This window comes from Macrotis lagotis, chromosome 5 (assembly GCF_037893015.1).
Source record: "Macrotis lagotis isolate mMagLag1 chromosome 5, bilby.v1.9.chrom.fasta, whole genome shotgun sequence".
Classification (NCBI taxonomy): Eukaryota; Metazoa; Chordata; class Mammalia; order Peramelemorphia; family Peramelidae; genus Macrotis; species Macrotis lagotis.
Window position 1 is genome coordinate 22,639,035 of NC_133662.1, and position 72,089 is coordinate 22,711,123.

The 72,089-nt window shown below is 39.8% G+C and overlaps 1 protein-coding gene across 1 annotated transcript; it reads right to left on the minus strand.

Moving 5' to 3' along the window:
* Window positions 1-210: 210 nt before the first annotated feature.
* Window positions 211-19,511, minus strand: AARS2 (alanyl-tRNA synthetase 2, mitochondrial). The gene is made up of 22 exons (XM_074237068.1): window positions 19,261-19,511; window positions 15,311-15,502; window positions 14,597-14,742; window positions 13,706-13,873; window positions 11,046-11,190; window positions 9,827-9,972; window positions 9,513-9,621; window positions 7,907-7,945; window positions 7,646-7,757; window positions 7,033-7,160; window positions 6,405-6,555; window positions 5,766-5,938; window positions 5,019-5,132; window positions 4,664-4,804; window positions 3,146-3,283; window positions 2,933-3,042; window positions 2,684-2,792; window positions 2,369-2,491; window positions 2,031-2,141; window positions 1,373-1,456; window positions 974-1,084; window positions 211-375 (listed from the first exon to the last, which is right to left on the minus strand). The coding sequence occupies exons 1-22, from the start codon at window positions 19,504-19,506 to the stop codon at window positions 211-213; spliced, it is 2,961 nt and encodes a 986-aa protein (XP_074093169.1). The 5' UTR covers window positions 19,507-19,511.
* Between the last annotated feature and the right edge of the window lie 52,578 nt (window positions 19,512-72,089).

Here is a 72,089-nt window from a genome sequence, read left to right on the forward strand (position 1 = left end):
AGGACTGAGAATCAGGCTGGACAGATTCATCCTCACTTGGTGGTGGTGGTGGTGGTGGGGTTAAGTTCTCCTGCCCCACAATGAAGAAGCTGGCAGAGATGAAGGACCAAGAGATAGTTATGCCGGATTCTGTCTCCATTCCTGTTCTCTTAGTTGTTAGGCCCTGCCTTACTGTACTGCCCTGCTCCTCTTCACCCACAAAGTCCTGGGTTAGAGCTGCTTGAGGGCAAAGGATCGGGCAATGTTCAGCATGGCCTCCATGTCACCAGTGTTCCCTGATCCCTGCGCCACAACTCGGGACCCCCAGGCCTTTCCTCCCATATGGCTACACACGACTGATGCCCAGGTTTCAGCAGTGAAGGTGGGGTCCGCATCCTAGGGAAAGAACAGACAGGAACTGATCTTCCTACTCCCCTCACCCCCAGCACACAGCACCCTGGCAGTCTCCAACACCTGAGCCCCAGACATAACTTCTCAGTAATAGCTCTTATTTATAGTTGGTCTTGGGAGAGAAACTATGTTAGAAGGTAGGGAGGAAACTCCTGGGGATATAACAAGGAAGGCCGGTGGGGGAGGGAAGACAGGGGGAGCTGAACTTAGCTCCTAGGAAGGCAACTGACACCTGTTTGCAAGGCTCAAAGCTTCAGTGATCAGGGGCTCTGTCCCTCCTAAGTGGTGTAGCCATAAAACTTCAATTCATAACATGTGAATACTTGTTCTGCACAGGGAAATGTGAGTGAAAAAAAATCCCCTTCTTATTTTGAATCACAAGAGAAATTCTCTACTTTGGGATATCTTTGAATCCCTTTCCTGGTAGCTCCTACCCATACCAACTATTCTTGGAGAAGAGAGATGAATAATGAGATGTCAGCATGGGCCAGATGACCTGGGATAGTCTTGCTCTTGAACTATTTAACCAAGGGAAGAGAGGCAGGAGGAAGGATGGCAGTATACCTTTCCTCTATTCACTCACCTGAGCCACCTGACAGGCACACAGGACTTTCCCTGGGGCCTGGGGACTGAGCAGTAACACGGAAGTACCAGGAACTTGCTCACACAGCTGTTTCACCACCTTCACTAGGAGCTGGGGAGATAAGGAGTCATCCAGAGCCACTGTGACTCAGTGGTCTCAAGGTTCCCTATGGCCTCTTCCTTCACTTATTACAAGTCTTTTCCCACTTGACCACTGGTTCCTTCCCCTCTAAAACACAAAGCAGTCTTTCAATAAGATCACACTGTAATACTTCTCATTTCCATGGCCCTTGTCTCCCTGTCCCAGCTTCTTCCCTTCCTTCTCTGGTAGCCCACCCATTTCTTCTGTTTCCTTCCCTCCTTAGGACAGCCCTGTCCTCTGATTCCTCCCATGACACACCGAGAGGGACTCAGCTGGGACCACATCCACAATGAAGGGCCCCACAGGGTGTCTCTTCAGGAGCTCCTGAGTCTTTGCTGTGGCCTGGAGAACAGAAAAGGGAGTAGAGGAATAAAGAGAGAGGATAGAATGTATCTGAATGGGACAGGAGAGGTGGAGAGGGGCAATCCTAAACCTAAAACTCCATCATTCTCCATATATATTTCTCCTCTTCCCACCCTCCACCCCCGCCCCAGAGCTGTGAGGAAGCAGTTCCCACCCCAGATATATCCTAGCCTGGCCTTAGCATAAGTACTTTCATCTCTCCCTTCCCCATACCTCCTCCAGTTCTGAGAAACGTGGCAAGGACTCTGAGAAGGTTAGTTCTGACTGTTCTGCAAAAACTGGAAGTTTCACTTAAGTCTTCCTCTGTTCTACGCAGGTTGCCTGGTAGGGCAGGTTCCAGACCTTTTTCAGGAACTCTTCCCTGATGACTGACTGACCAACTTCTAAGTTCCCCATCTCCTACCCTGTATAATTGTACTGGGCTAATCTGGGCCAATTCTGTTATGTATATATCTAGGTAATGGGGAAGACTCTTCTCTGTCATACTATACCTTCCAAGCCCTGCAGCAGGGTTGTGCCCTCCCATGGGCCCAGAAAAAACTAGCCCCCTTACCAGCCCTATCTCCAGTTTTCGGATAGCAGTGTTGGCACGACGCTGTAGTCTCTTCAGGACTGTCTGTAGCTCTCGACGCTGCCACTGGGGCATCACAGCTGTGTCCACCGTCTGTGTCAGAGAAGGCAATATTACACCTACATTCCAGAGGCCGGGACTGAGCCCAAAGCACTTTCCCATTCTAAAGTTTTCAACAGAAAATGCTCAGGCTCATCCTTATGCTAGCCAACCTGTTAACCTTCTTGGTATGAAAAAGGGAGACTTGTGAAGGGTTCCAGCTGTATAAGAAAAGGAGTATGAACTAGTGGGAAGAGAAGAAAGAAGGATGTGATCCTCACGTCACTGAGCCGGCCCACATCCTTTGACAATCGCTGAGCCTCCCCAACATCCTGGTTCCCCTGGCTTAGTCGAGCTGCAGCTGCTTCAACCTCTTGAGCCAGATTCTGGCCAATGTCTCGAGCCTGGCAAGTGGAAGAAGGGATTATCTATTAGCTGCACTTTCTCTAAGGTTACCTCTCACCTTGTTATGGCCTCTCCTGGCCCAAAGATCTTAGGGGCTGTTTGTGCTTTCTCTAGTCTGACTCCTCCAACTAAGTATCCCTTCTGTCTCTTCAATCTCTTGTCCTTCTCTTTCTTCTAGTGTGGCCACTGACCTGCTGGGCCTGCTCCCCGGTGACAGCCACCAAACGGATGATGCCCTTGGATAGCTGTCGTTCCCCTACAATAGTCAAGTCTCCTATGGCCCCCGTGCGCAGCAGGTGCCTAGGGTCAAAGAAAAGGTCAACGGTAAGGGGATTCTAGAGAAGAATTCAGAATCTCTAGCCCTTACTGGAATATGGGGAAGCAGAGGAGAAAGGGTTAATGGGCATAAGGGGCAATGGGACAGAAAGGGGGTGACTTACGTGCCACAGCACAGTTCCACAGAGGTGTGCAGTGCTGCTTGGGAGGTGGGGGCCAGAGCACTGGCCACAGGTACCCCCACTGACACCACCCGAACGGGATCAGGGTATATCTGAGGTAGGGGAAGAATAGGGACATTAGAGATCTGCTCCTCAGAGGAGACAGCATTCCTGAGTCTTCTACCAAAGTCTTACCTTTCTTCCTCTCTCTCTTACCTCATCAAGTGAGCGCAAGCCTGGAATGCGGGTGGTCAGCTCCAGAGCCACCTCAGCCATGTATACAGACTCATCCCTCCCCACAGCCTCTCGGACAGCTTCCTCCACTGCCTGAAGCTGCTCAGACATCAAAGGGGCCTGGAGAAATAAGGTGGGAGGGAGTGACTTCCTGGGCTTATTTCTTCATAAATGAGCATTTAAAATGGCAGGAGGCTGGATCTAAGACTGATGGCTCTAAGATGGATCTGATGATTCTCAAAACCAGTGAATCATTGAAGAGATCTGTTCATCAAAGGATGAACTCTTTATAATAAGGAGATCTAAAGAAATAGAGGACCAGATTTCTGTCCTCAGGAATATTACAATCTGCATAGTGAGGGAGTTCTACTCATAATCATCCTAGACGACAACTACCACACTACGTGCCAACAATTGCAATATGATATATTTTGTATAAACTGATCATGTGTGCTAAGGAGATGCAGAGTGAAGGGAAAGGTTGAGATATCTGGGGGCTACCCAGAGAAGGATTCCTGAAGGAGTGAGTTTTGAGCCAGACACAGAAAGAGGGAAAGGACAGAGAGACAATTAAAGAGACATGATCTCTGAAATGGCAAAAATAAGCAAATTCTGTAGGTAGAAGTGACAGATGTTCATTTACTCTCACCCAATTAGGTCTGGTGTATCTCTCATAAGAGCTCATGGGATATATAATGCCAGAACTAGAGGGTATCTTAGAAACCATGTAGTTTGCCAGTCTCATTTTTAGAGGAGGGAAACAGAAGTCTAAAGGGCATAAATAACTTGTCCAAGGTCATATAATTAATCAGTAGCTGAGAAAGAAGGGGCGAGAACTACTCTTTGTAGGCACCAGATCCATGTTCTTATCATATGCCACACTGCCTTCATTATCATGTAATGTCACCAACCCTCCCGACTCTTCCTACATCCCATGTAATTAGAACAGAGGTCATCTAGTTCAACCCAGCTCTTAAAAGTATGTCCTCTAGAATATTCCCAACCAGTGGTTTGCCAGCCTCTGCTTGAAGACCTTTGGTCCTGGGGAGCCTACAACCTCTGGAGGTAGCAAGTTTCCTTTTTCCTTCCTTTTCTTTCTATCTTTCTCTCTCTCTCTCTCTCTCTCTCTCTCTCTCTCTCTCTCTCTCTCTCTCGTAAATGGTGTTAAGTGACTTGTCCAGGGTCACACAGCTAATAAGTATCTGAGGCTGGATTTCAACTTTGGTCCTCCTTTGGTGCTCTACCAACTGAGTCACCTAGCTGCCTTTGCAAGGTTTCTTTTGAACAGCTTTCATTGTCAGGAAGCCCAAGTCTGCTTCTTTGAAGCTTCCACCAACTATTCTTCCCTCTGTCCTATGGGACTAAGGAGAATTGTGCCCCTAGTCCTCTGGTCAGTCCTTTGGAGGATGGTTCTCATGCTCCTTCCTAAATCTTTTCTCCTCCAAGCTGCCAGACCCTCTTCCTCCTCCTTCTACTGGCCCTCCCCCCTTTCCTGCTTACTAGGGTGGCCACATCAAAGCGAAGTCTCTCAGGGCTGAGGTGGGAGCCACACTGCTCTGTGTCTGGGCCTAGCTCCTTCCGCAATGCCCAGCTCAGCAAATGGGTGGCTGTGTGCTTCTTCATGCAGCCCAGACGCCATTCCTACAAACAAGAACTCTTGCATTTACCTGGGACATTGGTTTATTACTTCTGTGGAAAGGGAAGGTGAAGGGAAGAGGGTGAGCAGGGAAGTAGGTGAGGTATGGCTAGAGTCAGAGGGTCTAGAGCATCCTCCCTTGTTTCTATTCTCAGTCCATTCCAAGACACCTGAAAAGTGGAGTGGAGTCATAAAGCTGGGGTAGTAGGAGGGTCTTACCTCATCAACATACAGCTGTACCTTGTCTCCCACCTTCAAGGTTTCAGGAGCTATCACCTCGTGCAGAATGAAACCCCCATAAGTCTGAGCTTCAATTACTGGGAACAGCACATCCTCAAGGAAAGGCAGAAAGACAAGATCCTTTGCTTTCAGTATTCTCCATACCCCATCTCCTCCCTTCACAGGTTTACTAACTGTTCCCACCAAGTAACTGACCAACAGGCTGACCCTCTCTGGAATTCAGGGGAGATGGAAGAGACAGGGATCTAGTCATGAGGGTGTATGCATAATCAGCAGGTTCTGGGTGAGGGAGAAGACCACCATTTAGTGAGGGCAAGGCACTGTGGGAAACACAGAAATGAATAAGACTGTTCCTACCCACTAAAAGCCTATAGTTGGTAGAAAGGAGAAAATGGATATAATCGCAGAACCAAGTAAGATATGGTAAGTGTCTTAAGAGAGGAGGCAAGGGGCGGCTAGGTGGCGTAGTGGATAAAGCACTGGCTCTGGAGTCAGGAGTACCTGGGTTCAAATCTGGTCTCAGACACTTAATAATTACCTAGCTGTGTGGCCTCGGGCAAGCCACTTAACCCCGTTTGCCTTACAAAAAAAGAAAAAAAAACTTAAAAAAAGAGGAGGAAAGCCAAGTTCAGAAGGGAGAGGTGAGTGTGACAAAGCACATATCTTGTGTGTTGAGGGAGTGCAGGGTGGGGGAAGAAATCAGTGGGGTAGCAGAGTCTGACTCACTTGTTGCCCTTTGCGTATCAGATAACCACGGTCAGAAGCCTGGCCTCCTTGCTCAGCATAGAAATTGGTCTTGTCCAGGAGGAGGCCACAACGTTGACCACCCCCTGCTGAGTCTATGGCCACCCCATCTAGGGCATACAACTGTATTATCTCAGCTTCACAGTCTCCAAATTCTGCAGGGAAGAAGGGGGTGAATGGGGTCAGTGCTAGGAGAAGGGTGGTAAGCCAGGATGGATCTTGGGCTTGTAGGAAGTCTGCTGATCATGAGGAAGCTGGACTAGATCAGGACCTCAGTACCTGGGTCTGTGAACTTTTAAAAAAATATTGTGATAATTGTATAATTAGTTTCTTTTTGTATTCCTATATTTTATTTTGTCTTTAAACACATTATTTTGAGAAGGGGATCACAGGTCTCACTAGACTGTGAAAGGGGCCATGATAACAAAAAAAAATCAAGAACCCCTAGACTAGATGGTCTCTAAGGTTCCTCTCCAGTTAAGGCCTTGAGGGATCAACATCCCTTCCATTCTGTTGGGCAAGATGAGATGGGTGATATGTCTACAGCGACATCTGGTGGCCCACACTGAACTCAATTGTGAGCTTTGTCTCCCTCACCCCTTTTTCCACAAGGAGTCTCACCATAGCATCCATTGGGAAGCAATGAGTAATTATATTTGGAGGAGTCATCTGTTGGGGGGACCCCTTGCTTCTGTAGGTGGCCCAAGGCATGGACATCCAGGTGCAATTCCAATTTCTCTGCTGGCTTTGCCTGTTGGGCTTGGCTCCGACGCTGGTAAGGTAGGATGTAGAGGACAGTAAGAGCTAGAGGGTGCTGCTCTAATGACAGAATGGCTCAGGTTACTTGTGGAAGCCCTGAGTGACTCCTTGACTTGAGATGCAACAGGTCCCAAAGCAGGTCTCACTGTGCTTAGGACCACAGCCACTCCACCTCTACTTCTACAATGGGAGAGCTTTAGGGAGAAATGTATCTGTCCTTCACCCACCTTGCTCCATTTCTTCTGCACTAATGGAACCTGCACCCTGCATTTATTTTTCTCTGTCTATGATTTATGACTAGAGCACACACAGAGGGTGGGGACCAGGGTATCTTTCTTTAGTCCTCCCACTAGCCATATCCCCTTCACCCATGTTTAGGATAGGTGGAAGGGATCTTCGTCCCCCAGTGGACCAAGAGAACATGTGAAAAAGACTCAGACACTGTCACATTTAGCTAGTTGCTCCAAGCTTCCCTGATTGTCTCGGTTACCTGGGCCTCTTCCTGGGCCAGCTGCTGCAGACCAGCCGAGTCCAGCTGGACACCCTTCTCCTCCAGCATCAGTCCCACCAGATCCAGGGGCAGTCCCAGATTTCCAGACAAGGACCAGGCTACTTCAGCTTAAAGGAAAAAAAGGGTAGAGAACAACAAAGATAGATGAGGAAAAAGAGAAGGGATGGAAGGTCTTTTCTAACCCCACAGACTCAGGCCTGGTGCTCCTTCAACTTTATATCAAAGAGCCTCAGATGGAAGATCCCTGGACAAATGGTCACTGCTATAGAGAAGCCCTGGGGTTGTGCCACCCCAGATGTTGTGGAGGAAGGGGAAATTCTAGGTTAAGACTATTGAGTCAGAAGTAGGGTAGCACCACATTGGCAATCAGATGGGCATGGGGGGGGTGAGCTGGTAGGCAGGCTTCTGGTGCAAGAAGTATGATATTGGCTGGTGGAAGAACAGAAGTTTTCTTATAGAAGGGTTTGGAGTGCTAGGTAAGTAATGAAGGGAGTGAGTAAATGAGGAAGAGGGTAGGGACAGCAATAGGATCATCCCTTCAGAAACTTTCCTATCCTTAACCTGCCACTATTCTCCAAGACACCGTGTTTACCTGGAAATAGGCCAGAGGGACCCAGCTGCTGCAGAGTTCGTTCGATGACATGGCGACCTCGTTCTAGGGAAGATAGGAAGGCATTTTCTTCCTCTGTTACCAGATTCATAATCTTGGGGAGATAGGGAAGGGAATGAGAGCAGAGGAAGTAAGAGAGGTCAGTTTACATGAGGAGAATGGAACTTTCTTGCTCTAGAGCTATTTAGATCAAGTGCCTCCTTCCACATCACCCAGACCCTTTGTTCCACCAGAATCCCATACCTGGGTCGTGTTCTTCTGCAGCTCTGGGTAGGCATCTCCCTGGAAGGGGGAATGAAGTGAGGCAGAGACAGGAAGGGAAGGCATACTGAGCCCTCTGTCAATTGATTCTTCTTCTCTGTGGGCAAACTACTTATATCTTGTTTTATCATCTAAGGCCTCTACAGTTTTAGCACTATGATCTCTTAGGTTTTGTCCTTCATTCATGAAAAAGATTGGATTTGAGGGAAGGAATGCTTTGCCAAGTCACAGCCTCACTTTCTCCTCCAGAGCCATCTGGGTCTAGTGGTTAAGATATGAACTGGTTGATTGGAGATGACCCTGGATATGAGGCAAACAGGGTTAAGTGACTTACCTGTCCAAGGTCACAAAGCTAGTTAGTGTCAAATGTCTGAGGCTGGATTTGAACTCCCATTCTCCTGACTCTGAGGCCAGTGTTCCATCCATTGTACCACCCAGCTGCCCTTCTTATGATCATAGTGCAAAACACAGTGCCTACTTTCAAAGCCTAGATAGCTTAACCTACAGTTTAGGTGGGGATCATAGGCATTACTAAGATTAGGATCTGGGTGACCACTCAGTCACCCCACCCCTCTCCCCCAGACTGATTTTTCAGGCCAGGTCATAAGATAGGCCTAAGGTAAGGGAAACAGTAGATAAGGCATGAATGAGGGCAAAGTAAGGTAAGGAGATAGCAAGGATGTTGGGATTCTAGGGGGGCCAGTAAGTGAGACTAGTATTTCATGGCTAAAGATAAAACATAGGTTCTAATTCCCAGATGTAAGGTAAGGTAAGAAAGAAGTCCTTCCATGCCCCACTGATCTGATGGAGCTTCTCTTCCACCCTTCAGAATTTATATTATATAGAATAATTTAGTCTATCAATTTAATTTTAAAGACAAGGAAACTAAGGGTCCTAGAGCCAAGGTCACATAGCTAACTTGCAGGAAAGATGATCCTAGAAAGCAGGCTGCCCATCAGTTATATGTTCTTCCTTTCATACACTAGGTTGCCTCTCTCAGGTCTTGCTATGTAGCTAACTTGTCCTATTTTTCCCTGCCTCTCTTGCAAATAACAGAATCAGAGAGTTAGAAATAACCCTAGAGATGACCTAGACTAACCCACACCCAAACAAGAAGCCCCTCTAGAACATTCTCAAGAAGTGATCTTCCACTACTAGCCAGGTGGCTAGGTGGCTAGGTAGCTCTGTGGATAGGTCAGTAGTCAGGAAAACCTGAGTTCAAATTCTGCTTCAAACTAGCTATGTGACTCTGGGCAAGTCATTTAATCTCAGTTTACCTTGATTTCCTCAACTATAAAATAAGTACAATGATAGCTTCTATCTCTCAGAGTTGGTGTAAGAATAACATGAGATAAAATTTTAAAGTGCTGTGCAAACCCTAAAATTTTTAGTAAATGCTAGCTATTGTTATTATTGTTACTATTACTATAAGTAAATCCTAACAAGGGTAAGTATTTAACACTGTTCTCAGTCAAATGATAAGAAGATTAGAGGGGTGGAGGGTCCTAAATGGCCAGAATTTAGGCAGTGTTTGGGCTAATCATTATCTCAAGGGCTGAGGTGGGCTGGGTAGAAGCTCTGCTCTCACCAGCATCCCCACAACGATAGGCACTAGGCTGCTCAGGAAGCCTGGAGGTGCCTGCAGCACCTCAGAGGAGAAACGCACTGCTCGGCGAAGGATCTGACGGAGGACCAGTCTGAAAGAAGAGGACATGCATCCAGAAGAGGACATGCATCCAGAAATGGAAGTATCCCTGCCTCCCCTCAGTCACCTAATATAGTGGACGTGTCAAGAGAGACCACTCTTTCATCTGTGATCATTCTCCAGACCTCTATTCTTCCCCTCATAGAAAGGTCCCCTCACAGAGACCTTATAGTCCCAGGTGGGCCTTTGAGACTTACGAGGCTCCAGACATGCCGGGGTAAACACCATCAGCCATACAGATACTCAGGGTGCGGACATGGTCTGCTACCACACGATATGCCATATCTATGCGTCCTTCATCTGCCACCCCTATGCGACCCTGGTATGGAGCTACTCTGCAGCCCTGGGGAGTAGTGAGAAGAGACACATTAGATCAATCTGTCATTGACCATACCCCTGACCTTGTCTCCTTAGGCAAGAGAAAACCTCAAACCTTTAAAATCTGACTTTGTGAATATGTGTATATGCTGAGGGTTAGAGGTGGGTAGGTAGATAGAATAAGGGGAAGGATGGAAAGAGACATGAGCTTTTGTGAGCCCTAGCTATGTTGCTGCACCCATAGTGGACCATACTGCACAGTCTGGGCTAGGGGGTGGAAAATCAACAACTATTTATCAAGTGCCTACTGCACTACAAAGAAGTCACAGGACTTGAGGACTTGAAGACTTATATCCTACCTCTGATTTTAATTTCCTTTGTGGCCTTGAGTAAGTCATTCAACTTCCTTGGGCCTCAGTTTACTCATCTGTAAAACTGGGCTCAAGCTGGCCTATATGGCATTTGAGGTCCTTTCCAGCTTTAGCTTCTAAGTATCAAACACAATTCCTCCTTCAGGAAAGTTGAAGTTTAGACAATGGTCACATAATTTCATAGGGTTTTAGAACTGGAAAGAATTTGAGAGATTAACTGGTTCAACCTGCTCCTTTTAAAGAAATAAAAACTGAGGCCCAGAGAAAGTCAATGACTTGCCTACATGGTAAGGAGTCAAGCTGAGAGACAAATCTGGGTTCTCTGACCTTCAACCCTAATGATATTCCCTCTACCACATGAATGAGATGGAGACTGGAACACACCTTCCTTAGAAGATCATCTAGTCCAAATACCTCACTTCATAGATGAGGTTCCCCAGCTAGTTAGCAGCAGAGCTGGGACCTGACATTGGGGAGTAAGACATGCCCATGCATGCTCCATGAACTGAGCAGGAAATAAATTACAAATGCCAAATCATTGCCAGTTCTATCACAGATGCACTTTGTGACTTTGAGTCACTGCTCCGTATCATCCTGAGAAGTGCTCAGAAGAGGGATAGAGGCAAAGTGGATCTAGGAGGGAAAGGCTGAGTATGGTTCTGGATGCAAAGAGGACAGATTAGGGATCTCTTGGGGGGGGTAATGGGAAAGGTATATATATATATACCTGGTATATAGCTGTGAGCAGTGGGGAGAAGAGATCTGTGTCATAGGTAGAATGCTTATTCTGTAGCACGGCCACCAGCCTTTCCAGGCCCATGCCAGTGTCCACATGTCTCTGGGGCAAGGGCTGCAGGCTTCCATCCACTTCCCTGATGAGAGCAGGTTAATTACCAAAGACTTTTGAACCTCAATGATTCCCTCAGAGTAATAATTTCACCTCAGAATTCTAAGCATGAGGTAGGAAAAGGGAGAGAATGATGGCAGAATATTTAACAACCCTCCCTCCAGGGCTATGTACTAGTTCTCATGGCCATTAGCCATGACCAACCACCAATGGACCAACCACCTCTTGTTCCAGTTATGCTCTTCCCATTAGAATTCAGAATTCCTTTCCTAGGCAGGTGCACCTGAGGGTTGGCCTCTATTTCCACATACTCTTCAACTTTAGACTCATGTAACTTTAATGCCAGACAGGATCTTAGAAATCAGATAATGTAATAATTTTAAAACTGTTTAACATGAGTCGTGAATAGGAGCTTAGTGAAAAACCATCAATGCTGACAGAAGTCTTTTGAGAATATTAAACAAAGTTTTACATGTAATGAAAATATCTGAAAAGGCAGACTTCCAAGTATTTTATACAATTTGTAGTAATTTTAAATGGAATTCTTCTTTCTAGTCTTATATCATAGAAAGTAGAAAGATATGGTATTATATAGATATACAAATGATTTTGTGGATTTATTTTATATTCTGTAAGTTTGATGAAATCATGTTTCAATTAATCTTTCAGTTGACTCTTTAGTATTCTTTAAGTACATCATCATTTCTCTGCAAAAAGGAATTATCTTTGGGGGTGGCTAGGTGGCATAGTGGATAAAGCACCGGCCTTGGAGTCAGGAGTACCTGGGTTCAAATCCGGTCTCAGACACTTAATAATTACCTAGCTGTGTGGCCTTGGGCAAGCCACTTAACCCCATTTGCCTTGCAAAAAAAACCTAAAACAAAAACAAAAAGGAATTATCTTTCTTCTTTATTTATGGTTATTCTTCCAGTTTCTTTTCTTGTCTTATTGCTATAGTCAGTATTTCTAGTGGTTAGTTACCAATAATAGAGGTCATAATAGATATACCTCTGAACTTATTGGAAAAGATTCTAGTTTATCTCTGTGACAAATAACAATAGCCTTTGGTTTTAGATATACACTATTTATCATTTTAAGGACAGAATATTTAACAGAATTTAATAGAATTGACTTGTATTTTATAAAAAAATAATAATCACATAATTTTTGTTGATTTTTCATTAATATGGTTAAGTTGATAGTTGTCCTAATATTAAACAGACCCAGAAAAACAATTTGTACTATAACATCAATATTATAAAAATGAACATTTTCAAGGACTTCTGTATACTGATAAAGAATGAAATATGCAGAAGAAATCAGTTTATACAATGGCATCATTGTAAAAACAAATAACTCTGAGAATTTGCCTTGAGAACTATGATCAATAAAAAGACTGTTCAGGATTCTAGAAGACTGATAATGTGACAGCTTTCTTTATAGAGATTTAGGATTTAGGGTCTGGGATGAGACCATTGGGGGAATTTGTTTAGTTTTGTTTCACTATATATATTTATTTTCATTTCCCTGCAAAAAAAACCACAAAATACTATATATATATATATGTTTATTTCAAGAAATAGTTTCCTTTCTATTGTTTAGCATGGTTATAAATAAAGAGCCTATATCACATTGCTTTTGGGAGGGGGTGCGAGGGAAAGAAGGAAGGGGGGGGAATATGTAAAACTCAAAACCTTGAAAAAAAAAGATTGGTAAAAACTACCATTGAATGTAGTTGAAAAAATAAATAAAATATTAAAAAAAGAAATATTTTTCTTTTTTTTCTTCCAACAGGGTCAGGGTAGGGACTCAGAGGCAGAAATAAATTTATTTAAAAATAAAATCGATACATAACAAATTTGCTACTTCATATATATCTTTTTATTTGTATACCGAAATGTTTTTTATTTGATTTGGTTCATAATAACAAATACATTTTTTAAAAGAAAAAAATAAAATTGGAGTGCAACAGATATAAAATGTTACATGCACCTTCAGTTGAGGTTGTCATACAATTACTTTTACTTAATAGCTGTACTTTTTTTTTTTTATTTTTGCAAGGCATTTGGGGTTAAGTGGCTTGCCCAAGGCCACACAGCTAGGTAATTATTAAATGTCTGAGGCTGGGTTTGAACTCAGGTTCTCCTAACTCCAAGACCAGTGCTCTATCCACTGTACCACCTAGCTGACCTTTAATAGTTGTACTTTGTTACAAGAGATCTTACTTATGTCTGTATAGAAGTCTGTACATCAAACATTTTTTAAAAAAAGATAAAAGTGATTGTTTATTCTATAGGGCAATTTGGCTAAACTTCCACTAAAATTTATCTAGCTCTCCTCTTCATCCTCCATCCTCTATCCCTTATTTTGGGATCCTAGCATAACAATCATGGTGTCCATCAATCATGCCCAAAGCTTGGGAACCCCTGTTCCAGTCTGGAGTCCTGTCCATAGTCATAGAGCTAATCAATAGAACCAGAATCCAGGTTTCCTAATTCCCAGGTTAGCATTATTTCCATGATACCATGTTGCCCTGTTACCTGTTATACTGCATAAAGACCAGATTCCACAGTTCTACTAGTTGTGGGGGACCCACTCCTCCTGACAGGTCATAGTGGATTTCAGTACAGGGTCCACAAGGTCCTGTCTCCCCCATCTCCCAGAAGTTCTCCAGTGGTCCAAAGGGAAGCACCTGGGTAGACGGTACCCTAGGTTAAGAGGGAGAAAAAAATAAACAAACCAGGTGAGTATTGATAGTACTAAGCAATTTAGAGAAAAATCTAGAAGATCACTCCTCCATCCTGCTTTCTTGATCTATAAACACAGTCTGCCAGTTTCAACTTTGGGTTCTTTTGGACAGTCTATGACAAGATTTGGGGCAAGGCTTTTGTGGACCCTAGGTCAAATTTGAAGATTCTTTCTCCAGTGTTATTATCCATTGAAGGCTTCCCTGAAACATATGCAATTTGACTCATCACAATAGAAATATCTGGGTGTCAAAATTTTCTGGTACTATAAATGTTGTTGTTTACTCAGAGTAATATTTTTTTTTTAAGGTTTTTGCAAGGCAAATGGAGTTAAGTGGCTTGCCCAAGGCCACACAGCTAGGTAATTATTAAGTGTCTGAGGCTGGATTTGAACTCAGGTATACTTCTGACTCCAGGGCTGGTGCTCTATCAACTGCACCACCTAACCACCCCCAGAGTAATATTTTAAAATGTCCTTCATTCCTAATACCTTCCCAATGTGTATTATGCCCTACAAAACTGCTTACCTTGTTTATTCTTAATTTTGGCTGTGGTTGAGTACTGGAGATCTTCACTCCTCCTCTTTCCCTTTTTTCCCCAGAGAACCAAAAATAGAGGATGCAAATTGGCAGCTTTCCAAAGGTTCAGCCTCATATTTTTAGATCCTTTCAATACCATGCTTACCCCAAGCTGAGCCAGATATCTCTGCTCTCGTAGTCTGGGGCCAGTCCCTCAGGAGGGTTACCATCAAAATAGGTAACCCACAGCCTGTCCTGGGGAATCCTGTATACTTGAGTCAGCAGCTCCCAGGCCATGCTGCAGGCCTCTTCCTAGGTAAGGAATGATGGTATTAAGGGAAGATACCATGGTCTTTCTGTAATCCCACCATATAACCTAGCTCTTTCTTTGCACTGCATTTGGATTATACTTCTTGTCTCCCTGAACCCACAGTACATTATCTGGTTTCTAAACTTTGCCTTAAGGTATCCTCTCTTCCTAAGATACCTTCCCTCTTGCTTTTGGCTTCTATAAGCCTTGGGCTTTCTTCAGAACCCAGCTGAAATTCCACTTCCACTATGAGACTTTTCTTGGGCAGTCTAGCCCCAGAGAATAGCCCACCACTTGGAACGCATAAAGTTCTTTGTTCAGTAGCTGTTTGTCAAACATCTCCCATGTGCAGAGTACTATGCCACCCTCATGAAATTCATAATCCAATGAGGGAAATAAGATTTTTATACTATATACAATACAAACTCAGGTTTTCCCTTGTGTCTGGTTTCAGGGGTCTATACAAGGGTAGCATGAAGGACAGAAGAAGGAATAGGGATCTACTGACTAAGATACCTTTCTCTGCTAAGTTTTGATTCTTTTTTGATTCAATGTCCTTGATGAACTCACCTTAAAGTATTCACCTCCAAATGCCCAGTTGCCAAGCATCTCAAAGAAAGTGTGGTGGGAAAGGTCTCGGCCCACATCCTCTAGGTCATTATGCCGCCCCCCTGTCCGGATACACTTCTGGCTGTTAGCTATTCGTCGGAACCGTGCCAACTCACTTCGAGGGTCCACTGTGCCCAAGAAGATTGGTTTGAACTGGGATCAGAATACAAGGAATTATATTCCACAATTAATAACACAGACTATGATTGCACAAACAACCTAGGGAAATAGTTTAAGTGCAACCCCATGTTTCTGATCAGACCACTAAGGCCCAGACAGATTAAATGACTCACCCAAAGATGGACATATATTAGTTAATTGACTGAGTCAGGTCCCTAGTCCATTATGTCATACTCTCATATTACTTGCCAAGTATAAGAAAGATAGAAAGTAGGTTCAGAAGGACTAGGACACAGATTCTTATTGGGCGGGGGAAAGCTACAGGGCAATATGAGAGCTGGATGCGATGTCTTGTGGACACTTAAAAAAAGGATGATTAACCATCAGATCTCTAAAGATTTTCCCAATTCTAACACTTTTTTTAAGATTTTATTTATTTTGAGTTTTACAATTTTCCCCTAATCTTACTTCCCTCCCCCACCCCCCACAGAAGGCAATTTGTCAGTCTTTACATAGTTTCCGTGGCATACATTGATCCAAATTGAAAGTGATGAGAGAGAAATCATATCTTTAAGGAAGAAACAAAGTATGAGATAGCAAGATCAGACAATAAGATATCAGATTTTTTTTTTTCTAAATTAAAGGTAATAGTCCTTGTTCTTTGTTCAAACTCCACAGTTATTTCTCTGGATACAGATGGTATTCTCCACTGCAGACAGCCCCAAATTGGCCCTGATTGTTGCACTCATGGAATGAACGAGTCCGTCAAGGTTGATCATCACTCCCATGTTGCTGTTAGGGTGTACAGTGTTTTCCTGGTTCTGCTCATCTCGCTCAGCATCAGTTCATGCAAATCCCTCCAGGCTTCCCTGAATTCCCATCCCTCCTAGTTTCTAATAGAACAATAGTGTTCCATTGACATACATATACCACAGCTTGCTAAGCCATTCCCCAATTGAAGGACATTTACTTGATTTCCAATTCTTTGCCACCACAAATAGGGCTGCTATGAATATTTTTGTACAAGTGATGTTTTTATCCTTTTTCATCATCTCTCCACTTCTAACATTCTAATAAACTAAAGAATCAATTAATCAATCCACATGCATTTGTTCAGCATCTACTGTCTGTTAGGAACTAAACCTGATATGCAAATGAATGAAAAGAGTTCTTTTCTTTTCTTTTTTTTTTTAATGTTTTTACAAGGCAAATGGAGTTAAGTGGCTTGCCCAAGGCCACACAGCTAGGTAATTATTAAGTGTCTGAGGCTGGATTTGAACTCAGGTACTCCTGACTCCAGGGCCGGTGCTCTATCCACTGCGCCACCTAGCCGCCCCAAAAATAATTCTTTTGAAGAATGAAATAATCCTTACTCACAAGAAACTTAAATTACATGTACAGTCTATATAATGTAGCAAGTGGTGCTTGAGCTGTCTTAAAGGAAAGAGAGGTCTTCTTTGAAGTGAAGTGAGGAGGGGGTACATTCTAAGGCCAAAGATGCAGTACTATGAGGAGGCCCATGAAGAATAGAGAGGCCAGTTTAGTTCAAAGAGTATGAAAGGGGGAGTAATATACAATGAAGCTGAAAATATAAGTGAGGATCAGGTTACGAAGGGCTTTAAAAGCTAAAGAGAAGAGTTTATATTTTTATCTTAGAGTTGCATGTATAGGGCAGTGACATGATCAGATCTGTGCTTAAAGAAAATCAGTTTTATGGCAATGTATAGGATGAGCTGAGCGGGGAGTAACTAGAGGCAGGGAGATAAATTAGTAAATTGTTTCAGTAATCTAGGTGAGAAGTAAAGAGGGTCTTTAGATATAGTGAAGTAGTCAGAAGGAGAGAGGCAGAGATTGGGTCACTGACTGGATATAAGGGAGGAAGAGTGAGGGGTCAAGAATAATGTCAAGGGGCGGCTAGGTGGCAGAGTGGATACAGCACCGGCCCTGGAGTCAGGAGTACCTGAGTTCAAATCCAGCCTCAGACACTTAATAATTACCTAGCTGTGTGGCCTTGGGCAAGCCACTTAACCCCATTGCTTTGCAAAATCCTAAAAAAAAAAAAAATAATGTCAAGATTACAAATCTTGGTGGTATCTTTGATAGATGTTTGAAAGAGGGGAGAGCTAACAGCAACATGGGGGCAATGATCAACCTTGATGGACTCGATCATTCCATCAGTGCAACAATCAGGCAGAATTTGGGGCTGTCTGCGATGGAGAATATCATCTGTATCCAGAGAAATAACTGTGGAGTTTGAACAAAGACCAAGGACTATTACCTTTAATTTGGGAAAAAAAACATGATTATCTTATTGTCTGATCTTGCTATCTCTTTTACTTATGTTTCTTCCTTAAGGATATGATTTCTCTCTCATCACACTCAATTTGGATTAATGTATACCATGGAAACAATGTAAAGACTGTCAAATTACCTTCTGTGGGGGGTGGGGGGGAAGGGAAGTAAGATTAGGGGGAAAAAGTATGAAACTCAAAATAAAATCTTTAAAAAAAGAGGGGAGAGCTAAAGAGTTGAGTTCTGTTTTAGACATGTTGAATTTGGGATATATCTGGGGCATTCAGTTTCTATAACTGTAGGACTGAAACTCAGAAAAAGACTAGACATAAAAATAAATTCATAAAGAATGTAAACTGCTTGAAGGAAGGAAGCAATTCTCTCCTCTATATTTTTATCTCTACTGTCTAGCACAATGACTGGCAACATGGTTAATAAATATTGGATGATTGATTCTGTGACTAGAAGACTAGAAAGTGTAAAGACAGTTTTTGTTTCTAAGATGAGCCCCTAAGATGGCTGATGATGATTATTTAACTTTTTTTTAGGTTTTTTTTTTTGCAAGGCAAATGGGGTCAAGTGGCTTGCCCAAGGCCACACAGCTAGGTAATTATTATGTGTCTGAGAACAGATTTGAACCCAGGCACTCCTGACTCCAAGGCCGGTGCTTTATCCACTACACCTACAACAACAACAATAAATACTGTACCACCAGCTAAATCCAATAAAAGTAGCAATATTTGTTGTTTTTTTTCAGTCATGTCCAACTTTTCATGACCACTTCGGGCAAAGGGGTCCTTTTCTCCAGCTTATTTTACACATGAGAAAATTGAGGCCAACAGGGTTGATGACTTTGCCTAGCTAGTACCAAATCTGAATTCAGTAAGATGATTCCACCTGATTTCAGGCCAGGAACTCTATCCATAATAATACCAAGCTGTATTATTATTATTACTATTACTATTGTTATTATTATTATTTATCATCGTTGCAGTACAGCATTTTAGGGTCCAAATTTTTTACATGTTCACCATAAACCTGTGAATTAGGTGGTGTTACCCCTATTTTACAGACAAGAACAGAGACTGAAGGAGGATAAGCGACTGGCCTGCTGGCTGAATCTGGCCTCCAGTTTCCCTGACCCCAACTCCATCCCTAATACCACTTCTTCCCTACTGGAAGAAGCTGAAATATGGGGGTTGAACTTCCCCAGGCGTCTCCCCATTTCCCCGTCCTTCCCCACAAGGGGCATTTAAGTCCAGGGAAACTGCACACACGTTGCCTTAGAGGGAAACTTCTCAAATCTTCCCCAAACTCCGCCCCTTGGCGGCCGGGCCCCGCCCCCGAGTGCTCAGGCCCCGCCTCCTCTCCGGCTCTTTCCTTCACTCTTCCAATCCAAGTCCAAGGCAGGCCCCGCCCCTCAGGGCTCCCAGCCACTCAGCGTTCTCCAGCGTCCCTCCCAAGCCCCGCCCCCTCCGCGGGACAGGCTCCACCCCTACCTGGTTCATTCCCGCATTGACGAAGAGCAGGCCGGGGTCGCTTCGAGGCCTTACGGACGCGGAGGGCACTAGCTGATGGCCGTGACGGTCCCGGAAAAAGTGGAGGAAAGCGGTTCGCACGTCCGAGGCCGAAGGCTGGGGAGGGCTTGAAGAAAGCTGACGGCGGCGGGTCCGGCTCCTGGGGCAGGGGTTATTCCATTTTGGCGCCCCGCGGAGGGCCTGCCGCAGACACCCGGTCGCCGCCATCTTTCTTTCTGGTAGTGGCTTCCAGGGTTCAAAGGTCACTTAGCTCGAGAAAGAGATTATGGCGAGCGAGGAGGGACATTTTTCTGAAGCGCGCCCAGCGGCCCCTGCTGGGAGCAGTATCTTAGCGCTTTATCTTTTGTAACCTCGTAGAACCAGCGGAAAATGACCGAAGCTTGGACTTGTCTTTTCTCGCCCGGATTAATCCTATAGCAGGGAAGACTTTAGAGGCCATTCTAGTCCAATCCTCATTTTACTGATGAGGAAACTGAGTCACAGAGAAGTTAGAATTCCGTATACTGTCCAAGGTCACATAGGACAAGCCAAGATTTTAATTACTAAAAGTAATGAAACCCCAATAATAGTAACATTTTTATTTTATTTTATTTGCTAGGTTCTCTATAGAGAACTGAATTTGGAGTCAGGAAGACAGAGGTGGAATTTGAATTTAGGACTCCCTAACTCCAAATCAGGGTTTGTTTTTTTTTTCTTTGTTATAAGTAGGACTACAGCCGAAACAAGCCTTGTTGAGTCCTTCCTTTGTATGACTGAGTCTCAGTTTCCCCATGAGTAAAATGGGCATAGTAATGTTTGCATTTCCTATCCTCAGTACTTTTCTGAGATGAGCACTTTGTAACTTTAAAGCACCATAGAAATGTGAATATGATTGTCATTATGAAATTTAGAGCCAGGAAGAATCTTTGAGACAACTAATCCAACTTATTTTTGCAAGGGAGTAAATTGAGACCAAAGTGGAGTAAGTGATTTGCCCATGTTCACATGGAGTAGAGCCAGGAAGCAAATCCAGATCCTTTAAATGCAAATCTTTTCATTAACACATTCATTCAAAAAAATTTTTTTTAATGTAGATCCTCTGGGGCATGTGAGATCCTGAGCCACTCTTCCCAGGGAAAAATATTTTGTAAATTGTGAGGAGTTATACAGGGCAAGGGTTGGCAGCTTATTGCCTGTGGATTGGATCTGGCTTACTGCCTGTTTGTACAGCCTAGGAACTAAGAATGGGTTTTATATTTTAAAATAAGGCTTATATTAAAAATGTAAACATCATTCTTAGCTTGAGAGCCATGTGAAAACCATAGCAGGTTGGATTTATCCCAGAGGCCATAATTTGCTGTCTCTGACATAGATGCATGTTATTTAATGATAATTTTTATTATTGGGGCCTGGGGAGACAAGGCATGGAATGAGTCAAGTGGGGAAAGGGGCTTTGGCATCATGCCTGCATTCCCTCTGTGGTGCCTTGCTACTTTACAGAGAAAGTCCCATACCTCCCAAGTCTGTTTCAGGCCCCTCTAAGTAGTAGCCTGGCTGGCAGGAGGAACAGAGGCAGTCCAGACTTTTTTTGCTCAGCATCATTTCCTGCCTTTATTAATTGCCTAATCACATTTGGCCTATATCCTCTCAGGGCCTTTTAATTTACCCACCAATTACAGAGGATCCAGGTCAGCATAGCCTGCCAGTCCACTAATAGGTAGAGAATTGTCTCTCTCCACAGGCTTCCCATTAATCCGGTAGATTTTTTTCCCCTTTTTGAACTTGGTAGAGGGGAGGGAACAATAGAATGTGTGATACCAGCTGCCCTCCTTTCTTTTCTCTTGCCTGATAGACAGGTTGTTGAACTTCTCTGAGTCTCATTTTCTCTATCTGAAAAATGAGGCAATAGCATCTATGTAATAGAATTTCAAGCTGGAAGGTACCCTTAGAGAGTGCTGAACCCAAGTTCCCTCATGTTACATCTGAAGAAACCCAGACTCAGGTTCAAGGACTTGTTCAGGCTCACAAAAGTATGGGTTGCTGAACCCAAGAACTGATTCTCTTACTTTCACTCCAGGACACTATTCCCTTCTTCCCTCATATTGTTTGCTCTTGGCATTTCCCTCTTCCCTTCCTTAGAAAACTAGTAGGTAAGGAACAGGGCACATTTGATCTGAGCAATTTTCTCCTGGTGCTGTACCCACATTCTTGCTTTTTTTGTTTTGTTTTCCCTAGTGAAGGCTCTTTCAGCATTTAGTCCGAAAGCCATGCATAGTTGTCTTGTGTCTAGTAAGTAAAGGAAAATTGTGCCTTCCCCTTTGGCTTTTATAGACAGACCCTTTTGGGTACCACTTTTTGGTGTAGTGGCTTCTTTTTGTAGTGAGATATCTCATTGTTTGCCCAAGTGACTCCAGAGTAATTTGAGTTTTTCTTCAAACTTTTGACTATTTTTAAGTGTTTTTTTTTTTATGAAAAGGGAAAAAGTTCTTTGGTAATGGAATTTATTTTTTTAGTTTTCTTTGTGCTGGAACTGAGGACTTTGGTTCATATGGGACAAGGTAGATAGAGAACATACTTATGTGATCTTACTGTGATTTGTTTTTGTCACTGTGGACCTTCTATGAGATTTTTATTTGTGCTTTTTTGGTTCAAACCTCCACTTTTGAGATTTTTTGGAGAGTTTATCAGACTTTCTTCCACCAATGTCTTTTGTGTGTGTGTGTGTGTGTGTGTGTGTGTGTGTGTGTGTGTGTGTATGGGAGGGCTCAAATTTCATCCTTTATTAAATTATATAACAGTAGCACCAAGACCTTTACTCAAATAAACAATATAATGATAAACATTTTTTACACTTAATAGTATTTTTTCCCCATTACATCTAAAAATTGTTTCAACATTCATTTAAAAAAATTATTTAAGGCAGTGGGGTTAAGTGACTTGCCCAAGGTTACACAACTAGGCAATTATTACATGTCTGAGGCTAGATTTGAACTCAGGTCCTCCTAAGTCCAGAGCTGGTGTTCTATCCACTTCACCACCCAGCTGCCCCTCAACATTCATTTTTTTTTTTAGGTTTTTCTAAGGCAAATGGAGTTAAGTGGCTTGCCCAAGGCCACACAGCTAGGTAATTATTAAGTGTCTGAGACCAGATTTGAACCCAGGTACTCCTGACTCCAGGGCCGGTTGCTTTATCCACTATGCCACCTAGCCGCCCCTTCAACATTCATTTTTGTAAGATTTTGAGTTCCAAATTTTTCTCCCTCCTTCCCTTTCCTCCCTGTAAGACGGCAAGCTATCTGATGTAGGTTATATATGTATAATCATGTTAAACATTTTTTCACATTAGTCATGTTGTGAAAGAAGAATCAGAACAAAAGGTAAAATGCACAAGAAAGAAAAAAAATGAAAATAGTATGCTTCCATCTGTATTCAGACTTCTGGCCATGGATAGCATTTTCCATCATTAGTCTTTTAGCATTGTCTTGCTGAGAAAAGCTGTCTGTCATAATTATTGCTGTTACTGTATGTAATATTCTCCTGGTTCTGTTCACTTCACTTAGCATCAGTTCATGTAAATATTCCCAGGTTTTTCTGAAATCCCTCCTGCTCACTATTTCTTTTTTAGAAAGATTTTATTTATTTTGAGTTTTACAATTTCCCCCCCCCCAATCTTGCTTCCCTGCCCCCATCCCCACAGAAGGTAGTCTGTTAGTCTTTACATTATTTCCATGGTATACATTGATCTCAGTTGAATGTGATGAGAGAGAAATCATATCCTTAAGGAAGAAAAATGAAGTATAAGAGATAGCAATATTACATAATAAGATAATGGGATTTTTCTACATTAAAGGTACTAGTCTTTGGTTTTTGTTCAAATTCCATAATTCTTTCTCTGGATACAGATGGTATTCTCCATCACAGAGAGCCTCAAATTGTCCCTGATTGTTGCACTGATGGAATGAGCAAGTCCATCAAGGTTGATCATCACCCCCATGTTGTTAGGTTGTACTGGTTCTGCTCATCTTGCTCAGCATCAGTTCATGCAAATCCTTCCAGGCTTCCCTGAATTCCCGTCCCTCCTGGTTTCTAATAGAACAAGAGTGTTCCATGACACATGTACCACAGTTTGTTAAGCCATTCCCCAATTGAAGAACATTTACTTTATTTCCAATTCTTTGCTACCACAAACTAGGCTGCTATGAATATTTTTGTACAAGTGATATTTTTGCCCTTTCTCATAATCTCTTCAGGGTAAAGACCCAATAGTGGTATTGCTGGATCAAAGGGTATGTACATTTTTGTTGCCCTTTGGATATAATTCCAAATTGCTCTCCAGAAAGTTTGGATGAGTTCACAGCTCCACCAGCAATGGAGCAAATGGGAGCAAATAGTGTCCTAAATTTCTCACATCCCTTGCAACATCGATCAATGTCCTTTCTGGTCATATTGGCCTATCTGCTGCTCACTATTTCTTATAGATAAAATATATTCCATCACATTCATATACCGCAAATGTGTTCAACCATTCCCCAGTTGGTGGGCATCCCTGATTTTCCAATTCTTTGTCACTACAAAAAGAGCTGCTATAAATATTTTTGTATATGTGGGCCTTTTCCCTTTTTTATGATCTCTTTGGGATATAGACTAATAGTAGTATTGCAGGAGCAAAGGTTAAGTACAGTTATTGCCCTTTGGGCATAATTCCAATTGCTCTCCAGAATGATAGGATCAGTTCACATCTGTTTTTTTTTTGTTAGGTTTTTGCAAGGCACTGGGGTTAAGTGACTTGCCCAAGGCCACACAGCTAGGTAATTTATTAAGTGTCTGAGGCCGGGTTTGAACTCAGGTCCTCCTGACTCCAGGGCCAGTGCTGTATCCACTGTGCCACCTAGCCACCCCAGATCAGTTCACATCTCCATCAACAATGCATCAGCGTCCCAGTTTTCCCCCAACCCCTCCAACATTGGTCATTTCCCTTTTCTATAATATTGACCAATCTGATATGTATGAGGTGGCACCTCAGAGTTTTAATTTTCATTTCTCTAATTAATAGCGACTACAGATAACCCTAATTTCTTCATCTGAGAATTTCTGTTCATGTCCTTTGGCCATTTATGATAAACATTTATTAGGAACCTTCTGCATGCCAATCACTGTTCTAAGAGCTTCGGATACAAGTAAAAGAAAGACAAAGGTAAGGCAAGAAGTTGAGAAGGGGGGTGGCTAGGTGGCGAAGCACTGGCCCTGGAGTCAGGAGGACCTGGGTTCAAATCCGGTCTCAGACACTTAATAATTACCTAGCTTTGTGGCCTTGGGCAAGCCACTTAACTCCATTTGCCTTGCAAAAAAAGTTGGGGGGGGGGGGTTGTGATGTTGGGGTCAAAACCAAGCAGGAAGAACTAGCTGGGATTTTGAGGCCTGTCTAAAGGAAAGGTTTGGTTTTTTGTTTTTTTTTTGCACTGCCCTCTAGAGGGGCAAAAGCAAGTGGAAAAGCTGCTCTATTTGAAATAATTGGAATGTATTGCAGAAGAGCAAGCTCAGAATTTGGGACCAGAGGATCTGGATTCAGACCTTGGCTTTGCTTCCTATCTGTGATCTTGGGCAGATTACTGCATCTCTCTGGGTCTCATTTTTTTCCTCATTTGTAAAATGAAGAAATTGTATTATATGACTTTTGTGGTCCTTTCCTGTTCTAAATCTGTGACCCTGTTTTTTTTTCTAGACTTTCTTGGATTTTGGGGGGGGTGGAGTTGGGAGGGGAAGCATTTGTTATCATTACACATAAAAATATACATTTCCACAATCCTGAAGTAGTTAATACCATGGATGTAAGTATTGGACTTGGAGTTGGGAAGAGCTGAGTTCAAAGCCTGCCTCATACACTCACTTTATTACCTGACCTTGGATAAGTCACTTGACTGTTGTCTGCCTCAGTTTTCTCATCTTTAACATGGGAATAAGAATAGCACCTACCTGTCAATGTTGTTATTGAGGATTAAATAAGATAATTTTGTACATATTAAATGCTAGCTATTATCCTGTGATCCCTATGAAATAGAAGAGCAAACAGGGTCCAAGAACTGATGATGTCTGCCTGTGGTCCTATGGTTAATGAGTGTCCTGGAGGAGATTCAAACCTAGATATGACTCCAAGGCCAGCCCTCTTTCCATTGCGCTTGAAACCAAGGCCTTAAGGCCTCAATAATAATCATAACTATTATTTATATGGTACCTGCTATATATAGATAAGGAAACTGAGACAAACAGGTTAAGTGACTTGCTCAGGGTGACATAGCTAGGACATACCTTGAGCTAGAATTGAACTCAAGTCTTCCTGTATTCACAATCCCACCTAACTTCCCTTCTGTAGGACTCTGTGTTGCAACTGTTTTTCTCTATTTGGGCCATGAGGCTCCCTCATAACATGAAAGGTTCCCCCTGTCCCTCTGTTTGAACTCAGTCAATGAGGCTGAGTCCTTTGTTTAGTACCTGCATCACTAGGATACTTCTGTTTTTTTCTGCTGCTACTATAACTGCCCCTCTCATCCTCTCCACTGCCTCCCCTGAAATCGTTCCTTTGTCCAGTGTACCATCTTGGGAAGGCATAGGGGAGTGGCAGCAACAAGATCATTAGCATCTTTGTTCCTTACTAAACCAACTTTTCTCTTTCACCAAAGCTTCCTAACAGTCTCAGGAGAAATCATTAAGGTGACACTTCCTCTGTGATAGATCTCCCCATCCTTTTGCTTGTTGCTACTTCCTCTCTCAAATTATCTTTATTTACTTATTGTGCTTGCTGTATCCCTTCCCTATTTTCACCAAGTTCCCTGGAGGCATGCTCTTTTTGGTTTTTCTTTTCTCAATCTCAGTGCCAGGACTTAATAAATGTTTGTCATTATTGATCCTGAGGTCTTTTCAGAGCAGGAGGTCTGGCCATTATTTCCTGGAGCAGTATCCTCATTTTCTCAATGCTGAAAATTCTCCTTGCCCTATCATAGCTACCAAGAAGCCTGTGGCAGAGATTGCCTGTGGCAGAGATTCTTTCTGAGGCTAAGGATAAGAACATCTCTATGGGAGTCACCTTTTTAAATTTGGGGTTTTCCTGCAAAGCTTTTTTTCCCGTGGAACCAACGACACCAGTTCAGGAGTTCTACAGTTACCCCTTGACTCATTCCCCTGCCCTTCACTGTTTATTTATCTATTTGTTTGTTTGTTTTGTTTTTAGGTTTTTTGCAAGGCAAATGGAGTTAAGTGGCTTGCCCAAGGCCACACAGCTAGGTAATTATTAAGTGTCTGAGACCGGATTTGAACCCAGGTACTCCTGACTCCAGGGCCGGTGCTCTATCAACTATGCCACCTAGCTGCCCCTAGCTATGAGATCTTGAGCAAATCATTTAATTTTCTTAGACTTCAGTTTCCTCCCCTGTAAAATGAAGGAGTTGGACTACTTGACCTCCCTGAGGCCTCCCTTCCAGCTCCAGTTCTATAATTTTAAACTGTGTGAGATGATAAAGGTCACTCTGGGTTTGAAGCATCATGTTCCTTCTCTTTCCTCTCCCCCCCCCCCCCCAACCACCTCTCTACATTTGGTAGCAGTGTTACAGCCTGTGGACCGTGTTTTCTAGGTCATCCTCAGGGTACATGTGCTTAGCCTAATGGGGAGGTTGTACAGAGCTGGCTACACTGGAGAGAAGTAGGCAGCAAGGATAACTCATCTTAATTTGCTGTACAGAAAGTCCCTGTCTATGGTAGGGGAAATGTGTTTTGGTTTGAAAGATGATGGAGCAATAGGAGTGTGAGTCTTCCTAAGTTACTTTATTTTGTCTCTGAAGGAGAGAGGTTCTAAGGCATATTTATCTTCTTTGGACATGGTTTCTAAAGCAGTGGTTTTAGTGGATGAAACTTCTTTTTTGCTGATTAAACCTTTTTTTTTTGGTAAATTTAACCTTTGACTTTGGCTGCTCCAAGCCAAGACTTTAGGATCATGCTACCCTGAACCCATTCCTTGGGATTGACCCCAGGAGGGTCAGTTTCTCTCTTTAGTTCATTTTCTTTATCTGGAGTTATTCCAGCAAAATCTTCCAATATACTCCAATATTCATGCCTAGGTTTCCCCAAATGTGGGCAACAGGGTTCCCAGCTATCATTGGTGTTGTCATTTTTCAAGTTGTATCCAACTCTTTGTCACCCCATTTAGGGTTTTCATGACAAAGATACTGGAGTGGTTTGTAATTTCCTTCTCCAATTCATTTTACAGATGAAGAAACTGAAACAAACAAGGTTAAGTGACTGGTTCAGAGTCACACAGCTATTAAGTGTCTGAGGCCAGATTTGAATTCAGGGAGATGAATCTTCCTGATTCCTGGCCTGGCACTCCACTGTGCCATCTTGTTTCCCCTAGTTATTGTATTGGCTCTTAATTTACTAAAAATGCTCATAGGGAATGAAAGAGCTTTTATTTCAACCTATAGAAATTGCAGAAGGGGCAGAAGACTCACTGTACCCTATAAATGGATATAGAAAAAACAAATCAGGCAGCTCTGAATCAAATTTGGAAGTGACAATATATTTTGTTACTGTGACTTGTCACTTGTCACAGTGACAATATATTCTTCTTGTCCCTCTTTCCTAGAGGTTCTTACACCATCTCCCTAAATTATATAGTGCCACCCTAAATGAAGTACCAGACCTAGAGTCCAGATGACCTGAGTTCAAATGCAACCTTAAACATTTACTAGCTGTGTGATCCAGGGTAAGTCACTTAATTTTTGCCAGGCTCAATTTGCTCAGCTGTAAAAATGGGCATAATAATAGCACCTTCCTCCCAGTATAACTTAGGTGCCAGGGAAATACCACAAGCCTGAAACCTAAGCATGACATGATAGTAAGGAATTTTAGTTACCTAGATCTCTGGTAGAGCTTTCACTCTCCAGCAAAAGCAGAGCTGTTATCTTTTCTTGATTTGTCTTAAAGTTAATTTCTTTCTTTTTTTTTTAAGGATTTTTTTGCAAGGCAATGGGGTTAAGGGGCTCGGCCAAGGTCACACAGCTAGGTAATTATTAAGCGTCTGAGGCCAGATTTGAACTCAGGTACTCCTGACTCCAGGGCCAGTGCTTTATCCACTATGCCACCCAGCTGCCCCATGCCCTATGATCTTTTGTAGTTACCCCTTTCCCTAATGGGAAGCAATTATTTTCAAAAAAGGATCTCTTCTGAATTTCCCATTGGCCAGTTCAGAACTTTATTTGATTTAGGACAAATGAAATGAGGACTCTAGAGGTTTTTCATATTATCTTTGGGGATGCCTGAAGAATAACAAGATGCATTAAAATCCTCCATTTGAATTGATGGTAGGGGAATAAAAGAGCCTCCTCTTTAAAGATAGTAAGGGAAGATAAATGGTGAACTATATGTACAGAGGTATAGGCCCCCTGTATAAATCTATCTGGACAGGTCCAGAAAGGGGCCATTGCTCCAACCAGCAATATCAGACCTTGTAATGTGAAGGCTTTCAACTGTGGAGGCAAAGAATCCTTAACCTGCATCTCTTTGGGGGAAGTCAAATGAAGAAATAAAGGTTCCATTGTCAGAATCTTCTGATAATTAACTGAAGATAATCAACTGAAGCAGCTGCTAAGTGGCTCAGTGGATAGAACACTTTGCTTGGAGTCGTAAAGAGCTGAGTTCAAATACAGCCTCAGATACTTACTAGTTGTATGATCCTGGGAAAATCACTTTTTTTTTTGCTTAATCCACTAGGAAAGGAAATGGCAAACTACTTCACCACTATCCATGCCAAGAAAACCCCACAGACACAACTCACTTGTTATATTCCTCAGCTGAAGTGAATAACAGCAATCAACTGAGGAAGTAACTCAGCTAGTGCATGAAGTCCTGTTCTCTAATGGGGATGGGGGTGGGGAGTAGGATAGTAAGGGAATAAATAAAGGAAACAAGATACTTTTCTAAGGATTGTTGCTAGCCAGAAGGATTGGAAAGGTTCCCCCCGCCTTCCTTTTTCTGCTTATAGGCAAGGGTTTTTGGCTACTATTCTCCCTTTTAGGGCTAATCAGTGTTACTGTCCTGTCTCCTCTATATACTTCCCCCACCTCCCACCCCTATTAGAGAACAGGCCCTCATTCACTAACTGAATGAGTCCTTCAGTTGAATTGTCCAAGGACACTAATTTATGGAACTGGAAAGGGAAAGCAGAAATTATTTCTGCTACAATATCTCTACTTAGTATATGCTTTATATTCTAATGACCATTTCCCCTCCTTGATGATTAACTCTCCATTTTATCTCCCCCAGATTATCCCTCCAGAACAGAATCCATGTATTGATTACCTTTCTATCTTTCTATAAGGATATAGAATGAAAGCTAGCTAGCTAGCTTCCTTCTGATCTTCCAGGCTTTATGGGCTCATTTGCATAGTCTACTACCAGTCAAGTACATGAAAATAATGGAAAGAGATCTTAACAGAATCCAATGTGAAGATTAAGGTCAAGGGAAAAAAAACATCAAATTGAGGAGACTGATAATGGATGGCTTGAAATGAGTTAGTCAGTAGATAAAAAGTATTTATTAAGGTATATTCTGGGCTCTGTTCTAAATACTAGGGCAAGATAGAAAGGCAAAAACAACTTTCTTCTCCAAAAGAGCTCACAGTCTAATGAGGAAGAAAATGTTCTAACTGGGTAGAACAAGGTATGTCCAGATAGATTGGAGAGAATCAATAAAATGAGGGCACTAACATTAAGGGAGACTGGGAAAGGCTTATAGAAAGTGAGATTTTTTTAGCTGATGCTTGAAGAAGTCAAGGAGACTGGGAGGTGGAGATGAGGAGAGAGAGAATTCCAGACATTGGGCACAGCCAGTGAAAATGCTGCAGGGCTAATGCCAGTTAGAGTCCACATTAAGACAAGCACCAGATCAAAAATGGAAGAAATGAATTGTTGGCTGGGATACTATGTCATGATACTCTATTTTTTTTTAGCCATGTCCACCAACTCTGCAATGGTGTCATTGAAGCTCCCCTAGTAAATTGCTACCTTTCTTTTTGTCAGTCAGTCATTCTTGCAAACTAGTCAAGTGCTTCATATTTATATTATTATTATTTTTTTAGGTTTTTGCAAGGCAAATGGAGTTAAGTGGCTTGCCCAAGGCCACACAACTAGGTAATTATTAAGTGTCTGAGACTAGATTTGAACCCAGGTACTCTTGACTCCACTGCGCCACCTAGCCACCCGGTCTTATATTTATATCATTAAGAAATGGGTTCATAAATGACTCAAATTCTTTGAAAGATTTTTAAAGAAGTTGGAAAATTATGTTTCCAAAGTTTTTAGATGTTCAGATATGATAGAATTTAGAAATGACATGTTATTTTTGGCATCAAAAGACTAGATTTTAAATGTGTGATTTTTTAAATTGGAATAGTTCCATACTATAGTAATTAACCTCTCAAAGCATAAGAGGCCGTGGTTCATCATTAACACAATAGATGAAAAAAATTTGGGAAAAAATAGTTTTCTTCTGGTTTTCCTTTTGGAATCAGGATAGAACCATAGACCAAGGCTTCATTCAATGTATGACAGACACCCAAGGGGCTTACTCCTGTTGTAATGGAAATAGGAGGGATAAGTAATTTCTGCTCACTGATAAATTATTTCATTATATATGTGTCAGGGTATCCCTGTCCTTTATACTTCAATATTTGGATTTTCATAATGAATGGATGGATGCCTTGATGGGGCTCATTGTGAGATGTATCATTTGATCTTTTATGGGGAAAGGTGATTCCCCACTTTATTTTTTGGTCATTTCATCTAGTGATAAAATTGGGAATGTGATTTTACTAAGAAGTGGAAAAAAAAGATACTTAACTCCTTCTCTATGAGTCTGTGACATAAAGGGGACCAAAAAGGACTTGCTAAAATTCTTACTCACTGTCCAAAGTATAAATGTTTATATTGAAAATTTAACAACCAGCTCACAATTTTGAGTTGTCCCCAGCATTCCCTGTTCAACATGCTGGTATGACATTGTTTATTGAACCCAATGAAAAAGAAAGGCAAAAGGGATCATGGACTCCTTCCTATATGGATAGTATCTGCCTTCAGTCATCTTGTAACTGTGTTGAGAAGAAATTTCTAAACTACCTATATCCACAGTAAGTAGAAATGAATCTAACCAGGGTGCTTGTCAAGATCTGAGAAGATTCAGAAAGACCTTCCAGGAATCATAGAGATTTGGGAGAAACACAGTCTTAGATGCTAGCTGGAGCTGAAGAGTTGACTTTGAGAAACTTCAACTACAATTGGGAGATCAGTAGCTAAGAAGGAAGAAGGTTAAGTAAGGGTCAAAAATTCTCCAGGTTTATTCTATTTTGGGCTGGTTGTAAGCAGTGGAGAGTAGAAATGAAGAGACAAGACAAATGTAAGGTGCTGATTGGACTTGGAACTATTCTAAGATGCAGGGAGCTATGAGCCCAGAAGAATCCACTGACATTGGATGGGGTTAATTAGCAGCTCTGGTTGGTGAGAGCAAGCAGAATCCTGTCCACAGTCTCTTCCTCCCACTTTCCCTAGCACTCTCTTCACTTACCATTTTTCTTTCTGTTATGCTCCACTCCCACCCCAGTTTGGTGGGAAGTAGTGGAAAGGGGAGGGAGGAAGGGTAGGAAATTAATTCAGATGCAACATTATTGCAACCCAGTCTATATTGTTTTAATGACTGCTGGTATTTTCTATGTTATTTGATATTGTTAATAAATCACATGGGTATTAATGACTAATTGGAGAGACAGAGAGAGAATTAGAGAGATAGAGAATGGGACAAAGAGGCAGAGACAAAGGGAGATAGTGACAGAGAAGGAGAAAGGAGACTGAAACAGAGATGAAGACAGACAAAAACACATACAGAGACAAAGAGACAGAGAGAAAGGGATGCAGACAAGGAGGAAGAGGAGAAGTAGGAAAGGGAGAGAGATGAATGAGAAGAGAAGTATTTGCCTTAAAAAAATCATTTCTGAATCTATTTCAGAACATATTAACTAGACTGGTTTGAACCTGATTCTACCTGATTAGCCTCCTCTGTCTCAGTTACTCATATGTAAAATGAAAGACTGAACTGGGGGGGGGGTCTCTAAAATTCCCTCCAGCTCTAAAATTATGATCCTTGGTATTTCATAAGAGGAGGAAGTGAATAGGTTTTGATCTGCTTTGGAACTCTTAGTGGGATGATTATAACATTACCAAGGGGAATAAGCTTCTATCACACCTACTTTACCAATATCCCATTTAGTCCTCACATCAGCCCTGCAAGGGCTACACTTTGCAACTGAGGAAAGTGAGGCAAACAAAGGTTAAGTGACTTGCCCAAGATCACACAACTAGTAAATGTCAGAGATCAAACTCAGATTCTCTTGACTCAAGGCTCAGCATTCTATCAATTGAGTCATCTACATCAAAATCAGGGGTTCATTAAAGTAGAAAGTTGCTGTGGGTGAGAGAACAATACATTTGGAGTTAGAAGATCTGGGCTCAGAACAGTAGTCGTGTACTTGTCGTACCATGGTTAAATTATGTAATCTATCTGGGCTTTAGTCTACTCATCTGCAAAATGGGAACAATAATATCTGCTCTTTTTATTTTGTAACACTAATGTAAAGATCAAATTAAATCGAGTGTGTATAGTGCTTTGTAAAAATAAGCCATAATTAAAAGGCTGAAATAAAGACAGGGATCTCTGTAAATTATTTGAAGGGGGAAAAAAAGCAATGTCTTGCTCAAATGTTCCTAATCTGAGAAAGAAAGAAAATGGGTCATGTTTTTTCAAGTATTATGATATAAAAATTTTAGTACTTAGTGAATTCATAATTTATGAAGGAAGTTATGAAAAACATTTTAAAAAACCACAGAAACTGGAAGTTAGGGAAGACACTGGCCCTGCACTTGGCCCTACTTTGTGGGAGGTAATGAGAGTCTGTATGAATGTGGAAGAAGAATGAATAAGAAATGAGTTCTCCTTTTGAATACATATGAATTATCTTCAGTTTTTCATTCTTCCTTAGCACTGAGATCAGAGCAATCATTTTAATCTTAGGGCAGAAGTGGTGGCATAGGTCATCTAACCTACCAAGTTTGTCAAGTACCTAAGCCTCAACCTTAGGCCATCCAACTTTCACCCTTCACAGTTTCCCTCCCCATCATCATCCTCTTGCCCAGAAGATAGTAAATAAGTTTGGAGCTGAGCCCTGAGGCAAATTGGGCTTGCTGAAGATTAAGTAGCCAAGCAAGGGAGAGTGTCTTAAGTTTTATTTTATTTTTAATTTTTGGTAAGATTTATTTTAAATTTTAATTAGAATTTTAATGAAGTAAAATCTTTCTCCCTACTACAATTGCAAAAAATAAGAAACCCTGATAGAGAAGTGGATAAAAGACATAAAAAACAGTTCTTAAAAGAAGAATTCAAACAATAATCATATGAAAGAATATTCTAGAACACTAATAATAAGTGCAAGTCAAAGCAACTCTGAAAATTGGCAAAAAAAGATATAAGATGGGAATAATAAATGCTGGAGCTATATTAAGCAAATACACAGCCATTGGTAAAGCAGATAAAGTGTAAATAAAGCAACTAAAAATATCTATATCCTTTGACCCAGATATTCCAGAAATTGGCTTATACTCCAAGGAGGTCATTGATAAGAAGAAAGTTCTCCTATACACTAAAATATTTATAGCAGCATTTTTTGTAGTAGCAAAGAACTGGAAACAAAGTAGATGCCCATTGATTGGGGAATGGCTAAACAAAAACAAATCTTGGCACATGAATGTAATTGAATATTACTGCTCTGAAAGAAAAGATATGTGTAATGAATACAGAGAAGCTTGACAAACTCTATATGAACCGATGCAGAAGGAAATAAGCAGAGCCAAAAATACAATATACACAAAGACTGCAATGATATAGACAGCAAGAACAATTGTAATAAAGCAATGTTACAAAATTCCAAAAACAAAGTATGTCTTATCTCCTTTTCCAGCTGGGTCAACGAAGAGATTGAGAAGCCACTCCTAAACTCACTTATTTTGCAGAAGTAGGAGAGCTACAAATGTGGAACTTTATACATATTTTTAGGTTTTTTTCAATGTACAACTAGTTTTGCTGATTTTTCTCTTTGTCTTTAAAAATAATATCTGGGCATGGCTAGGTGGTACAGTGGATAGAGCACTGGCCCTGGAGTCAGGAGTATCTGAGTTCAAATGTGGCCTCAGATACTTAATAATTACCTAGCTGTATGGCCTTGGGCAAGTCACTTAACCCCATTTGCCTTGCAAAAACCTAAAAAAAATATCTGTAGGGGACAGCTAGAGCTGATACAGTGGATAGAGCACTGGCCCTGAAGTCAGGAGGACCTGAGTTCAAATTTACCTCAGACATTTAATAATTACCCAGGTGTGTGACCTTGGGCAAGTCACTTAGCCCCATTGCCTTAAGTAAATAAAAAAAAATTTGTAATATGACTTTGCTCTCTAGAAGATGAAAGGAGAGGGATACTGGGGAAAATTTGGGGGATGTAAGAAACAAAAGGGGAATAGGATAGCACAAAGGATGGGGTTCTAAGCCTGAAGTCAGGAAGACCTGAGTTCAAATGCATCCTCAGGCATTTACTAAGTGTGTGACATTGGACGAGTTGCTTAACCTCATTTTCCTCATTTGTAAAATGAGCTGGAGAAGCAATGGCAAAACTCTTGTATTTTTTATCAAGAAAGTCCCAAAAAGGATCACAAAGACTTGGATTTAACTGAAAATAACTAAATAGCAATTAAAAAAAAAACAAAAGATCAACAAAATTTTATAAAAAACCCAAAATTTTTGTAACAAACCAACTTACTTTTTTTTTAGTTTTTTTTTGCAAGGCAGTGGGTTAAGTGGCTTGCCCAAGGTCACACAGCTAGGTAATTATGAAGTGTCTGAGGCCGGATTTAAACTCAGATCCTCCTGACTCCAGGGCCAGTGCTCTCTCCACTTCGCCACCTAGCTGCCCCCCAACTTACATTTTGAAGAGGCATGCAAAGAAGATGAAAGCAAGCACAAATAACAGACAATGAACAAGATGTTATAGAATCCTGTAAAAGTAATGTCAGAGTAGGAGCAGGTAAGTGGCACAATAGATAGAGTACCTGGAGTCAGGAGGATCTGAGTTCAAATTCAAACTCAGACACTTCATAATTACCTAGCTGTGTGACCTTAGACCACCATTGCCTTGCAAAAATTAAAAAAAGAGTAATGTCAAAGTAAATTAAAAAACATGGACCATATTATCAAACTTATCCATATGAGAATTTATGAGTAAACAAAAGATAGAAAGCATTGTGAGATATAAAATAGATCCTTTAGATTGTATTAAATTGAAAAGGTTTTATACAACAATGTTGCCAAGATTAGAAGGAAAACAAAGTTTGGTAGCAAAGAACTGAAAATTTCGAAGATGCCCATCAAATTGGGAATGGAATATGGTATATGATTGGAATGGAATACTAATGTGCAGTGAGAAATGATGAACAGGTAGTTTTTAGAAAAACATGGAAAGACTTGCATGAAATAATGAAGAGTAAAATGACCAGAGCTAAGAGAACATTATACAGTAACAGCAATATTGTTAGAACTGTGAATGACTAAGCTATTTTGAGTATTATAAATATTCAAATCAACTACAAAGGACCTATAAAGGAAAAAACTATCCACTTCCAGAGAAAGAACTGAGAAACAGAAGTATGAATAGCATTCTTTTACATATTTTTGTATATGTGTATGTATCCATAAAATGGTGATCTTCTGTAGTGTGAATGGGGAGGGAGGGAGGGAGAAAGTTTGTAACTTAAGATGTAACAAAAAATAAATAAACTTTTTAAAAAGTGTGTCAGGAATGTTGAAATTCAGAATGAACTAAGTGAGACTGATAAGGAAAGCTAAGGATAACAAAAAGGTGGGGTGTTTAAGTCCCACTTTGGACACATATAGGCTGGATTACCCTGAACCTCTCTTTAGTCTAGGCAACTCCCTAAAATGCAGATGATTCTGACTTCCGTTGGTAGAAGGAGTTGGCTCTATCTTAATGAAGTCACAGGTCCTGTCCCTATCCCTGTATATAAATGGACTAAAAAAAAAAAGAAAAGAAAAGAAGGTTCCAAAATAGGATGGGATTGCTGCTTGGGGCCAATGAGACAATCAAATGTGATGCCAGAGAGAAGGCAAAATTGCTGACTTGTTCTGCATCTGCTTTCTCTGCCATGAGGAAGAGAGATTTTTGGATTGAAAAGAACAGAACAAAAATAGATACTAGAGAGTTGCTTTGCTTCCTTAGATAAGTAAGGTGAAGTAGCAGAACACTGAGCTGCCCTGGATAAATTTAAGGCACCTGGCCCAGATAAATTGCATCCTAGGGCCGAGCAGCACTGAAAGAATGGACTGATGATGTCAATGCTCGGTCCCTGTCAATATTGTCTGAAAAGTCTAGAGAACAGGAGGAACATGGTTGACTTGAAGAAGAAAGGCAATTATTGTCCTGTTTTTGTTTTTCCCCTTGATTCTGGGTAAGTGGGAAAAGGTACAGCTACATGGTGCAGTAGTTAGAATGCTTGTCCAGGAGTCAGGAAGACCTGAGTTCAAATTTGGTCCCAGACACTTATCAGTTGTTTGACTCTGGACCAGGTCACTTAATCCTATTTACCTCAGTTTCCTCATCTGTCCGATGAGCTGGAGAAGGAATTAGCAAATCATGTCAGTATCATTGCCAAAAAAACTCCAAATAAGGTCATGAAGAGTTAGATATATTTGAAATGACTCAGCAACAACAAAGTGGGGAAATTGAATCACTATTAAAGGCTGAGAGCAAGCATCTTGAAAAGGAAGCAGTCATCATAACAAGAAATGGAATTACCTTTCTGGAGAGCAGTTTGGAACTATGTCCAAAGGGCTAGAAAACTGTGCATACCCTTTGATCCAGCTACTAGGTCTACAACCCAAAAATATTTTTAGCAGATCTTTTTGTAGTGACAGAGAATTGGAAACTGAGGGGATGTCCATCATTTAGTGAATGATTCCACAAGTTGTAGCATATGAATGTGATAAAATACTATTGTTCTGTAAGAAATCATGAACAGCACATGTTCAAAAATATTCATAGCAGCTCTTTTTGTAATGGTAAATAATTGGAAATTGAGGGGATGCTCATCAGTTGGATAATGACTTAACAAGTTATGGTATATGAATGTATGGTGTATTATTGTTCTGTAAGAAATCTTGAACAGCCCGACTGTAGAGAAGCCAGGAAAGACTTGCATGAACTGATGCTGTGAGAAGTGAGTAGAACCAGGAGAACATTGTTCACATTAGCTATATTTTGAGATGATGAACTATGTTAGATGCAATGCCTCTCAGCAGTTCAGTGATAAAGGACAATCCTGAGACCTGTAAGGAAAATGCCATCAACGTACAGAGGAAAAAAAAATGGATTCTGAAAGTAAAGCAAAGCACACTATGCTTTTTAAAAAGTTTTTCCTTTCCTACATGTGGTTCCCCCCCTTAGTTCTAATTCTTCTTTCACAACATTACTAATATGGAATTATGTTATACATGATTATGCATGAAGGGAGAAGGAAGAGAGGGTGGTAGAAAAATGTGTAACTCCATAAACTTGCAAATGGAAGAATGTTTAAAACTACCTTTTACATATAATTGAAAAAATTAAAATTTCAAAAAAAAAGATGAGGAGGATTTCAGAAAAACCTGGAAATGCTTACATAAACTGATGCTGAGTGAAGGGAGCAGAAGCAGGAGAACATTGTATGCTGCAACAGAAACTTTTGTGTGATGATCAACTCAAAAATAGTGACTCAAGGGGGCAGCTAGGTGGCACAGTGGATAGAGCACTGGCCCTGGAATCAGGAGTACCTGGGTTCAAATCCAGTCTCAGACACTTAATAATTACCTAGCTGTGTGGCCTTGGGAAAGCCACTTAATCCACGTGCCTTTCAAAAACCTTAAAAAAATGTGACTAATGACAATTCCAAGAGATAGAAATGATAGAATGATAGAAAATACCATTCACATCCAGAGAAAGAATATGGATCTGCATGCAGAACAAAGCATATTATTTTAATTATTTTAATTTGTTTTTGATTTTCTCTTCATGGTTTTTTCCTTTTTTGTTCTAATTCTTCTTTCATAGCATGCCAGTCATTTTTGACTCTTTGGATACAGGATAGTTGTCCTGATTCATATCTGCCCATTGGATTCAGATAGCTCTGGAGGAGAAAGTAAATCCAATTCACTTGCTTGTCATAGCATCATCTCTTTGATGTCACGGTCTTCTTTGAGAATGAAGGACAAACATCATCATCAATATGAAAATATATTTAACATGATTATGCATGTATAACCTATATCAATTCACTTACTTCTTGGGGAGGAAGTAGGGAAAAGAGGGGGAAATGTGAATCTCAAAATCTTACTAAAATTAATTTTGAAAAATAACTTTACATTTAATTGGAAAAAAATAAAATAAAAAGCACCCTCTTCCCCCCAAAAGGGCCTGATCTATCTAACAAATTTTACTTACTTTTTTTTGACAAGGTGACTAAATTGTTATATTAGGAGAAATGCTAAAGATTTAGATTACCTAGATATTAGCAAAACATTTGATAAATTCTCTCATGCCATGCTTATTAAAAGATGGAAAAATATGGGCCAGGCAAAAGTATAGTAATGTATATTGGGAGTCAGTTGTATGACTGTACCAAAAGAGTAATCATTAATTGTTTCATGACAGACTAGAAGGAGGTCTGTGGTAGGGTACCACATGAATATCAGTATAATATGGTAGGATACCACAGTATGTGACACATTTGTGATAAAAAAATTTTTTATCAGTGCTTTCACTCAAATGCAAAAAAAATATTAAAAAATTCTTTGTGCCAGGTAAGCATTAAGCAAAGAAAAATTTAAAAATAGCCCTTTCCTCCAGGAATTCACATTCAAAGGAGGGGAGATAGTATGTATATAATTCTGTACATATCAGTTATATACAGCATAGAAAAGAGATAATATCAGAGACTAGATTTGTTTCTGATAGTATTTCAGCTGTGACTTGAAGAATCCAGGAAAACTAAGAGGAGGAATTGAAGAAGAAGCAAAAGAATAGAGATGGGAGATGAAGATGTGTTATGTTTAAAAAAAAACAGAAAATAGCTCAGTGTATTTTAGAATGGCTGTAGGGGAGCAGCATGTAAGAGAAAGAAAGACAAGAAAGGGTAAGGATATGGAGAGCTTTTACCACATAGAGGATGCTTTATTTCTGGAAATAATATTGGGATTCAGTGAGGTTTATTAAGTAGGGAAGTAATGACTTTAGAAAATTGACTGTCAGCTGAGGTGAAGCTAGATTGTGGTGAGGAAAGATTTGAAGCAGGGAGGACAACCAGAAGCCTACTGCAATAGTCCAGGTGAAAGGTGATGACAATGATCTGAACTAGGATCGTGGCTTAGGGTAAGTGAAAGGAAAGGTATTTGTATGAGAGATTTTCTGAAGGTAGAAAAGATGAGATTTGGCAATATTGACTGGATAGGTTGGGTTGAGTGAGTGTGAGAAGTCAAGGATGACAAATGGGTTGTGAACCTTTGGTGACTGGAAGGATCAGAATGCATGTGACTGTAATAGGGAAATGAAGAAGAGGAGATCTGTTTTGGATGTATTGAGTTCAAGGTGCTTATGGGACATTAGTTCTAACTGCCAAAAGATAGTTGGTGATTTGGGGATATAACTAAGGAGAGAGACTAAGGTTGAATAATAAATCTGATCTCTACAGGCATAGAGATGATAAATGAAGTTATAGGGGTTGATGAGGTCACCAAGAGAGATAAATATAGAAGAGAAAGAGAAGAATGATTTGGTGAATATCCGCAGTTTGCTGGCATCACATGAATGAAAACCCAACAAAGGAGAATGAGAATTAGCAGTTAGATTGTTCAAAAGTTGATGGGGGGGGGTGACTAGGTGGTGCAGTGGATAGAGCACTGGCCCTGGAGTCAGGAGTACCTGAATTCAAATCCAGCCTCAGATACTCAATAATTACCTAGCTGTGTGGCCTTGGGCAAGTCACTTAATCCCATTTGCCTTGCAAAAACCTAAAAAAAAATTGACCAGGACAAACTGTTTTCATGAAATTCATGAAATTGAATATCAAGGAAGAGATGATCAGCAGTGTCAAATTCTGCAACTAGGCCAGTAAGGATGAGACTGAGTAAAGACCATTAGATTTGGCAGTTGAGAGAGAGAGAGGAGAAGGAAAAAAGTATATGTGGATTTTCAAGGAGTTAAGCTATGAAGGACGACAGTAAGATTAGAGAACCATAATGAGTCAGGATGGCATAATCAAATAAGAATTTTTAAGCAGGAGAATAGTAGTGTTTGTAGATAAGCTGAGGAGTCAGGTAGTTGGAGAGACATTGAAGAAAATGGAGAATGGGGATGATAGTGGGGGCAATCTATTGGAAAAGATGGAAGGGGGCCAGATCAAGGGTGTATGTAAAGGGGGTTGCCTTGGCAAGAAGGATCATCTCTTCATTCAATGCCAAAATGAAGGGGGAGATAATAGGAAAATACTTGAGTGATCTGAGATGAAGAGGAGGGGAGAAGAGTTCTTGGTATTCTTGGTGAATGTCTCCATTTTTTTCAATGCAGTGTGAGGTCAGGTCCCCAACATGGTTGAGGAGGGGGTACCTTCAGAGACTTGGGAAGAGGTAAAAAGATTTGGAAGAAAAGCTATAGAGATTGGGTAGATAGTCAATTTAGGAAGACTAAAATAATTGTCTTGCTGCAATAGAACTCAGTTGAGGTTAAATAAATTTGTAAGATACCTGTTTATCAGTTTTTCCTTCAGCTCCATACAGAAGAATATGAGGAAACATGAAGAAGCAGATGGTAGGAGTAATTTGGGCTTGAGATCTGGCAGGGAATGATTTGTAATAGGATATGGGGGTAATGGACTTGAGAATAAATGAGTGAAGTTGGTTCATCAAGAGGTTGAGAGGGAGAAAGGAGAGTGCAGCCAGTGCAAGGATGGAGAATTCCAGCAGATAATTTGCTCAGCAAGTGGAAGTTTTGATAAAGAATCAATATTAATATTTATGTCAAGAGAAATTTCCTACTAATTAGAGCTATTTAAAAGCATCATAATGGGCAGCCTAGGAATGTAAGATGTTTCCCTCATAGGAAATTTTCAAGTCTTATAATGGATATTTCTTTTCAAATTTGAGTAACTAGATATTATATGAGATCTCTTTCAATTCTAAAATGTCTGATTCTGTGAAATGGGTTGGGAGGGAAGTTACAAGATTTGGAGCTAAATAGATGGTGCTCAATAAGGAGTCAAAAGAATAGAGAAATTTAGCCTAGAGCATTTCAGCTTGTTTTTAGATGACTGTCCTCACCTAGATGTGGTGGCTCATTGTCATGGCAGCTGTAGGTTGGGACATAATTCTGCCCATATTCAAGGAGATACCTCCTGGTTTCTTCACTTCATCAGAGAGCTAAGATGCCTAATAGATGATCCTGAAAAGATGAAGTCTAGAACTAGTGACAGTGAGAAGCGATATCCATGAGACTAGTACGAGTGATGACCTGACAAGTAGACAAGGTGACTGGCAGAACAGAGACATTATTCTTAGCAGAGCTTGATGGAATTATTAGAGGCTGCAAGTTGCCACGACAGGATGTGTCCTGGCCAAATAATTTTCTGGTATTTACTCTTTCATGCCTGTTCCCCGGCTGCATATATTTGTTAGGATCTTGATCAATCAATCAACAAATATTTATTTATTGAGCACTTACTATATTCTAGGCATTATAAACCAAAGAAAGTTTAAAAAATAGTCCCTTCCATCTGAGAATTTATAGCTTGATAAGGGACAAAATGCATACATACAAGATACATATGGAGTAGAAGGAAGGTAACTTTGTTAGAGGATGACTCCAGTGGTGTTCCCTAATCTGTGAGGTGAAAATTTTTAAGGGAATGTACTCCATGTAAGCATAGGGTGCACTGGAAGCAGAGGGAAGAAGAATCTTTTCACTTTATTTGTTTTTCCATTTGAATAAATGTCTTTTGTTTAGAACTAACATGTCCTGGGGATGACTGTTAGGTGTAAACACATCCCTACTGGAGGTCTGTGAGTGATGGTTCCACAGATTGCCTCAAACCTGGGATACCTTGTCTGCTGATTCACATTTGAGGGGAGCCAAAGGTGTATATTTTGTCATGGAAGAAATATTCCTTATCTGAGTTCATGTAATGGTACTGAAATTGATCTGCCACAATTCAGAAATTATAGAGGTAAAAACCTAAGTTTTATTATACTTAAGCATAGGCTTAGATATCAGACAAAAAAATAAATCTGAACAAAGATTAAGATTCTAACAAGAATTTTTAGAAACAAAATGATATCAGAGTGACAGAGAAATAATTTTACATCTTGCAATTTTATACATTTCTCAGCTATAAAAGTTAAAGAAAAGATAGATTAATGATCCTATGTTTTCTTCAATGGTCATAAAAGTTGAACAAACTTGGTTAAGCAGTCATAATCTCATACATTCCCTAAGAAAACAAATCTCGTTAGATAGGCTCCATAGCTTAAACTAAACCAAGGTTCCAGATTAGACTACATTTAGAGCATGGACGTACAATATTTTAGCTCTTTTGGGTTGCATTGCTCAACGAAAAGTTGTCAAGGGCCACATATTAATATTTATTTATGACCACACTGCAACCCATACTACCAATGAGTATTATAATAAAATATAAGGTAATAAAGTATAACAAAAATAATGAGTACAATAATAAAACATTTACTTTTTAAATAAAAATAAGAATATAACATTTTTAATGTGAACAGTGAGCCTACTTTTTCAATACCAGTTTATCTATATCTGGTTTGATAGAGGTTGTAGCAATGCAAAAAAATATTTTCAAAATGTTCATCTGAAATTTTTGTTCTATTTTTTTACTTTTTGTATGTTTCATATGGGAAAAAAGTTGCTTGCAAATGTACATTACTCCTCAAAAGAGAGGTCATGAACAGAGTGTGTTTGTGAAATGCCAGATATTTTTCTTTAGGTAAGTACAACTTTAATTATCTTTTTTTTTTTTGCAAGGAAACGGGGTTAAGTGGCTTGCCCAAGGCCACTTATTAAGTGTCTGAGGTCAGATTTGAACTCAGGTACTCCTGACTCCAGGGTCTATGCTCTATCCACTGTGCCACCTAGCAGCCCCATAAGTACAACTTCACAAAGTCAAATACACTTGAATAAATTTTTCTTTAAGTTGCATATATATTATGATTGAAACTTTATACATTCTATTGGTAAGTTTGTGGGTAACTGTTGCTGTCAACTGAGAATGGAGTAGCAAATATACTGAAATGTAGTTGATGTTTTCTAAAATCATGAAATCTATTCCCACAGTTCTGTGACAAAATAACAATTAATGCTGCATATTTTTTCACTGTTTTTATTGCTTTGTTCAGTGTTTCAAAGTGAATTAACTTATTGTTCTTAATCTGAGATTGCCACATTTTCAGCTTCATTTTGAATGCCATTACTGAAACATATCATTTATTATTTGATTTTCACTTTGGAGTTGTGAATTCAGTTCATCTAAATGAACAGTGATATCCAGTAAAAATACCAGTCCTCATTTTCAAATTCAAGTGCAGGTTTTGCTTTTAAGTTCAAAAATCACTTTCATTCCTCATCACTTTCATTTCTCAAATCATAGAAACATTTAAGCATTTTGCCATGACTTAACCACCTTACTGCAGTAAAGTAGACAATGCATCCATAGTATTCGCATAAAACAATACATTTTTGGAAAGAGCATATGAACTATGCATCTATTTGATACAAAATGATGCCACATGTTATGGGAAGGCATGGAACGAGCTGGAACTAATACTATATGGTATTGTTTTGATTATAATTATTTTTTTCCTTTAAATACTGGTACCTTCCCTCCCACCTTTCCAGGAAGTTGTCACCCACAGATATTGGCCATAACCATCACATGATCCAAGTCAACTTTTCTGAGTTGTCAACAAGCACCCCAAGGGAATATGTAATACAGATTGTAGGATTATGCCAATTATGACCACATCATGTAAAATATACATAAATGTATGTTAGTTTTTCCTTATATACAAGAAAAATAATAACAATAAAGTTGTCTGTGGCAATTCCAATGAGTCATATAATGTTTTAAAATAAAGGTCCTGGAGCAGCTAGGTGGCGCAGTGGATAGAGCACCGGCCCTGGAGTCAGGAGTACCTGGGTTCAAATTTGGTCTCAGACACTTAATAATTACCTAGTCACCTAGCTGTGTGGCCTTGGGTAAGCCACTTAACCCTATTTGCCTTGCAAAAAATAAAAAATAAAAAAAATAAATAAAAATAAAGGTCCTAATTCCTATATGCATATCCTTGGTAAAAAGAAAAATAATAACAATCAAAACCAAAAACTCCAGCTGTCTGTGAGACTGAACAATGTAAAAATTTACAAAATCAAGCCATGTTAATTAAGATCTGTGATGTTGCAATATTGGTGCATGTGTTCACCCAATTCTTTCATTTTCTGGTTACACAATGTGGGCTGCATGAATGAATTTTGAGGGTCGAAGGTTGGAAACACCTGATTTAATGGGTTCACAATAGAAGATTTGCATGTTACCAAGAAAATTGGCACTAGGGAGGAACAAATTACTACATCACTTTGGGGAGTGCAAACTCCCTTTTGGCGTTTTATCAGATGAATGTCAAACACTCTTTCCTTAGCATTAGTATTTCAGGACTCAAGAATTGGTCAGTTGAATTTAATATTAACAGAAGTCAGATTTTAAGTTAACCAAAAATTGGAGAAGAAATCAACTTGAGCTCTGAAAAATAAAAATTATAATAAAATGAAATAAAAATTCTCATAATAATGTGTATGTGATAGTGTGCTAGTAAATATTCCCCTGATCCTGAGCAAGTCACTTCACCCTGTTTACCTTACTTTCTTCATCTGTAAAATGAGCTGAGAAGGAAATGACAAACCACTATAGAATCTTTGCCAAGAAAACCCAAATAATGTCCCAGAGACACGACTGAAATGACCAAGCAATAATAAGTCAGTTATTTTCTTCTCAGTTTAAAAGTTTCCATTTTCTATTTCTCTTTACCATGGTAATTTTTCACTTTTTTTGTTTTGTTTTGTTTTGGCTTGAGGGGATGACTTGCTGGTGTCCCTGATGAGATGCATCCTTTGACCTCTTTAGTGAAAAAAGATTCTAAGGAGCTTTTTCCATCTCAGAGTTGTGTAGAATCTCAATTGAATCATTTGCATTCTCCTTTCTAATTCTCTCTCCTCCTCCTCCTCCTCCTCCTCCTCCTCCTCCTCCTCATCTTCTAATAACCTCTTTTTTTTATTTTTGGCAAGGCAATGGGGTTAAATGAATTGCTCAAGGTCACACAGCTAGGTAATTATTAAGTGTCTGAGTCCAAATTTCAACTCAGGTCCTCCCAATAACCTCTTAATTAGTCTCTGCCTCTTGCATCTTCTCTCATCAAACCATCTTCTATGTAACTGTTAAATGATGCTCCTAAAGCAAAGATCTGACTGTTGTTCCTACCCTTCCTCAAAAAAACTGCATTGCCTTTGGGACAAAATACAGATTTTTCTTTGTTTCACAATCAGACTTCAACTTATATTTTCACATTTATTTCCTATTACTTTCCTTGAAAACCTAATGTTCCCGTCAAAATATCTTACTTGTTATTTCCCATGTGTGACATAGAATTGAATTTATATGTTCTATAATCCCATGGAGGGGGGTGGGATGATTCTGAATTAGAGTTTAGTCCACTTTTTAGTGTTTAGCCTGCTAGAGTCTGAGAAACATTTGTTCTAATCTATGTCCAGTTTCCATATTGGGATTTCCCATGGTCCTTTGCTGTAACCCCATTCCCAAATGATACCATGCTATGCCTTTAGGAAAGAACTTTGCCTTTTTTAATTCACCTACTGGTATCACAGCGGGACTTGTGTAGGCCAGGCTTCATTTTCTGTGGGACAGATGGACCAAGGACACAGTCACCCTTCCTGTCAGAGGGTTAGACAATAGGAGTGATTTCTTTAGATTTATTAGTATTTAGAACAGGAATTCTTAAACTGAGTTTCATGAACATAGCTTTGTACATTTTTGTATATTGATTACTCATAAATCATATAGATAACTATTTTAATATAACCAGTTTTCTTTGTAATTCCATAAATTTTATTTTGTACATTTAAAAGGATTGTTTTGAGATGGAGTGAGATTATTCTCTGGACTAGTTAATGCTAGAATTTATTTTGCTTAACTATGAGTATTTGTTAAAAGTTTTGGTTTTCTCTCTTTTTTTTTCCAGTAGGAGGGGAAAGGTGAGAGGGAGAGAAAAAAAGATTTTTGTTAATGGAAAAAAAATTAAATAAAAAATATAAAATATATAATTCTCTGGAGCCCAAAGACTGAAAAAAATGTTTCATGACATAAACTAAGTTGCTCTAGAAGTTCCTTCTTAAAGGTATAGCTATCATATTTTTGTTTGAGAGTTTATGTAAGAGTGGGGCTGGAAATGGGGGCTCTTTCCCCTGATTCGTTCAGATAGGCTTCTTTGGATGAGGTTCATTGTGAAGAGTATTATTTAGCCTCTTTGGTCTCCACCAGAAATCTAAAGCTGTACTGTGAGATGGCGCATACAGTGTGGTCCCCAAATCCTCTACTTTTTCACTTTACTCACGTGGATTGCAATTGTTTAGTAAGAAGATTTATTTTTTTCTTATACTTATAGCAGCATCAAACCAGGAATTTTTTTTTCTGGATCTTTCTATTGTTCCTACTATTGCTGTATCACCCTGAATAAGCCCAGTCTAGTCAGATATCAAAAACTAAGCAAGGCTGGGCTAGATTAATATCTGGATGGGGGAATTTCAGAATAAATTTGAGCCTCCTGGTTCTCAATGACTCAAATTTCTTTTTTAAAAATTTTTTTTATTAAAGATTTTATTTATTTTGAGTTTTACAATTTTTCCCCAATCTTACTTCCCTCCCCCACCCCCACCCCCACAGAAGGCAGTTTGTCAGTCTTTACATTGTTTCCATGGTAAACATTGATCCAAATTGAGTGTGATGAGAGAGAAATGATATCCTTAAGGAAGAAACATGAAGTATAAGAGATAGCAAGATCAGACAATAAGATATCAGGGTTTTTTTTCCCCTAAATTTAAGGTAATAGTCCTTGGTCTTTGTTCAAACTCTGCAGTTCTTTCTCTGGATACAGATGGTATTCTCCATTGCAGACAGCCCCACAATGTCCCTGATTGTTGCACTGATGGAATGAACAAGTCCATCAAGGTTGATCATCATCCCCATGTTGCTGTTAGGGTGTACAGTGTTTTTCTGGTTCTGCTCATCTCACTCAGCATCAGTTCATGCAAATCCCTCCAGGCTTCCCTGAATTCCCATCCCTCCTGGTTTCTAATAGAACAATAGTGTTCCATGACATACATATACCACAGTTTGCTAAGCCATTCCCCAATTGAAGGACATTTACTTGATTTCCAATTCTTTGCCACCACAAACAGGGCTGCTATAAATATTTTTGTACAAGTGATGTTTTTACCCTTTTTCATCATCTCTTCAGGGTATAGACCGAGGAGTGGTATGCTAGATCAAAGGGTATGCACATTTTTTTTTTACAAATAATATTTTTTATACATTAATAAAACATTCTTGTTTAAGAGTAAACGAAATACCCCTCCCCCATAAATATAGACTCACTTGAGCCGTAAAGGGGAGAGAAAAAAATTAAAATAAAAAAAATAATAGTAATAATTGTAGGTATGGCCAGGAAACGAAATGGATGGAGCACCAGCCCTGGAGCCAGGAGCACCTGAGCCCATATCTGGCCCCATACACCCAACACTCACCCAGCCATGTGACATGCAAGCCACCACAACCCCACTGCCCTGTGAAAACCAAAAAAAAAAAAAAAAAAAGAAAAAGAAGACCTAAAATAAAATAAAGTATTAATAATAATAGTAGGGGTGGCTGGGTGGAGACAGAGCATTGGCCCTTGAGCCAGGAGCACCCAGGTCCAAATCCGGCCTCAGACACCCAACAATCACCCTGCTATGCGGCCCCAGGCAGGTCACCCAGCCCTATTTGCCTGGCACCCCCCCAAAATAATATTAATAAAGAATGTGCTTCAGTCTTTGTTCCAACACCAACAACTCTGTTGCGGGTGGATTAAATTCTTTATAAGTCCATTGTAAAAGTTACTTCTATATTTTTCCAACGTTGCCATTGCTGATTGCAACTCCCTCCTTTCGTATTTCTCTACTACCATGTACTATATTCTCTCTCCTTTCACTCTGACTCTGCTGTAGGGTAACTGAGTGGCCCAGCAGACAGATCCCTGGCTCTGGGGCCAAGAGGCCCTGAGCCCCCCCCCCACCCCTTAGGCCCAGCATCCATCTGGCCCTATGGTCCCGGACAGGCCTTCCAATGCCAGCCCCTTGCAAGAAGTAAAAAAGAAAATGTATTATATCTGACCACTCTCCCCCCATGGTCCATCCTCTCCTCCTCCATCACTCACATCTCCACCTCTTCCCCCTGTCCCCCCCTCTCCTTCTTACTCCAGATGTCTGTACCCCATTGAGTATATATGCTGTTTCCTCTCCTAACCACCTCTGATGAGAGCGAAGATTCCCTCATTCCCCCTTGTCTTCCCCCCTTCCATATCAATGCAATAGCTCATTGTAATAAAGAAAAATCTTATTATATGAAATATCTTGGCCTATTCCCCCCTCTCCTTTTTTTTTCCCCATTACATTTCCCTTTTTTCTATTGACTCCATTTTACACCATATTTTATCTTCAAATTCAGCTTTCTCCTGTGCTTCATCTATAAAAGCTCCCTCTACCTGCTCTGTTAATTGAGAAGGTTCATATGAGTATTATCAGTGTCATTTTTCTATACAGGAATACATGCAGTTCATCATCATTAAGTCCCTCATATTTTCCCCTTCTCCTCCACTCTCTATGCTTCACCTGAGTCCTGTATCTGAAGATCAAACCTTCTGTTCAGCTCTGGCCATTCCAACAGGAACATTTGAAATTCCCCTGGTTCATTGAAAGTCCATCTTTTTCCCTGGAAGACGACATTCAGTTTTGCTGGGTAGTTGATTCTCGGTTGCATTCCAAGCTCTTTTGCCTTCCGGTATATTATATTCCAAGCCCTATGAGCTTTTAATGTAGTTGCTGCTAAGTCCTGTGTGACCCTGACTGCAGCTCCACGATATTTGAACTGTGTCCTTCTGGCTGCTTGTAATATTTTCTCTTTGACTTTGGAGTTCTGGAACTTGGCTATAATATTCCTAGCGGTTGGTTTTTTGGGATCTCTTTCTCTGGGGGATCAGTGGATTCTCTCCATTTCTATTTTGCCCTCTGCTTCTAGGCTATCAGGGCAATTTTCCTGTAGTAATTCTTTGAAAATGATGTCAAGGCTATTTTCCTGATCATGACTTTCAGTCAATGACTCAAATTTCATTTAAAATGTAATAATGGGGGTGGCTAGGTGGCACAGTGGATAGAGCACTGGTCCTGGAGTCAGGAGTACCTGGGTTCAAATCTGGTCTCAGACACTTAATAATTACCTAGCTGTGTGGCCTTGGGCAAGCCACTTAACCCCATTGCCTAGCAAAAACCTAAAAAAAATGTAATAACATCAAGTTTTCCCTATGAAATTGATAGTACTCTTAAAATCATATTTTGTTCTCTAAATATTCATATATGTAGTACATAGTGACTTATTCCAACTTCCACATGAACTGACAAGGTGAATGTCCAGAGTAAAGTTGGCTATTTCCCTTTACAATTCTATAGGGTAACCCTGAGGAATTAGGCTTGCTTATCTAATGTTACAGCTTGTGAGGCCTTAACTTTCTATAATGATTAATTTGTATCAACATTTACTGTAGTGACAAAAAAAAACAACAACACAACACCACATCTACATATGGATCCCGGGCAAAGTAGGCTTAAGATTAGAGTATACAGCAGGGATATACAGTGAGAGGGTGGCAGATGGCTCACCTCCATCCCTCCCTGCACATCCCTGGTGTAAAGGTGGCAAAAGGGATAACTCATAGTTCATCGTACTCTTTATGCACTCTCCAAGATTCTATCTCTAGGGATGGTGTAGCTTCTCAACTGTACTCTTATAGAGTCTTCCTTGACTTGTCCCTCTTGGCTCTTGATGCAGATATTGCCATTAGTTGTCCAGGGCTACTGCTTGGACACCAATGAGAAATATGAGGAAGTCCAAATCCTCTGGATCCTTTGAAATTCAGAAGGTATTTCTGTAACCAAGATAGGAGAGCAAAAATAAAATGGGGATTCTCTAACTCCCATTTCCCCTTCTCTCAAACAGTTCCTTCTTAAAAGTCTAACTGGAGTCTGTCTCCTCAATCAATGAATGCTTGAATCTACTGGATTCTGAGCTACCTCCTGGTTTTATACTGCCCCCATTCCCCCATCACTTTCTGACAGGTTATAATCAAGTCCCTTGGGGTGGCTAGGTGGTGCAGTGAATAGAGCACTGACCTTGGAGTCAGGAGTACCTGAATTCAAATTCGGCCTCAGACACTTAATAATTACCTAGCTGTGTGGCCTTGGGCAAGCCACTTAACCTCATTGCCTTGAAAAATCTAAAAAAAAAATTATCAAGTCCCTTACCCAATTGGAACACACTTCCTGCCAAAGTCACTTCAGCTTATTCAGTGTTTTTTTTTCATTTTTATTTTTTTCCTATAATGTGCAATGTTAGTTTTCAATATTTATCCTTTTTCAAGCTTTTGAGCTCCACATTTTTTTTTACTTCCCTCCCCTCCATGGCAACAAACAATCTAATATAGATTGTATGTATATACAATCATGTTTAACATATTTCCATATTAGAAATATTGTGAAAAAAATAGAACTAAGGGGGAAAACCATGAGACAGAAAGAAGAAACATAAAAGAATCTTTACAGAAGTGAATATAGTATGTTTAGACACCATAGTTTTTTCTCCAGATGTGGATGGCATTTTCCAAAACAAGTCTTTTAGGATTGTCCTTGATCACTAAATTGCTTAGAGGAAACTTCGTCCATCAAAGTTGATCATCTCATAATATTGTTGTGAACACAACAATGTTCTGGTTCTGCTCACTTCACTCAGCATCATTTCATGCAATCTTTCAAGGTTTTTCTGAAGTCTATTCTTATGATTTCTTACAGAGCAATAAATCATAATTTGTTTAGCCATTCCCCAATTGATGGGCATCCCTTAAATTTCCTCTTTACCACTACAAAAAGAGCTGCTATAAATATTTTTCCCTTTTTCATGATCTCTTTGGGATATATTAATTCATAGTGATATTGTTGGATCAAAGGATAAGCACAATTTTATTGGCCTTTGACCATAGTTCTAAATTGTTTTCCAGAATGGTTGGTTCACTTCACAACTCCACCAATGGTACATTAGTGTCTCAGTTTTCCCACATCCTCTCCAACTTATCCAGTGGTTTTCAAAGACTTTTTGCACTGTCTAAATTTTTGATTGACTGAGACATGTTTTCATCTTACTAAGGTATCAGGGCATAGTATTTTGTCATTTGCTTTAAGTGGGGTGGGGCAATTGTCTAGGTCAACATGGATAGATTTAAGGGGGCTATGAATATGGATGGGAAGATTAGATTTTTATTTTCAATATAATTGATTTCTTTCCTTAATCAAATATATTTTATTCTGTGAATTTAAAACATTATTATGAGGAGAGTTCCATAGCTTTCATCAGACTGCTTGCTAAAAGGGTCCATGACACACAAAAAAGGTTAAAAATGTCAATTATAGAGGTACTTACTTTAAATATGATCTCTCTCTCTCTCTCTCTCTCTCTCTATATATATATATATATATATATATATATTATATATATATAATATATATATGTCTGTTTCACCCTCTTAAATAATAAAATACATGTAAGATAGGCTAAATACATTAAGATAAGAGACTATAATACCCTGAAGATCTCAAGTCCTCAGCAATCCAACATCTCATTTTATATCTTTGAAACTCACATTTTCCAGTTTCTTTTTTCTATTTTTTCAGTTACTAATAAAAATTCTTTTTCTTTCCCTTTAAACCATCAAACCCTTCATACACAAATGAGTAATCATCCTACTTCTTTGACATAGTTTGTTTTCTGTTCAAAACTAAAATCCTATCTGAAAGTTATGTTTCTTCATACATATATTTTAGCAATTTTTAGTAAATTGAAGTTTTTAAAAAAAAAACTATTCCTTTCAGGCATCAGAATAATCTACAATAGCAGCAATGCCTTAACAAGTCATTTAGATATTCTTTGCACAAAAGTACTTTTTCTTCTTTATTCAATTAAATTGCTCTATATGGAAAGGACTTTAAAGGGACAGTACCTTATGGTAAAAATTTGGAAATAGTGTGGTGGAGGAACAAGAAATTTTGGTCTTCAGTTGCTTCCTAGATGGAATGTTTTTTTCCAAATGATGATGGGTTGGGATGCAGTGGGGAGGAAGAAATCAATTTTTGAGGAAAGCTCTTGACCAAAGGAAGGGCATCTACCAGAGTTGAGTGGCCATGAGGAGAGGAACAGAGAGCTAATTGTCTTCCAGCCTTTTGTAATCCTAGTTCTCAAACTCATTTGTATAGGACACTTTCCTCATAGTGAAAAATCAATATCCTGTTCCTGTGTGAGGGATGGGGCAGAGCTGGCTGAGAGCAGAGGAGAAAGGAGAACCAGGCTTCTCTCTTCAGGCTTTTGGGGCTCCACAATTCTAGTTGGGCTTTCCCCATTAATAATGATCAGAAATTTAACTTCATCTTGAAAAAGACAGTCCTTAGACTAGTAATACTCAAGGAGGAGAGACATTTCTAATTTCTTCTACCATAACCTTTCTTCAAGGGATACTTGTAGAATGTCAGATCATATGCAGGGATGGTCCCACCAGAAAGAGAGGTAACTAGGATACCAAAGAAAGAAGGGATCCATTCCAGAGTGATAATAAGTAGATTTTACTGAGGGAGCTTACCAGAGTGGACCTGGGCAGCATCAGTATAGTGGTAGATCTCCTCTAGGCACCCAGGTTTAGCCAGATATTATATCAGGACAGAACAAAGAAGGCTTATTGCCAAAAGATGGTCCATGGTCACATATAAGTTTTCCCAGGGAATGTAGTTGTTTTGTTATTTGCCATAAATATGGTATTTGAGGTTTCATCCCCTTACTCTTGCTCCTGCCATACAATATTTTATTTCCTGCTAGAACAGGAAGCAGAAAGGAAGTTGGAACCAGAAGGTTGACCACTCTACTCTCTTCAGAGAGATGGGGTACTGGTTAGAATTATTTCCATCTGTTCCCTTAAATATCATAATTTAGCAGATGGGATTTTCATGTTCAAACTAACTTCTGATTGTTGTTTCATTAATTGGGAGAAACTGGACCAAGCTTTATATCCAAGGATTAGCTTTCTTCCCACTAAATACCAGTTTCGCAATAAACATACTCAGGAAAATAGCAAAGAATCTCATTTATCCAAGTTGATGGAAAAACAGAAATCAGAGAAAGTATACATAGGAACTACATACCAGTTAATACAAAATGAGGAAGCTCTTCCATTAGGAATGAGGTAATTCAGTTCAACCAAGAGAGAGAATTCTAGATCTCATACAAGGTGATTTTCCCCAGAGTCTTTATTGTAGCAAGCTAGGCATAAGGACATGATGAAAACTGCTAACTCCTCTCATGTTAGCTTCTTCCCAGCATCCTGAAGCGGGGTTGACCTCATCCATCTTTTCCTCTTGAAGCTTCAAGCCAGAAGCATTTGAAGGTCAGAGACTAAAGAAACTGAAGAGTCTAATGCCCTTCAAGCAGATGAAGAGCATTGATTTTCACCAGTGAGGAGAGACTTCCATGCCACTATGCTTTGGGACAAAGGTTATACATTTTTTTGAAAGATTTTATTTATTTTGAATTTTACAATTCCCCTCCCCAATCTTGCTTCCCTCCCCCCACCCCCCACAGAAGGTAGTCTTTACATTGTTTCCATGGAATGCATTGATCTAAGTTGAATGTGATGAGAGAGAAACCATATCCTTAAGGAAGAAACATAAAGTATGAGATCTAGCAGAATTACATAATAAGATTTTTTTAAAATTAAAGGTAATAGTGTTTGGTCTTTGTTCAAACACCACAATTCTTTCTCAGATTACAGATGGCATTCTCCATTGAAGATACCCCCAAATTGTGCCTGATTGTTGCCCTGTTGGTATGAGCAAACCCATTAATGTTGATCATCACTTCTGTGTGGCCTGTTAGGGATGTTCTTCTGGTTCTGCTCATCTGGCTCAGCATCAGTTCATGCAAATCCTTCCAGGCTTCCTTGAATTCCCATCCCTTCTTGTTTCTAATAGAACGATAGTGTTCCATCACATACAGGTACCACAGTTTATTAAGCCATTCCCTAGTTGATGGACATTCCCTTAATTTCCAATTCCTTGCCACCACAGAGCTGCTATGAATAGTTTTGTACAAGTGATGTTTTTATCCTTTTTTCATAATCTCTTCAGGGTATAGCCCCAGATATTGCTGGATCAAAGGGTAGGCATATTTTTGGTGCCTTTTGGGCATAATTCCAAATTGCTCTTCAGAAAGGTTGGATGAGTTCACAGCTCTAAAAGGTTATACTTTTAATGGAGAGGAATGGGAAGCAGAAATTTACAGAAGTGTTCTGGGAGTAGCAAGACCCTGCTTGGGCAAGGAGACAGGCTGTGATTTTAAGCAGATTTGTGTGCTGGTGAGAAAGGTTCAGTACAATGTATACAGAGAAAAAAATTTACCCCCCTCAGCTTTCCCATAGCTTTTGGTAAAAGTAACAAACTTATTGCTTATTAGAAGATGGCTAAGCCCTGCGTCTTTGGAAGTTTCTTTTGTCTGAGTTCACGTTGATCTTTTTCCTATTAAAAATGGCTAATTGTCTCCTTTGCTAACTCTTCATCCATGTTATATCCATTATTTAGGATGTCTTCCAAGATTCTGTCCTGAGCCCTCATCATTTTTCCTTTATTTGATCATCTCATCAGCTCCCATGGGTATAATTATCATATCTATGTGGATGATTTCCATGTCTATTTATCTAATGCCTCTTACAAACTACAGCTTTGTATCTTTTAGACGTCTTGAACTGATGTCCCATTGGTATCTCAAACTCAAACATGTCCTGAACAAAACTAATGATCTTCTCTCTCAAAGACTTCCTTCTTCCAAACTCCCTTATTCTTATCCAGGTCACCGCCATCCTTCCAGTTACCCGTCTTACAACCTTTGTATCAGGTGAAAAGAAAAACAATAAATGTATACTTTTGAACAAGAGACTCCAATCACAGTTATAAAACTGATTGTAAATCCTTCTTCCCTTTCAACATTTCCAGCCAGTTGCTTGGCAAGTGGTTTCCCAGAAAACCCCTATTTATTCCTTTTTTACTTCCTTCTTCCTCTACTGGGAGAGAGAGACAGAGTCAGCTATATTATGTATCTGAATAAATAATGTTAATAATAATAAATTCTTTATATGTCTCTGTCTCTGCTTTCTCTCTCTCTCTCCACACACACACACACACACACACACACACACACACACACACACACACACGAGAGACAGAGGGGGGAGAAAGAGGAAGACAAAAAGAGTCATAGAGACAGAGAGAAATAGAGACATACAGAAACAGAGAGGGACAAAACAGAAGGGGACAGAAAGAGCCAGAGAGAGCCAGAGAGGGAAATGAGAATTTTGATTTATTTGAACAACTTCTCAGAGCAAGTAGCATATCTATATTCACTAGGGTTTCTCTGAGCATCACAATGATGTGCAGGTAGCTAACTGGCTGAATAAGTTAGGTACCTAGTATTACCCAGGGACTGTTTTGAAAAGAAACCATTCATCAAAGGGGAGGGGACTGCAGAAGAGTCAGCAGAGCAAGTCTCTCCCCAATGGAGGAATACCTGGTCTCCCACAAAGATGGGTGGGGAATAAAAGTGACTGACAATTCTGCTTCCCTCCTCACCAGCCCAGTAGTACGAAGCACAGTCATACTGTGTGTATATGCTCTAACCCCTCAGAAATCTGTAAATTCTTTGAGGGTAGAGATGATTATTTCTCATCTGTGCAATTCTTGTACCTTGTAGACTTGTTAGTGAGTATTGGCTGAATACTTGGATTGAATGCTGATAGAAGTCAGCACTGTGTGTGGTCATGGTTGCCACCTGGTGGCTTTGATATTAAACTTCATCTGCTTTTTTGAGAACAATGTGGGTTGGGGTTGGGGGATGGGGGAATAAGGAGATGGGGTCAGTAGGTTCACAGAATTTAGATCAAGGAATGGGGAGCAATTTCGGATTCTTGTCTTTTTTGAACATAGGAGCACAATTGCCACAGGGATTCTGCCTTCATTGAAATTTAAGCTCTCCTGGAATTATGTCAGTAAACCTATGAAAAGTTGGAGGAGGAGAAGGAAAAACTTGTTTAGGACTGAAGAAAAGAGGTGTTAGACTTGAGGTGAGGGAGAAGTTTTATAGAATTTCCACTTGGAAGGGACTTCTGAGTTAGCTGGATATTAGTGACCCAAAATGGAGGAATCACAGAATTATAGAATTGGAAAGTGAGAAAAAAATCTTGGTAGGTACATGGGTGGTGCAGTGGATGGAGAGTTGCATATAGATTCAGAGAACCCTGAGTTAAAAAATTGTCTTCTAATACTTGCTGATTGTTTTAGCCTAAGAAAGTCATTTAACGGCTCCCTGCCTCAATTTCGTCATCTGAAAAATGGAGTTAATCATAGCACTTATCGCCTAATATTGTTGTGAGAGTAAAATGTAAAGTAGTTTGCAAGTGTTAAATTCTAGTACTTATTATTATCTAGACCAACTAATTCAGGAGAAGAATTTTAGAATCATATATTTGACAAATGATTATCTAGATTTTTAAAATTTTTTTTTAAATTTAAGGTAATGGGATTAAAAGTGACTTGCCCAAGGTCACACAACTAGACAATTAAGTGTCTTGAGGCTGAATTTGAACTCAGATATTCCTACTCCAGGGCAGGTGCTCTATCTACTGTACCAAATTAACTAGGTTTTGAAACCCAGAGACCTGAAGACTGACAAAGTGAAGGCAGTTAAGTGGCTCAAAGGAGAGACCACTGGGCCTGAAGTAAAGGAGATCTGAGTTTAATTTGGATCTCACATGCTTACTAGCTATGTGACCCTGGGCAAATCACTTAACCTCCATTTGTCTTAATCCACTATAGGAGGAAATGACAGAACACTTCAGTTATTGTTTGGCCTTCATTTTTCCAAGTGGACCAGTGGGTGATATTCTTGATTTGTGTATCAACTGGATTTAAGAGAGGCATTGTTGCACAAAGTCATCAGCTTCACTTTATCTTCCTGAGTCATTGAAATCCAATGGCCCAAATTGAAGGACAATGGCCCAGGATACACTGGATGACCTAGACATTTTTTTTTGGCAAGGCAATGGAGTTAAGTGGCTTGTCCAAGGCCACACAGGTGGTTATTAAGTATCTGATTTGAACTTAAGTACTCCTGACTCCAGGGCCAGTGCTCTATCCGAGCCTGACCTAGACATCTTTGATGCCTGACCAAACTCTAAGCCCTCCACAGAGTCTGCTTTCTCTGCCTTCATTGCCATGGGGGTGAATTGTTCTCATACAATCATTCTGCCAGGAAAAATCGTCAGATTCATGGAGCACATATCCCCCAACTCACTAATATCTTTTAGCTTGTCAAGAAAACCCTTTGATGGAGTTACAAAGAGTTGGACATGACCAAAATGACTGAATGACAATGAGAACCTGCTACTTTGAGTTCATGTTGTATGAAAACTGATGGAAGGAGCTGGGGATCAACTGGACTTGAAGAAAGAGAAGAGAATTTGATAATGGTCTTCAGGTATTTATGTGAGGGAAAGATGCCCCAAGGGGATATCTGTGGGTAAAAGCTGTAAGGGAAACATATAGATTTGATGTAAATTCCTAACAATTATGATTGTTTCAAAGTTGAAGGGGCTGCCTCTGAAGGGAATGAGTTGAGAATCTTCCAGTAGAACTTGGATGATCATTTCTGGGAGTTGTAGAAAGGATTCATAGCCAGGTGGGTTGGACTTGATGATTTCTCAGAACCGTTTTGGTTTTTTGATTCTATGGTAAAAGTTCATGTCTTATGCCAAATGTCATTAGTCTATTAGTATGCCAAAGACCAGTGAATAGCAACAAAGAACTGAGGTTGTAGAAAACCAAACTCTGACTTTGACTTTTTCCTCACCTTTTCTCTGGTGACTCTGGAGCCGAGGAGGAGAGGAGCATGATAAAAATACAGAGAAAACCAAAGAGATCCTTTTCTGTCTATAATTATGGAAAAGGAGTGGTTTGTTCAGGCACCTGATTTTAGCTTTTCCTTTGGTTCCCTAACCCAGCATTCACAACTGATACAATTAGTCCCCAGGTGCCACTTTGCCACATAATTAGGGCTATCTTTCTGTTCATGTGCCTTCCAGTGTCAGTGGCAACTCAGGGAAGGAAAGAATCCCTTCCCTCTTCTTACTGCTCATCAATCACCTAAATGAGCAAGGTCTAGCTCAAATAATCATAGAATTTAGAGCTAACTGAAGCCCACCTAGGAAACTTGAGTCATCCCACAGCAAGAGGAAGCATCAGAGATGGGGCCTTAAACTCTAATCTTCTAATAGTCTTTCAAGTGATCTATTTTGCCTTTTTCAGGAGTCTTCCATTGTGGGGACCATGGAAGCCTGTCATTGATTGGGAAAAAAACAAAAAAATCAAGAATTCCATTTCTTTGGTAATTGGTATTCTCTCCGAGATCCCCATGAGTGGTTAAAAATAGCTGGAGGTGACTCTGTGAATTTATCTAGCGGTAGACCTGGAAATATCATTTTTCTGTATTTCATCCTTTTTCATCCTGTTTTAGTCGTCCTGATCTACATCTTGCCAGTAGATTCAGAGGAGAAAGTGAGACTGGCGACTTTACACAGCACTTCCTTCCTCAAATCTAATTCACTTGCAAGTCATGGCATCACCTTCCTGATGTTATGGTCCTCTTCAAGAACAAAGGAAAACTGGAGTGGCTAGGTGAGGAAGTGGATAGAGCACCGGCCCTGGAGTCAGGAGTACCTGAGTTCAAATCCGGTCTCAGACACTTAATAATCACCTAGCCGTGTAGCATTGGGCAAGCCACTTTACCCCATTTGCCTTGCAAAAACAAGACAAAAAAAAGAACGAAAGAAAACAATTAGGCTTTCTCAAGACAGTATTTCTGATATGTTATTGTTGTTTAGTTGTTTTCAATTGGGCTCAGTTCTTTATGACAAAATCAGCAGTTTTCTTGGCAAAGATACTGGAGTGGTTGACCATTTCCTTCTTCATCTCATTTTATGGATGGGGAAACTGAGGCAAACAGGGGGAAATGACATGACTTTCCCAGGTTATAGAGCTACTTAGTGTCTGAGGTTGAATTTGAAGTCAGGTCCTCCTGATTCCGGATCTGTTGTTCTACTCACTAGGCCACAGTTCAACTCCCATCCACCTATCTCTGTGACTTTGGCAAGTAAGCCAAACTCTAGGTTTCAGTTTCTTTATCTCCAAAATGAGTGGGTTAGACTAACTGACTGATAAAATCCCTTATATCTGTGATACCATGATTGATTGGTGTGGGGTCCTGGAGCAACACATATTAGATGGTCACTGAAGTGACCACCTGTCTCCAGGTATCACCTGGTAATCTTTCAGGAAGTGAAAACCAGTCTTACAAGGATTCAATAGGGAGTACCTTCTCTTTCATGGTGAGTGAGTCTCTTCTCTTTCCTATCTTTGGGACTTTGAAGGAGCTTAGTGAATAGAGTGTAGGGTCTAGAGTCAGGATGACCTGAGCTCAAATCTGACTTCAAACACTTCCTAGATGTGTGGCCCTGAGAAAGTCACATAAACCTCTGTTTGCCTCAGTTTTCTCATCTATAAAATGAGAAGTAAATGTCAAACCACTCCAGTATCTTTGCCAAGAAAATTCCAAATGGGTCATGAACTGAAACATGATTGAAACAACCAAACAATAGCAGCAGCCCACCTTCACAAACAGTCTTTGGGACCAAGGCTGTTTCCCTTGGCCAAAGTTAGGTTGAGGATTAGGAGCATTTGCTGATGCTGAGAAGCATAGTTTTCAGGCCTCTGAAACCATAGTTTCAGCCAGCAAGGCTAGGCTCAAGCTCTTGGGAATTTTAATGTTGTATCTTTTATTTTCAATTCCATTCAGTAAATATAACATGTGAGTGTAATCACAGAATCACAGGCTTGGAACTGGCAGGGACTCCAGAGGCCAGCTAGTCCAAACCATAACTGAACAAGAATTTGTTCTATATTATGTCCTTCAAGGGTCATTTAGCCTCTGCTTGAAAGCCTTTAATGGAAGGGAAACAGGGGTATGATGTTAAGTGTTTAATAATCAACTTTCAGGAAAAAAAAATAAAACTCATCAACTTGCCAGACATAGCTTTAAATTTAATCTGCATTATTCACATTTTAGGCAGGTAAGTGACACAGTAGATGAAGAGCCTAGAGTCAGGAAGGCTCATCTTCCTGAGTCCAAATCTAGTTTCAGTCACTTACTATATGACCTTGGTCAAGTCTCTTACTTCTATTTGCCTCAGTTTCCTCTTCTGAGTTGTAAATGATTATATTTAACAATCCACTCTCTGGAGCTGATATGAGTTGGCTCTGGCACAACTCTGGAGGGAATCCACTATTCTTTAAGAGAAACCATTCCACTGTGGCATAGCCTGGTTATTTGGAGGTTTCCTTTACATTATGAGTAAACTTACCTGTCAAAACAGTTAATATTTTAAATGTTGCTTGTTCTTTGAGAATGACCAGAAATCTAAGAGTGAAGGATAAATATAATTCCTATCACTGATCTGAAGAGGAGCTATGGATCTTGCCTTATAAGGCCAGTAATGAGAGTTGGAGGGGATCTCAGAGATCATCTAATCACTTTAGAGCCCTTGGGAATGTAAGGAAATTAAGATGTAGAGAATTTAAATGACTCACCCAAAGTCACAAAGGTAGTATAATGTAAGACTCGGAAAGGTAGGGTGGCATTGCAGCCAATCAGTAAGGCAAGTTCTTCCGTAGAGAGATTATAAAGGACTTTGAATGCTAGGTGGAGGAGCTTAAACTATTCTGTAAGCACTGGGGAGCCTTTAATGATTTTTTAGGCTGTGGATGAGGGAAGCTGGGAAGTCCCTTATAGGAGTCCTCTCAGAAATCATAGAATCAAAGAATTTAGAATTGGAAGGAACCTTAAAATCATCTATTCATAAAACCATAGGATGATACCATTTAGTGCAATTATGTTACATTACAGATGAGGAAACAAGTTCTGAGGAGGAAGTGACCCACCCAGCATTATATACTGTAGCTAGTAAACTCTAGAACCAGGATTCAAATCCAGGTCCTTTACCATTATTTTCACTGAATCTTAGCTACTATCTGATTTAAGGAGTAAGGAAACTCATATTCAGATTCAAGTTTCTACTAAATTAAAACTCATCCTTTAATTCTTTCCCCTCCCTTTAGGACTCAGGGAGGTTGGAAATGGGTTTTGTTTTAGTCCGGATCCATTATAAACCTCTCCTTGGTCTCTGCTTCCTTTCCTTGCTCTCTCTCATCCATCTCATCCTCTCCTCTCTCTAAGCTCTAGGGAGTGCTGAACTCAGCTCTTCCCATCAGCAATCCTTGGCTGAAGAGTGGAAAGTTTGATGAATCATTTGAGGCCCAGTTGTGCCACCTAAGAATTGAAAGAAGAGACCAAGTAAAGTCATTTATTAAATTCTTACTATGTAGCATGAGAACATAAAGAAAGGATAAAAATACTGGAAAAACAAATCAAAATAGTCCCTTCTTTCAAAGAGTTCACAGTGTAATGAAGGAGACAACAGGTAAACAACAATGAATAATGAATGTATATGTATGATGAATTGGAGATAATCAGAGAGGGAAGGCATTGAAAAAAGGCTTCTTAAATAGATTCCTCTGTTATTTCTGTGGGTAGGGCAAGGAGAACCATTTATTTTCATCCATATTCACTTTACCTATTAATAACAAAGTTTATTTTTTTTGGACCACTTTCGTGAGATCATTCACAACAGAGCCTCCACTGACATTTGTATTTCCATGGGAATCCTATTCCACATATGATTGTCATGGGGAGAAAAGACCCCATGACCTCAGCCCCAGAATCACAAACCCTCAAGCAAAGTTGGGAAGGAGATAAATATCTTAATGACATCAGGGCTGTACCATCTTGATCAAGTTATGAAATAATTATAATATATAATTATTATAATATTTTATAATAATGTACATATATATTTGTATTCCATATAAATATATACACACATAATTTATATTAATTTTTACATTTTAAACCCTAGATTAAATGAGAAATATTACCTGGAATTGATTTCTAAAGTACTTCAAGGAGGCTAGGAACTATGGGGAAATAAGATCAGTCTGTACCTGCATAGAGAGAGAGAGAGCAAGATAGGGGACATGGACTGAAAGTCACAGACTTTGGGTCCTGTTGGACCTGTGTGAGAATCACTTAGGGATCTAAGTCTATCTAGTAACTGAAGCAGCTTGAGTATGGATCACCATCTAGTGACTTACTTGGAAACTGCACTCTAAATAGTCATCTTTCTACTTGTCATCAGTCGGGTAAGGCAAAATCTTCTGTAGAAAGAATTTCTGCTCCTCCTTTATTTATATGTTCATCTAAGTTGTGAGATAGAAACATCTTGTGTCTATCAAAGAAGTTAAAAGTAGAGACAAAGATTAAATGGATTTGATTATATGATGATGATAATAATAACATTTTCCCCAACAAAAGCAATGGGAGGTTGCAATGTAGAGAAGGGGAAAAAGTATGACCTCTGGAGTCACAGGGCATAGGTTTGAATCCTGCTTCTGACTTTTATTATCTATGTGATTTTAAGTCACTTTATAGTAGACCTGTTTCCTTATCTGTAAAAAATGAGGGATTGGGTTAGATTCTTTCCAGTTCTAGATCTATGAACTAGACCTATATATTGTTTCAGTGTTTCTGGCATAAAAAGAAAAAAGCCATTTTGGAAAAAAAAATTGACGTAAATATATCTGTAAGAAAAAAGCAATTCAACATCTATAATACATAAAGAATTGATGCAAATTTTCAAGTGTGGTGATCCTTGGTCCCCTCCTCCTCCTCTCATTCTGGGGCATTCCAGGTAAGCATATAGAAGACTGAATTGGATTTGTATCTAGGCCCTTCTCCCTACATCAGAGCTTGCATAATATTCCCCAACTGATTTCTTTTTTTTTAGGTTTTTTTTTGTTTGTTTGTTTTGCAAGGCAAATGGGGTTAAGTGGCTTGCCCAAGGTCACACAGCTAGGTAATTATTAAGTGTCTGAGACCGGATTTGAACCCAGGTACTCCTGACTCCAGAGCCGGTGCTTTATCCACTGCACCACCTAGCCGCACCCCCAACTGATTTCAATATGAGATGTAGGGAATTGGTAAACTTTCTTCCAGTCCTGAGTAATGGAGAGGCTAATACTACATGGTAATGAAGAGTCTTCTGATTGGCTGAAAATTTGAAGAACTGATGGTATAGGGAAGGTTGACCTGAAACTGAAGGTGCCTGATGCTATCAAGAGAAAAGGATTTTTTTGTGGAGTGCCCTGTCTTCTACTCCTTGAGATAGGACATCTCTGTTATTGTTATTTCTTCTTTCTTCACCTTAGATAAATTTCTATTCTGAGGTAGGAATGATGAAGTGATCACTTTGTGAGAGCAGAAGATTCTTTTTTTTCCTTTAAAGCCATTCTGGGTCCCATAGACAATTGAGATCCTAGAGCTGGTAGCAGCATCAGTCAAGGATCAAATGAAAAAGCATATGAAACCTGTTTGTAAAACTTAAATACTACTTAATAGTAATAATAATTTTTTTTTAGTTTTTGTAAGGCAATGGGGTTAAGTGGCTTGCCCAAGGCCACATAGCTAGGTAATTATTAAGTGTCTGAGGCCAGATTTGAACTCAGGTACTCCTGACTCCAGGGCCGGTGCTGTATACACTGTGCCACCTAGCCACCCCATACCATAGTAATAATAATTTGTGATGATGATGATGATGATGATGATGATGATGATGATGATGATGATGATGATGATGATGATTATGATTTATTAACTACCTGGGGGATGACCTGAGTTAGGTCCATCACAGAAGAAATTTCATGATCAAAAAAGTTTTTAGAATGCTAATCTATAGAGAGATGTTTCATTAAAAATAAAACAAGATACATGTGGTAAAAATTTTTAAGCATTTTGTAAAAGAAAAAACCTAGTGGCTGGGGATTGGATGAATAAATTGTGGTTTATCAATGATAGAGTATTGCTGAGTAGAGCTTCATAAAGCATAACAGGGCCTTAGGAACAAATAAAATGGACTAACAACAAGACAAGACTGTAGGGAAAACTGATGAATATTGATATTCTCCAAACTTATGCAAGGACTAGCAGACAGGACAAATAAACAGTTGGGTTGAGATCTGCAATCTTGGAAGGAAGATTAGTGAAATCATGGATTCATCTGAATATTTGAGAATATCAATGTAATGGCATGTGATTGCACCATAAAAATGATGAAAAAGGAAAAGGAAAGGCTTAAAGTGAGGAAAAAATTTCAGAAGAGTGGTATCTATACCAGTTAGGAAGAATTTAAAAACAAGAGGAACAAAACTGGATGACAGGGAAAGGGACAGAATGAATACATTGTTACTGCTATCTTTATACTTTTAAAAGTAATAAAATATGACTGATATGGAAATTTGTTAAACATGATTGTACATGTATGACCTATATCAAATTATTCACTGTTACACGGAACAGGAGGGAAAGGAGGAAGGTAGAAAAATATAGAACTCAAAAGTTTACAAAAAATAAATGTTGAAAATTATCTTTGCATGTAACTGAAAAAAGAAAATAAAATGAACATTTTAAAATAATGCAAATAGTCCAAATTTTATTTTGGGATTTTAGTACTTGTTTCTTGCTAATTTGCATTTGTAGAAATGACTATTAAAATGTAGGATGAACATCATTTTGAAAAGGTCAGACATTAGAAGGATAACTATGTTAGTGGCATACAGGAGGCTTATAGAGTGTAGATATTGGATATAAGGAAACTAGTGAGGAGGATCAAATAAATTATCAAATTATTATCAAATAAAACCCTTAGTAAAGTGCCTGGCACATAATGGATGGTATATAGCTGCTTATTTCTTTTCCCTAATAGTTAGAAAGGCAGCTGGGTGATGCTATAGCACATAGAGCATTGGCCTTGGAATTAGGAAGACCTGAGTTCAAATGTCACCCCAGACTTTTGTGACTCTGGGCAAATCACTTTATCCTATTTGCCTCCATTTCCTTTTCTGTAAAATAAGATGGAAAAAGAAATGACAAAATTATTTTAGCATCTTTGCCAAAAAATCCCCCAACAGGGTCATGAAGAATCAGACACAGTTGAAACTCCTAAACAACAATTGATATTTTGGTATATGTATGCAAATGATTTGTACACTGCAAAATAATTCACAAATCCAAAGTATTAACAGATTCACAAACTTAGAAGGCTCCATGTCCATAAAGTGGGAATAATAATTGTACTGCCATCCTCACCATGGTGATGAATGTGAAGTATTCTGTAAAATTAAGGTAAATGGGCAGCTAGATGGTGCAGTGGATAGAATTCTGAGCCTTGGAGTCAGGAAGACCTGATTCCAATCTGACCTCAGATACTTATGTGACCCTGGGCAAGTCATTTAACTCCATTGGTCTCAGTTTCCTCATCGGTAATATGAGCTGAAAAAGAAAACGGCAAACTACTATAATATAATTGACAAGAAATCCAAATGGGGTCATGAAGATTTGAACATGACTCAACAACAATAATCAAAATTGCTCAAAAGTGAACCTGAAATATTGAGAAGGACCCTCCCATTCAAGGTTTTCAAGTCTAAGTTCTTGTGGAAGGATATGGATGGAATTAGATGGTCTCTGAGGTCCTTTTCAACTTTGAGACTGATTTTGTGCTTTTAGTCTGATCCCAAAAAAGTCATAAAGAGGCAGATTTTGGTTTGATGGGAGGGGAATTTCTAACAAATGGAACTATTCAAAAGTAAATCATAGATTTAGAACAGGAAGAAAGTTAGTGGTTAATTAATCCAACTGCTTATTCATAGATGAGGAAACTGAGAGCTTAGGGTAATGTATGAGGCCTTCTGACGCAAACCATGGAGCATGATACCTCTAAAGGTAGGGAGCTCCCCAACAATGAAAGTCTGCAAGCAGAGCCTATATAATCATGTGTATAGATGGAGTTCTGCTTCAGGCTCAGGTTGGACCTCTGAGATTCCTTTCATTTTTAAGATCTTTTTTTTTTTAGTTTTTTTCAAGGCAAATGGGGTTAAGTGGCTTGCCCAAGGCCACACAGTTAGGTAATTATTAAGTATCTGAGATCAGATTTGAACCCAGGTACTCCTGACTCCAAGGCCAGTGCTTTATCCACTATGCCACCTGGCCACCCCCATTTTTAAGGTCTTATGAAATGTTTAGCTGCAAGAGTTATTAGAGGCAGGAAACCAAGGAAAGTTTCAATTGGATCTGTATAATCAAAGACAATACCAAGGTTCTTTGTCTCATTTTAATTCCTCCAGTGACTCAGAGTGAAGGTATCCCTGGAACTCTCAATGAATGAAAGACTGCCTATTAGGCCTCTATTAAGTCACAAAAGGATCACTATCATGAGCTGCCATTGGCAGGGATAGTCATTTGTAGGCTACTTTAATTATCAGCTCATACTTTATTGGCACTTCAGAGACTGTGAAAAGAGCCTGGAAGTTATATTGTCCTTTATTATTAATAATACTTGAATACTTTGTATTTTGAATGGTATGTTCAAGAAAGATTAGTACTGAAGAGTACTGAGCCCTCTTTAGGGCTATTTTCCACCTTTGATGTCCATCGGAGCCATCTAGCTCTCATCTGTGACTTCAAGAATCATAGCATGCATAGCAGCCAAGGCAAACTGACCACCAACTGTTTCAGCAGATGGGCTAAACCAGGTTGAGGGTAACTGAGGGGGTCTCAAACCAATTGTGAGTTGGGGGGTCTCTACCCCAAACCTGTGAAGACTTCCTCTTATGGAATGGGTGGAAGAGAACAAGTTGGTCCAATGGCCATGAAGGCACTGAAACAGGCTCTGTGGAGTGCTTAGAGCTTGGTCAGACATCAAAAATGCCAAGGTCATCCATTGCATCTCATACCAGCACCAGTTGTCTTGATTCTATCTTGCCATTGGATTGTGATGACTTTGAAAGAGAAAATGAGGCCAATGACTTCGTGCAATTCTGCCTCACTTAAATCCAATTTATGCATGAATCAAAAGACATCATTGCTATTTTGCCATTCCTATTTCAAAGTCCTGTGGTAAGAGGCAGGTGACTAAGCAACAGGTATGGATACCCTGGGAGCTGTAGTCACACCCTTGTACATAGGTTATTCAGGCCATAGAATTGACTCTTCACTGGAAGCAGCAGTGGGATTCAGCAGTCCCATGGGTTTCTGAGCAGCCTTTTTTTTTTAAACTGATATTTTATTTTATTTTTCTAATTATATGTTATGAACATTTTTCAACATTCATCCACTTGCATAGGCATATTTTTAAGTTAACATGATTTCTTTCCATCCTCCCTTCCCAGCCCCCTCCCCTCAGTGGCAAACAGTCAGGTGAATATTGTGTACATACATTTATATTTAACATATTTATGGATTAGTCATTTTTGGTATGAGGAATTAGGATTAAGGAAAAGAAAGAAATCCATGAGATAGGAAAAAATACATAAGAGAAATTTAAAAAAATGAGTGTGGTGTTCATTCAGATTCTGTAGGCTTTTTGTTTTGTTTTTCTTCCTCTGAATGAGGATAGCATTGCCTATAGCTGGTCTCCTGGGGTTGTTCAAGCTCTCTAAACTGCTGAGAGGAGCTGCCTCCAACAAGGTTGATCAACTCACAATGTTGTTGTTAGTGAGTACAATGTTCTCTTGGTTTTGCTCCCTTTGCTCACCCCAGTTCCTGTAATTCATTCCATTCTTCTCTAGAGTCTGACTATTCATGATTTCTTATAGAACAATAATATTCCATAACATTTATATATCATAACTGGATCGGCCATTCCCCAATTGATAGACATCCCCTCAAATTTCCATATCTTTGCCACTATAAAAAGAACTGCTATGTATATTTTGGAACATGTGGGACCTTTCCCATTTTTTATTATTTCTTCTGGATATAGATCTAGTATTAGAATTGCTGGACCAAAGGGTATGATCAGCTTTATTGCTGCACTGTTCACATCCTGGTCTGTGAGGAAGGTACTAGAAAAGATGCCCTAAAAATTGTCTGCTTACTCAACCCTGGCCTAATTTCCTCAGCAAGGGGGGGTGTGTACAAAAAAATGTTCAAAAATTTCTTTAAAGATGAATGGAATGTGTGAACACTCATAGCTAATACAATATCTAATAAATCTGAAAGACAAAAAACTCTTGTTGCAAGAGGACTCAGCAGGTATCACATCCAAATAGCTACCTTGAGTGAAATAAGGCTGGTATATGAAGGTCAGCTTACTGAAGTCAGACCTGAATACATATTTTTCTGGTGTGGTCACAGTGATGGGGAATGCCATGAAACTGGGGTAGGTTTTACAAACAAAACTAATCTAGCCAAACTTGTGTGCCTACCCAAAGGAGTGAAGGATAGGTTCACAATTCGATTGCCACTTAAAAGAAAATGCCATGCCACCATCATCAGTGTCTATCCTCCCATTATGATGAACCCTGATGAGGTCAAAGAAAAATTTTATGAAGACCTTGGAGACCCTTATCATTGTGCCAAAAGAGGACAAGCTTTTAATTCTGAGTGATTTAATACTAGAATAGGCTCAGACTACTGGACATGGCAGGGAGTTCTTGGAAGAAATGGAATTAGAAACAGCAACAGTAAAGGTCACTCTAAGTACTTAAGGCTTGTATATCTCATGACTTCATCAAAAACATTGTCCTCCATTTACCTAAATGCAATAAAACTTCCTGGATGCACCCTTGCAGCAAACTGGAGAAGAGACAGATAAGATGTGAGAGTGATGAAGGCAATATATGATATAGAGTGCTGGACTGATCACAGACTAATCCTCTCCAAGAAAAATATTCACATTCAATGAAAGAGGCAGCCCCAAGGCAAACTGACCACCAGAAGAATTAATTTTTTGCTATCTTGGAGGGAAAATTGAACAAACCCACAGTTGGCAACAGTGGAGCAGAAAAGGAGAGGCCAGCTTTCAGAGATTTGGTGTACAGTACCATATTTATTCATCTGGGTTAGAACATTTGCAAACATTAAGACTCGTTTGATAAAATGTGAGGAATTTCAGAAACTGTTAAATGTAAAATAAGAATCCCACAGGGTTTTTACCAGCAGGATAGTTCATCCATTTCTTTCTTTCTTTTTTTTTTTTTGCAAGGCAAGGGTTAAGTGGCTTGCCCAAGGCCACACAGCTAGGTAATTATTAAGTGTCTGAGACCAGATTTGAATCCAGGTACTCCTGACTCCAGGGTTGGTGCTCTATCCACTGCACCACCTAGCCACCCTGAGGTCATCCATTTCTAAGAAGGTAGATTACAAATGAAGCTTAGAGAGATGTAGGATTCTTGGCTTAGAAGGCCGATGAAATTCAGTTTTATGTGGATAATGCTTTTAAGATACACTGAAGGCTATTTATGAACCAAAGACATATGGTACATCTCAACTATTCATGGATGGATAGGGACACCTCCATGAATGAACACTTCCATAGTATTTTTAACAGACCATTGTTGTCAATCAATGCAGAAGTCATTGACCTCAAGCTGAAATCAGTTCATTCCCTAAGTGAAGTTCTAACAGAAGAAGTTTTGAAAGTCATTAGGTTCCTTTTCATATGGAAAAGCACCTGGTGTTGATTCTATTCCAGCTGAGATTTACAAGGGGGGGGGCCATTACTCATACAAAAGTTGACTGAAATTTTCTAGGCTGTATGACATGAAAAAGTTATCCCCCAGAAGTTCAAGGATGCTTCTATTGTTCATCTTTATAAAGGTAAAGGGAATAGATTGTCCTGTGACAAATCACAGGGGTGTTTCTCTTTTAGTTCTTTATGTCAAGATTCTTGGCAGAGTCCTTCTTAATAGACTGTTCCTTCACCTGGAAAGATAGTCACTTCCCTGAGAGTCAGTGTGGCTTCAGAAAGCGTTGAGGAAAAGTTGATATAGTGTTGCTGCTCAACAACTCCTGGAAAAACACTAGGAACAGAGACCAAAGTCTTTATATGTTTTTGATCTGATCTTTATGTTTTTGATCAAGGTCTTTGATAGTTGTGAGAGCTTATGGAAAATTATGGCAAAATTTGGTTGCCCAAAGAAGTGCATCAGAATTGTACATCAATTTCATCACAGCATGCTTGCCTGGATTTTGGAAAGTGGATGATATTACTACAATTTCCCAGGCACCAATGGAGTGAAACAAGGTTGTGTCCTTGCTCCCATGCTTTTTAGCATGATGTTTTCAGTCATTTTATCAAATGCCTTCATTGAGGATGAACATGGCCTGAAGGTCAGCTACCACAATGATGGTAAATTCTGCAACATGAAAAGACTACAAGCCAAGACCAAAGTGGAGGGAGTGTTGGTGCATGATTTTCTGTTTACAAATGATTGTGCACTTCATAAAGCTGAAATGCAACAAAGTATGAATCAATTTTCTGCTGTTTGGTCTAACAGGGCCAAGAAAACACAGGTGCTCCATTAGCCAGCACCACACCATCCATATGTGGAACCATAGGCTACAGCAAATGGAGAAATTTGCTCACTATGGATAAGTTCACTTACTCAGGGAGTATACTTTCCAGGGAGGTTGACACCCACATTGCCAGAACTAGCTCATATTTGTGAGGCTCTTGAAGAAAATGTGGGAGAGAAGAGGTATTAGGTTGACTGCCAAAATGAAAATGCTCTGCAGAGCCATTGTGCTAACCTCATTGCCTTTGAAACCTGGACAGTCTACCAGCACTATGCCAGGAAACTGAATTGCTTCCATTTGAATGGTTTTAACATTATTCTGAGGATTACCTAGCAGGAGAAGATACCAGACACTGAAGTTCTTTTGTGAGTTAAACTGCCAAGTATTGAAATATTACTACAGAGAGCATATTAATGGGCTAGCTGTGTTGTTCAAATGGCAAATGTAAGCTTGTCAAAAAGACTATTTTATGGAGAACTCACATGTGCTTGTGGAAATTGTGGAAATATCCACTTTCCAAAATCCAGGCCAAGCACTCACAGGGAGATCAGAAAAAGAGATACAAAGACTTTCTCAAG

Coding starts and splice junctions, on each gene's coding strand:
- AARS2 (XM_074237068.1), bottom strand. CDS start 19,506: ATGGCGGCGACCGGGTGTCTGCGGCAGGCCCTCCGCGGGGCGCCAAAA. Junction 5,939..6,404: donor GCTTCCCAATGGATGCTATG/GTGAGACTCCTT, acceptor TCTTCCCTGCAG/AATTTGGAGACTGTGAAGCT. Junction 376..973: donor GTGCCTGTCAGGTGGCTCAG/GTGAGTGAATAG, acceptor TTCTTTCCCTAG/GATGCGGACCCCACCTTCAC.